At 41.9% G+C, this 66,783-nt stretch overlaps 2 protein-coding genes across 4 annotated transcripts; both read right to left on the reverse strand.

The window, feature by feature from the left end:
• Positions 1-1,077: 1,077 nt before the first annotated feature.
• On the reverse strand, positions 1,078-45,099 carry lypla2 (lysophospholipase 2). 3 transcript variants are annotated; one of them, XM_041212450.1, is made up of 10 exons: positions 44,984-45,099; positions 30,734-30,839; positions 29,779-29,810; positions 20,628-20,693; positions 19,654-19,701; positions 18,975-19,045; positions 10,781-10,854; positions 10,595-10,696; positions 8,355-8,528; positions 1,078-4,757 (listed from the first exon to the last, which is right to left on the reverse strand). In XM_041212450.1, exons 2-10 carry the CDS (start codon positions 30,809-30,811, stop codon positions 4,707-4,709), a joined length of 696 nt encoding a protein of 231 aa, XP_041068384.1. In that variant the 5' UTR covers positions 30,812-30,839; positions 44,984-45,099; the 3' UTR covers positions 1,078-4,706. The 3 variants fall into 3 exon arrangements, with proteins under 3 accessions (XP_041068384.1, XP_041068383.1, XP_041068382.1); XM_041212449.1 differs by lacking the exon at positions 44,984-45,099 and adding an exon at positions 38,510-38,643; XM_041212448.1 differs by lacking the exon at positions 44,984-45,099 and adding an exon at positions 38,193-38,502.
• pithd1 (PITH (C-terminal proteasome-interacting domain of thioredoxin-like) domain containing 1) lies at positions 43,787-57,423 on the reverse strand. Its single transcript, XM_041212451.1, has 6 exons — positions 57,166-57,423; positions 55,211-55,254; positions 52,829-52,906; positions 49,230-49,334; positions 47,934-48,042; positions 43,787-45,312 (listed from the first exon to the last, which is right to left on the reverse strand). The coding sequence occupies exons 1-6, from the start codon at positions 57,352-57,354 to the stop codon at positions 45,211-45,213; spliced, it is 627 nt and encodes a 208-aa protein (XP_041068385.1). The 5' UTR covers positions 57,355-57,423; the 3' UTR covers positions 43,787-45,210.
• Between the last annotated feature and the right edge of the window lie 9,360 nt (positions 57,424-66,783).

The following is a 66,783-nucleotide window of genomic DNA, read 5'->3' on the forward strand; positions in this document are numbered from 1 at the left end:
GTCAAGACAGGCTAACAGTTTGCTAATTCAGTCAAAGGTGTAACCAAACAAAACCCCACAGCCAGCTCTCTAGCATCAATGACTATTCATCACCTCAGTCTTGTGCTTCAACTAGTCTGGATAATGGGTGGGATTTTCTGCACCCGCCCGCCACCACGATCTTCTGGTCCTGCCACAAGTCAATGGAATTCTGGCTGATGCACTGTATCACCCATGGCAGGGCTGGAAAATCCCAGCTGGATTATGTTTTTTTAAAATTCAGCTAGAAATTCTTTCCAAATCCTTTCTGGGAAAAAAAACCCAAAATGCAACACCATCTTTCAGAAGATGTCACAAGCATCTTTCCAAAACTTTCAGTGCAGATCTTCACCCAATAGCTCCCTCCTCGCAACACCATAAGTACCAACCTGCCACGAGGGGCATCAAAAGCAGTCAAAACCATACTCTTCAAATTTGAGTTTGCCACAGCCACCTTCTGGATAATCATACAAGACAGAAAGATACTCCAAAAAATTATATTATAAAGAGAGAACTTTATTCAGATTGCTCAGTTCCTTTTTTTAAACCATATCATACATTGTGAAACTATCAACTAGCATTAGCCTGGAAGAAAAAGGGTTGGGAACTGTTACTGCAGGAGGATTCTACTTAAAAGTCTGCAAAAATATCTAGAGGAGAGAGGAAGGGGGAAAAATTAGTAGAGGAAATAAAATAATTGGAACAGACCATCATATGCCACATATATCAGAATTTAAAACTTAATACTCAGATATTGAAACTATGAAACCTAGGGTTGCCCTGGAGTGACCAGGAATTAATCTCTTGGACATTGTTGTCAACAGCTCACAAGAAAAATCATAGCATTAAAAATAACTGCCTTTGTGTTTTACATTTTCTTTGAGCACTTTTGTTCATCGTGTATAAAAATGTTGGATATGAAAGACGGCTGTTTGGGCTGGACGGTTGTGAATAGGTCATGAGATGAAGCCTCCAGCAATATGCTCAACCAGATTTGGCAATCCTAATGAAATCTAAATGTGCTTCCTCATTATTGCTGAAGACACACTCAGAAAACACTTTCCTGATGGACTTCTCTTTATTCAATTTCACATTACAAGGAGACTGGAGGACAAAAATAAAATACTGTGGGTAAAATAATCAGATTTAACAACAGCAATGGAATGGAAAAGCATACACATAGAAATTGATTACATTTTTTGAAGGGTGCATTGACAAATGGTTTCTTTCAATGTGTTCAATTACCAATTCTCACGTGACATCACCTAAAGGTGTTAAGAACTGAGCAATTCTCTAAACTGCAACAATCACCATGACTGTATAATTGTAGATTAAAGTAAAAATTTGAGAGTTAATGCAATGAGCTTTGAATATTGAGTACACTGGCTTGTTCTCAATGTTGTCTGTGAAACACATTTGTGAATGCATGCAATGGTATAAATATTTAATTTTAATCTGTAATTAATTGTCAATGCTGCCCAGCAGTCACTATTTGGAGCATTTACCACTCAACACAGATACATTTTCTATCACTTACATTTGTAAGACACATTTAATGATTTGTTAATTTACAACTGTAATTTTCTACCAGAAGGAATGTGAGGTAGAACCAAATCAAATTTTGCTTTGATAACTACTGTTGGATGAACCTAGCATGAATGTTTAGGAAGATCCTCCCATGCCCCACCAACCATACTCCTTGAAGCTACATTCCTGGATGGCAGCTTCCTGTAATTGGGACAGGAAGGCAAGCTTGCTCTCCACCTCAAAAGCCATTGGAGCTCTGTGCTAAATTGGCAAGAGCCTTACTAAAAATTAAAACCAAAATGACCTTGCACTGCCTCCCTCTCCTCACAGCATTGCAAACTAGTGAAGCATATTAGAAAATCATACCATTAGGCTCTGATCAAAGTGAGAAAATAAAATTTACATGCACACTAAAATGCACGCAGGCTGCTCAGCAGTCACGGCTGTGATTTGAGCTGCATGTCCTCAGAAGCCATTTTCCAGGTAAAACTCAAGTGATTTTCAAGCTATGTTTTCAGAACCTCTGAACAAACTACAGGACATTTCTTACAACATAATATGAATTTACATCTTGTCCCAGTATAAGAAAAATTATTTTTTTCCATCCTCCTTCAAAGTGGTCAGTCCACTCCCATGGTCACTCTAACTAACCACATAAACATCATGACTATCATGACTACTTCTATTTTTCTCTTTTCTTGTAATAAAATGCTGTACCTCTGTCCAGTATCACCAACTAAAAAACTTATAGAAGATGCTATTCTACAAGTTACATTTGTCAATACTTTTTTGTGACAAAGATACTCAACCATATGCTAAGTTTTATCCATTAAGTATATCCAAAAGTATACAATGCCATATACAAGTGGCTGGTCACATCTGGAGAAAAAAGTCAAAGTATTTATAACAGGAAAGCGACTGAGCACTTTAAAGGAGGGTCTCATATACTCAAAAAGAATTGCCTAAAAGTGGTGATAGACATTAAAAACTAGCAATAGATTTTTAAAAAAGTTAACCCAATGGCATCGCTTCTGGAATGGAGAGCAAACAAAAAAAAATGCCACAGTTAAAAAGATCTCATTAATTCTCCCTCACATCCTCCAATATTATCTACCTTATGTTACAGAGATTTCATGACATGCTATTTTTATTGAAGATATATGTGAAATGCATCAGATGGAGTCCAGGTACAGCAATGATTTACCAAATCCAACCTTTAAGAAATCTAGTGCAAGTGCATATCACATGCTGTGTATAGAACTGTCACAGTAGGATTCTGTTTTGTGGCAAATGGATCCAAGGGTACTGTGTTACAATGCTTCAATGCAGTATCACTCAATACATATCAAAAACCTCAGATCTGTAATTTTACGTGAATGAATTTAGATTCTGCAGGTGCAGTTCTTGAAAAGGATTTGAACTCTTATGAAGCTGATGGCATTCATAGAAACTAGGACAATTTTGTTCTTTGCATAATTTTCAGCTACATGATGTACTGAAGTGCTAACCAACTTGCATCATTTGTTGGTCAGTAAAAATATTTTGCATAATTTACAACATTTTTTGTATTTTTAAGGTCAAAGCCTTTAACTTCTTTGCCAGCCAAATTAGTTTGTTGCTTTAAAAAGCTCCTGTGAAGCGCATTGCCCATTTTTGAAAAGTATTTTAAACAAACAGAGCAAAACTGAAGGTAATGTTATACCATTGCAGTTTAGGGAATCAACCTCAACAGTTTGCGACAAAGATCCAGGTTTCTATACCATCTGTCCACTTCACTGTATTAGATACAGAGGGAACATCTTGGATAGAACTAAATCAACCATTTAACAAGTGACTTTTACACTTCTTAAATAACTGTCCCCCTAAGTCTTCACAGATTTTCTACTCAATACACAGCACAGAGCTATGTCCAGTGGTTTAGAATTGGCAGACCTCACTAGAGGGCAAGCAAGAATGATGGTCAACGAGGCAGGCTGGATCCAAACCTTTGGCTAGCAGAACAATGCTCTTTGGAGATAATGCTTTATAATTTTTAGGGGACATTTTGAGGATGGAACATTTTTTTAAAAATTCAGCAGTGTCAAAAGCCTTCACGTAAGTGGTGATCCTTGATCTGTAAACCTCACTCAATGGTTGCATGTATAGACTTTCCTGTGGGAGACACTTAATAGCAGTCAATTAGTGGGGAGAGCTTGCCTTGGTGGATTTTTCCGTACCCCAGGGTGTTGAGATCAAATATCATGTTCACTTACTGCCACAGCTGAGATAAAAGCTGAGTAACTTACAGTTTTTAATGCAACTTCTACACTTTCCTCTCACTGGTCTGGTACATGCGTTAGGCAAACATTCCCCTTCCAGACTCCACTGCTATTCTCAAACAACTACTAGAAAATATACAACAGCCTGGCTCTTGTGATACTTGCCTCCATTCTGACAATCTAGCCATTACTGATCAGCAATCATGCTGCACCAGTGCACTGTTGATAGAGATTAAGATCCCGTCAGCTGAGAAAAACTATAGAATGTTTAGTCAGCAATCTTGTGTTGGTAGCCCTTAGGTTCATTCTATGATTTATTTTGCTTTTCATTCTTGAATAGACATACTTCTTCATTGCTGCTTCTTGGTCCCGTCAGCCAATACAGCAGGACTATCTAAGCCTTGCACTTCTCCACAATTACACCAATATTGTTCCACAATTTAACAAGTGAGTGCATCAATTTGCAGGAAAAGCACAAAAGAGAGTACACTGATACTACATTAAGCATATTTTGAAGCTTTAACTCTAGTTGAGGTGAAATCCAAGATCAGAAAAGTATGGGTTACCCTTCTTGCTTGGAGGAACTTTATAAATTATGTCTCAAAATAAAAGCTGCATTAGGAATCTTTTTGACTATTTGAGCTGGAAAGAGTTAAAATTGAATAGGTACTTCCTGTCAAAGGCAGTCTTCGCTATACTGATAAAATTACCTTTGAAGGGAGTTAGGATTGTGCCAGTACAAATTTTGGATATATCCAGTCTACTTTACATTAAGAAAAAATATTAACTGTTACGAATAAAATGGTCTGTAAAAGATCTGAGGTTGGTAGCACATGGCTTGGTTTCAGTTGTCAGGTGAAAGTTGAAAGGTTGAGGAGGGCCTCACAGATTTGCTCTCTTCAGTCAGACCGGTGGAAGCTGCTTTGCAATGAATTCTTTCACTGCCATCATTTCCTGTGTGATAAAAAAAGTCGCATTAAATTCTTCAGACCAGAAAGGGAAGAAAAAGTTATTGAAGTCTTTGCAATTCCATGAAAGCAATGTACTTTTCTTTCAACATACAATTCTTAGAATAAAATTAAGTTTCCTTATACAAATGTACATACGAACACGTGAATTAGGAGCAGGGGTAGACTATTTGGCCCCTTGAGCTTGCTGGCCTCAACTCCATTTTTGCCCTCCTAATCACTTGCTGTACCCGCATACTAACTTTTATGATTCATGTACCAAGACACCAAGGTCCTTCTGTACCTCAATGCTGCAATCTCTCTCCATGTAAATACTCTGCTTTTTTATTTTTCCTGTCAAAGTGGACAAGTTCACATTTTCCTACATTATACTCAATTTGCCAATTTTTTGCCCATTCACTTAATCTATGTATATCCCTTTGCAGACCCCTTATGTCCTCTTCACAACTTACTTAACTACCTTGGTGTCATCAGCAAATTTAGCAACCGTACATTCAGTCCCTTTGTCCAAGTCATTGATATAAATTGTAAATAATTGAGGCTCCAGCATTGATCCTTGTGGCACTACACTCCTTATATTTTGCCAACTCGAAAATGACTCATTTATGCTTACTGTTTCCCTATCCATGCTAATATATTACCACCTACACCATGAGCTCTTATTTTGTGTAGTAACTTTTGATGTGGCATCTTATCAAATGCCTTCTGGAAATCCAAGTACACCACATCTACAGATTCCCTTTTATCCACATTACTTTTTCAAAGAACCCTAATAAATTTGTCAAACGATTTCCCTTTCACAAAATTATGTTGACTCTGCCTGAGTACATTGCAATTTTCTAAATGCCTTGCTCTAACTTGCTTGATAATAGATTCCAGCATTTTCCCAATGACAGATGTTAAGCTACCTGGCCTGTAGTTCCTTTCTGTCTCCCCCCTTTCCGGAATACAGTTACATTTACTATTTTCCAATCTGATGGGCTCTTTCCAGAATCTAGGGAATTTTGAAAAATTAAAACCAATACATCTACTGGCTCAACAACCGCTTTTTTAAAAACGCTAGGATGAGGTCCAGCAGGACCTGGGACTTGTTAGCTTTTAGTTCTAGTAATTTTCTCAGTACTCTTTCCCTGGCAATTGTAATTGTTTTAAGTTCCTCCCTGCTTTTCACCTCTTGATTTGCAATTACTTCAGGGATGTTACTTGTGTCTTCTACAGTGACGACAGATGCAAAATATCTGTTCAATTAATCCGCCATTTTCTTATTTTCCATTATTCATTTCCCAGACTCTCTAGAGGACCAACACTCATTTTACTTACTCTTTTCCTTTTTAAATGCCTGTAGAAATCCTTACCATCTGTTTTTATATTTCTAGCTAGTTTTCTCTTGTACGCTAATTTCCCCCATCTTATATTTTTAGTTATTCTTTACTGTTTTATATATTCTGTCCAATCTTCTAAACTGCCACTAATCTTCACGGATACTGTACTGTCTTTAACTTCCTTAATTAGCCACAAACGGTGCGTCCTTCCCTACAGTTTCTCTTTCTCACTGGAATACATCTTTGCTGAGTGTTATGAAATATCTCCTTAAATACCTGCCACCTGCTCCACTGACCTCTCCCTTAACCTAACTTCCACATTCACTTTGGTCAGCTCTGTCTTCGTGTCCTCATAACTGCTCTAATTTAAGTTTAAAACACTAATCTTAGACCTACTCCTTTCCCTCAAACCGAATGTGAAATTCAATCATGTTATGATACCTGCTACCTAGGCAAGCCTTTACTAGGATGTCGTTAATTAATTCGGTCTCATTGAACATTACTAGATCTAGAATAGCCTGCCCTCTTGTTGGCTCTAGAACTTGCTGCTCTAAGAAACTGTCCCAAAAAGACTCTTATGAACTCATGTTCCAGCTACCTTTGCCAATCTGATTCATCCAATCTATATGTAGATTAAAGTCACCCATGATTATCACCGTACCTTTCACACAAGCCCATTTTATTTCTTCCTCTATACCCCATCCTACACTGTAGTTACTGTTAAGGGGCCTATAAACTACTCCCACAAGTGACTTCTTACCTTTGGTATTTATCTCTACCAAAACTGATTCTACATCTTGATTTTCAGAAATAAGGTCATCTCTCTCTACTGTACTGTCATCCTTAATTAAGGAGACACCTCTGCACCTTTTCCTAGCTTTCTGTCCCTCTGAAATGCCATGTATCCTTTAATATTCATGCCCTGGTCTTTGTCATCTTGTTGCCTTGTTTCTCTAATGTCTATCAGCTCATACATATTTATTTTTATTTGAGCTGACAATTCATCCATTTTGTTACAAATGCTACCTGCATTCAGATAGGGCCTTTAGTTCTGTCTTATTACTATTTTTACAACCACTAGCCTTATCTGCTGGCACATTCTTAAGTTTGTATGCTCTGTCCCTTCCTGCCATGCTCTGATTATCATTACCCTAATTGCTATCTTGCCTTGTCCTCTCACTTTAATATCACAGCTTCTCTCACTTGATCCCTTACCTGCACTATTTAGTTTAAAGCCCTCTCGACTGCCCTAGTTATACAAGTCGCCAGAACACTGGTCCCCATGACAGTTCAGGTGAAGATAAATAATGCAATGTCTGAAGGGAATATCAGCACTTTCCGCAAATGAATGGGAACATGGTTTGGTTTCATGAAGTTGAGCCCGATTTCTGTGGAAACAATTGCAGGAGGACTCAAACCTAAGATCATGTGAAGTCAGAGACTTTACCCACTAGGCCACATTAAGTTTACTTGTTAGCCTGCATCACAGCAGATATCATAAATGATTTTTCCTTCTAGATATGACCTCCCTTTGTCTTCAAAGCTGCCATCATAACCACCCTCCTCAAAAAATCCATATGATTCATCAATCTTAGGAAACTATTACCCTATTGTCAGCCTCCCTTTTATCCAAAATCCTTGAATATGTCACATTCCAAATCTATGGTTACCACTCCTGAAATTACTCATTTGAATCTCTAAAATTGGCTTTCCACCACAACTACAGCAGAGAAATGGCTCTAGCCAAAGTCTCAAATAGCATCCCATGAGTGTGATGGATTTGCATTAACCCTCCTTATCCTTGTTGACCTCTCCCCAGCCTCTGGTAAAATCAATCACATCATCCACCTCCTACATAGCCTCTATTGTCCAACTCGGTGGGACTCAATTAGTTATAGCTCTACTTATACAATTATGGCAAAAGTTGCTTTGCTGCAAGATTTGACAAGGTTCTCTCACAGTCATTTGAACTGGGGGAGGGGTGGTCACAAAAAAAAAAAAAGTTATGTTAGTCAAGCCTAGAATTCTTTATAATAATGCTGCCAGGCCAGATTTGGCTAGTAATTACTTCATCATTATCTTTTTCAGCATTTTATCAACTAATTAATGGGACCAGATAGTGAAGGGCTAGATCTATGTGATAGAACCAATATTATAAATTACGCAAATACCCAAATTATGGTGTTGTATTATTAATCGTTACGTACAAGATTTATATATTATAAACACAAGTACAAAGAAACAACTCTGGCTGCACTCACCTGTGGACATGAGCAGTGCTGCATTAAATATGTTTTGAACTGAAGGTTTGCAGGGTTAATGATTGCCTTTAGTTTCAGTGCTGTCATTGAACCAAATGTTAATGGTATCATGGGATCCAATTCACCATGGCACTGCAGGATGCTAATATCCTTGTTGACATTGCTACCTGCTGCCTAGAATTACCAAAAAAATTCAAAAGATATTTTAAAAATTACATTAAATTCTCAATGTAGCCTTCTTGTTGTCTGTTTAAACAATTGAAAGATATCCAAAAAGGGCAAGTTAATAAATAGATGTGTACTTTTATGCATTTACACATCTGAGTTAGTTTAAGAACATCACTTTGTTATATTGATGTTAGCATCTGAAATACAACACCACCTGCAAGTTCCCCTCCTAGCCACTCACCATCCTGACTTTGAAATACATCGCCATTTCTTCACTGTCGCTGGGTCAAATTCTGGGAACTCTCCCTAACAGCACTCGGGTGTACCTGCACTACAGGGACTGCACTAATTCAAGGGGGCAGATCCGCCACCACCTTATCAAGGGCAATTAGGGATGGGCAATAAATGCTGCTCTAACCAGCAACTCCTACATCCCATAAATGAATAAATAAAAAAAAACCCAAACTTTCCCATTCAGTGCTGCTTCTATAAGACACAGGTCCCTCATTGACAAATTTTATTGAGCATTAACTGAAGTGATGAGTGGGTCAATTTCCTCATTGTTCAGTGACAGACCAGGCCAACCATGATCACATATTTAATTCAATTTTAAACCAAACCATTTCATAGCTAGACTTAAATATGGGCATAAATTAGTCAAATTGATTTTGATATTACTTTTGCATCTTAAATCCCAAATTATTCCGAATTCTAATGGTACAGCACACCTAGAGCATGCACTTTTGGATCTTATCAAATTCATGGTGAGACACTAAGGAGCTGTGGAGGAGCAAAGGGTTTTGGTGTCCATGTGCACAGATAACTGAAAGTTAATACAAATGTACAAAGCAGCTAATGGAAAGTTGGCCTTCACTCCAAGGGTTTGGAATGCAAAAGTGAGGAGCAGATGCTTCTACTGTACAAAGCCTTGGTCCAACCCTAAACAGGGTATTGCATTCTTTTGTGGCACCAACATACAGAAAGCTATATAGGCCTTGGATGGAGAAAGCACAGGTTCACCAGAATGATATCAAGGCTTAAAGAGTTAAATTATGAAGTCAGGTTGCATAAATATAGCTTCTATTCCTTTGAGTTTCGAAGTCAAGGGGTGATCTAATCAAAGTATTTAAGATGATAAAGGGAGTTGATAGGTTAGATACAGAGAAGCAAATTACTTTGGTGGGGGAATCCAGCCATTCAGGGATGAAATCAGGAAGCGCTTTTTCCACACAAAAAGGCAGTGGAAATCTGGAATACTCTCCCCTTGCAGGCTGTGGATGCTGGATCAACTGAAATTTTCAAGACTAAGAGTTTGATAGATTTCTGTAATCCAAATGAATGGCAGAGCAGGCTGGAGGGGATGAATGGCCTACTTCTGCTCTGACGGTCTAAATTTGGATTCTGGTTTATACTGCCAGGCTTTGCTTTTTAAAATATTAAACTGAAGTTAAGTGACATGCTAACATTCTTTGAAAAGCTGTTACAAAAAAACAATTGACCAAAGTAATATACCTATTCCAAGGGCAATTGGAATGTAGAGAAGTAGCTATATAGCATGAACAGATGTGTGCAAGAAAAGACAAAGAGCAACCTCCCACCACAGGTTTTTTACCTTTAAATCGCCCCAACTCTCTTGAAGACATTGACTGCTAATGTTTGGTGCCACAGGCACTAGTCACCCTGTAATATTCTGACCGAGTCACTATTCTTTAGACAGGAACCTTCAAAGTGCACAGTGATAGACCATTCAGCTATCACTATAGCCAAGGCTGTCCCCATTGGCTCACTTCCAACTGAGCAGGGTTTAGCAATCAAGAGTGAAAACACCTTTTTACTAATCTACAAGGGCCAAGTGCCGCAATCACGCTGCCATTCCCTCAGATTAGGACTGAACATGTAAACCCAGAGAGCCAGATCACTGGGACAACTTGGAGAGTTTTAACACTTAATTAGTTTTGGACACATTAAAATTGTGGCAGAACATTATTCCAAAATCCCAGATAAATATCTTTCTGCTGCACCACAGCGCAATGCAATATGATCTACGGAGAAAATGTAAAATGTTTAGGTACCTGTGGGAAGGTTTTGTGAAGAGGGAGCCAGCAACTCAGGGCTACAACACCAGCCAGTTTGTGATGGCATGTCAGAGCAGTGTACAGAGACAATGCACCACCCTATTGTGAGAAGAGGTTCATTATTTTTCTTGATCAGGTAAAATAAGGTACTGTATATATTTGGAAATAGTTCTAAAGATTCACCTGTGAAAATCCTCCGAGCATGATCCTATGTGAAGGAATTCCATTTTTGATCTCATGTTCAATAACTGCTTTAACTTGGGGGAAAAAAGTGGACAATTATTTTAACAAACCACAATTCCTTAATCCCTCTAGTGCATATGGATCTCTGGATACAAATATGTAAGCATGCATTACAGAAGAGACTTTTTTTTTTACATACTCCCTGCTCTTTTTAATGAGCACTACATCTATTATTTAATCTTTGCCACACCTGTGTGACCAAAATTTGCCTTTTGTCCATTTATGTGTATATTGTTTCAGATCTAAGCCCGCTGTGATACGATTTCACTTTCTTGGCTCTCACTCTTTAACTCATGTTGTCAGGTATGCTACCTTTCATCTCTTCCTTTTCAGTTAATTGTTCCCTCTCCATTGCTAGTCCTCAGCTTTCCCTTCTTTCTTGCCATCATCCCACTCAACCATAGGGTGCCTTCTGCCCTCAGCATACTATGACAGGACTATCATGATACCCATTATGGAGTTGAGAATAAAGGCTTCATCCTCCACTCTTGCTAACCTTTTCACTCAGCATGTCTATTGAAAGCCAACTACTGCCCAGTCCACTGACCACCATCCTTCCCTGGACCCTTCTGGCAAGCTCTGCCTCCCTCTGCAGATTGTCATAGAGGTCTACAGCACAGAAAAAGGCCCTTCAGCCCATCGAGTCTGTGCTGGTCAAACAAGTACCCAACTATTCTAATCCCATTTTCCAGCACGAGGCCCACAGCCTTGCATGGCATGGTATTGCAAGTGCACATCTAAATACTTAAATGTTATGAGGGTTTCTGCCTCTACCACCTTCCTTTTCAGGCAGAGAGCTCCAGATTCCCACCACTCTCTGGGTGAAAAAATTCTTCCTCACACCCCTCTAAACCTCCTGTCCCTTACCTTAAATCTATGCCCCTCATAATTTTATGCATCTCAATCATGTCCCCCTTCAATTTCCTCCGCTTCAAGGAAAATAACCCCAGTCTATCCAATCTCTCATGACTAAAACTCTCCAGCCCAGACAACATCCTGGTAAATCTCCTCTGCACTCTCTCTAGTGCAATCACATCCTTCCTATAATGCAAATTCCAGAACTGCACGCAATATTCTAGCTGTAGCCTAACCAATGATTTAAACAGTTCCAGCATAACCTCTCTGCCCTTATATTCTAGACCTCGGCTAATAAAGGCAAGTATCCCATATGCCTTCTTAACCACCTTATCTACCTGTCCTGTTACCTTAAGGGACTGGTGGACATGCACACCAAGGTCCCTCAGATCCTCGGTACTTCCCAGGGTCCTACCATTCATCGTGTATTCCTGTGCCTTGTTTGTCCTGCCCAAGTGCATCACCTCACACTTATCCAGGTTAAATTCCATTTGTCACTGATCAGCCCATCTGACCAGCCCGTCTATATCCTCTTGCAATCTAAGGCTATCCTCTTCACTATTTATCACCCCACCAATTTTCGTGTCATCTGCGAACTTACTGATCAACCCTCCTACATTCAAGTCTAAATCGTTTATATATACCACAAACAGCAAGGGAACCAACAACGTTCCCTGTGAAACCCCACTGGACACAGGCATCCAGTCACAAAAACACCTCTCGACCATCACCCTCTACTTCCTGCCACTCAGCCAATTCTGGATCCAATTTGCCAAACTGCCTTTGATCCCATGGGCTCTTACCTTCGTTATCAGTTTCCCATGCAGGACCTTATCAAAAGCCTTGCTGAAGTCCAAGTAGACAATATCAAATGCATTGCCCTCATCTACACATCTGGTCAACTCTTCGAAAAATTCAATCAAACTGGTGAGACATGACCCCCCCTTAACAAAACCATGCTGACTGTCCTTGATTAATCCGTGCCCTATGTATATTAATTCTGTCCCTCAGAGTTGCTTCCAATAGTTTCCCCACCACTGAGGTTAGACTGACTGGCCTGTAGTTCCCTGGTTTGTCCCTTCCTCCCTTCTTGCATAACGGTACCACATCGGCTGTCCTCCAGTCCTCTGGCACCGCTCCTGTGGCCAGAGAGGTATTGAAAATTATTGCCAGCTCCCCTGCTAGCCCCTTGCCTCACTCAACAACCTGGCATACATTTCATCCGGGCCTGGAGATTAATCTACTTTTAAGTTTGCCAGGCAACTTAGAACTTCCCTCCCTTTCTATGCTAATTTCTTTAATTATATCACAGTCCTTCTGCCTGATTTCCACACCCATGTCATCCCTCTCACTTGTGAACACCAACACAAAGTATTCAGTTAGAACCCTACCTACGTCTTCTGGCTCCACACACAAATAACCACTATGTTCCTTAATGGGCCCTACTCTTTCCCTAGTTATCTTCTTACTCTTAAAGTACTTGTAAAATAACTTTGGATTTTCCTTTATTTTACCTACAAATGTTTTTCAAGCCCCCTTTTTGCTCTCCTAATTTCCTTTTTAAGTTCCCCCTGCACATTCTATACTCCTCCAGGGCTACTGCTGTTTTGAGCCCTCTGTATCTGCCATAAGCCTCCCTTTTTCTCTTTATCCAATCCTGTATATCCCTCAACATCCAGGATTCCCTGGATTTGTTGGTCCCACCCTTTCTCTTTACTGGAATATGTTGGCCCTATACTCGGCCTATTTCCTTCTTGAATAAGTCCCACTGCTCTGATACAGATTTACCTAAAAGTAGCTGCTCCCAGTCCACTCTGACTAAATCATATCTGATCTTATTAAAATCGGCCCTCCCCCAGTTTAGAACTCTGGCTTCTGGCCCATCCTTGTCCTTTTCCATAACAACCTTGAATCTAACGGAGTTATGACCACTATCTGCAAAATGTTCCCCCACAGACACCTCTATCACTTGCCCAGCTTCATTCCCTAAAATTAAGTCCAGGACCGCCCCCTCTCTCGTAGGACCTTCTATATGCTGACTTAAAAAGCTCTCCTAGATGCATTCTAAGAATTCCCCTCCCTCTAAACCTATCACACTATGAGTAACCCAGTTAATGTTGGGGAAGTTGAAACCCCCGCACAATTACTAACCTATTATTTTTACACTTCTCTGAAATTTGCCTACATATCTGCTCTTCTATTTCTCTCTGACTGTTTGGGGGCCTATAGTACACTCCCAGCAATGTGATTGCTCCTTTTTTGTTTTTCAGTTCTATCCATATGGTTTCATTTGAGGAGCCTTCTAAGATTTCATCCCCCCTTACTGCTGAAATTGATTCCTTGATCAATGTTGCAACACGCGCTCCTCTTTTACCGCCTTCCTTGTCTCGCCTGAAGACCCTATATCCTGGAATATGAGCTGCCAATCCTGCCCATTACTCAACTGTGTCTATGTGACAACAATGACATAATTCTTCCATGTATTAATTTGTGCCCTCAATTCATTTGCCTTATTCGTCAGGCTCCTTGCATTAAAATAAAAACAAAAAACTGCGGATGCTGGAAACCCAAAACGAAAACAGAATTACCTGGAAAAACTCAGCAGGTCTAGCAGCTTCGGCGGAGAAGAAAAGAGTTGACGTTTCGAGTCCTCATGACCCTTCAACAGAACTGAGTGAATATTAGGAGAAATATAAGCTGGTTTAAGGTGGGGGTGGGAGGTGCGGTGGGGTGTGGTTGTAGGGACAAGCAAGCAGTGATAGGAGCAGATAATCAAAAGATGTCACAGACAAAGGAACAGAGGTGTTGAAGGTGGTGATATTATCTAAACGAATGTGCTAATTAAGAATGGATGGCAGGGCACTCAAGGTACAGCTCTTGTGGGGGTGGGGTGGAAAGACTAGCAGGGCATACAAGATTTAAAAATAATGGAAATAGGTGGGAAAAGAAAAATCTATATAAATTATTGGAAAAAACAAAAGGAAGGGGGAAGAAACAGAAAGGGGGTGGGGATGGAGGAGGAAGTTCAAGATCTAAAGTTGTTGCATTCATTATTCAGTCCGGAAGGCTGTAAAGTGCCTAGTCGGAAGATGAGGTGCTGTTCCTCCAGTTTGCGTTGGGCTTCACTGGAACAATGCAGCAAGCCAAGGAGACACGTGTGGGCAAGAGAGTAGGGTGGAGTGTTAAAATGGCAAGCAACAGGGAGGTTTGGGTCTTTCTTGCGGACAGACCGCAGGTGTTCTGCAAAGCGGTCGCCCAGTTTAGGTTTGGTCTCTCCAATGTAGAGGAGACCGCATTGGGATCAACGAATGCAGTAGACTAAGTTGGGGGAAATGCTGTTCACTTGAGAGGTGTGCTTGGGCCCTTGGACAGTGAGGAGAGAGGAAGTGAAGGGGCAGGTGTTGCATCTTTTGCGTGGGCAGGGGAGGTGCCATAGGTAGGGGTTGAGGATTAGGGGGTGATGGAGGAGTGGACCAGGGTGTCCCGGTGGGAACGATCCCTATGGAATGCCGCCGGGGGGGGTGAAGGGAAGATGTGTTTGGTGGTGGCATCAAGTTGGAGTTGGCGGAAATGGCGGAGGATGATCCTTTGAATGCGGAGGCTGGTGGGGTGATAAGTGAGGACAAGGGGGACCCAATCATGTTTCTGGGAAGGAGGAGAAGGCTTGAGGGCGGATGCGTGGGAGATGGGCAGGACACAGTTGAATGCCCTGTCAATGACCGTGGGTGGAAAAGCTCGGTTAAGGAAGGAGGAGGAACTGTTTTTGAAGGTAGCATCATCAGAACAGATGCGACGGAGGCGAAGGAACTGAGAGAATGGGATGGAGTCCTTACAGGAAGCGGGGTGTGAGGAGCTGTAGTCGAGGTAGCTGTGGGAGTCGGTAGGCTTGTAATGGATACTGGTGGACAGTTTATCACCAGAAATTGAGAGAGAGGTCAAGGAATCGGACGGCCCACTTCTACCTCCTACCCAAAATCCACAAACAGAACTGTCCCGGTAGACCGATCGTGTCAGCTTGCTCCTGCCCCATTTCTCGTTATCTTGACTCCCTTCTCTCTCCCCTTGTCCAGTCCCTTCCCACCTACATCCATGATTCCTCTGACACCTTACGTCACATCAACAATTTCCAGTTCCCTGGCCCCAACCGCTTCCTCTTCACCATGGACATCCAATCCCGCTACACCTCCATCCCCCACCAGGATGGTCTGAGGGCTCTTAGCTTCTTCCTCGAACAGAGGCCTGGACAATCCCCATCCACCACTACTCTCCTCCGTCTGGCTGAACTTGTTCTCACACTGAACAATTTCTCCTTTACCTCCTCTCACTTCTGCCAAATAAAAGGTGTGGCTATGGGTACCTGCATGGGCCCAAGCTATGCCTGTCTCTTTATGGGGTATGTGGAACATTCCTTGTTGCAGTCCTACTCCGGCCCCCGCCCACAACTCTTTCTCCAGTACATCGATGATTACTTCGGTGCTGCTTCATGCTCTCGTCGGGACTTGGAAAAATTTATTAATTTTGCTTCCAATCTCCACCCCTCCATCATTTTCACATGGTCCATCTCTGACACTTCCCTTCCCTTCCTTGACCGCTCTGTCTCAATCTCTGGTGATAGACTGTCCACCAATATCCATTACAAGCCTACCGACTCCCACAGCTACCTCGACTACAGCTCCTCACACCCCGCTTCCTGTAAGGACTCCATCCCATTCTCTCAGTTCCTTCGCCTCCATCGCATCTGTTCCGATGATGCTACCTTCAAAAACAGTTCTTCTGACATGTCCGACTCCTTCCTTAACCAAGGTTTTCCATCCACGGTCGTTGACAGGGGCCTCAACCGTGTCCGGCCCATCTCCCGCGCATCCACCCTCACGCCTTCTCCTCCCTCCCAGAAACATGATAGGGTCCCCGTTGTCCTCACTTATCACCCCACCAGCCTCCGCATTCAAAGGATCATCCTCTGCCATTTCCGCCAACTCCAACATGATGCCACCACCAAACACATCTTCCCTTCACCCCCCCGGCGGCATTCCATAGGGATCGTTCCCTCCGGGACACCCTGGTCCGCTCCTCCATCACACCCTAATCCTCAACCCCTACCTATGGCACCTCCCCACGCCCATACAAAAGATGCAACACCTGCCCCTTCACTTCCTCTCTCCTCACCATCCAAGGGCCCAAACACTCCTTTCAAGTGAAGCAGCATTTCACTTGCATTTCCCCCAACTTAGTCTACTGCATTCGTTGCTCCCAATGCGGTCTCCTCTACATTGGAGAATCCAAACGTAAACTGGGCGACCGCTTTGCAGAACACCTGTGGTCTATCCACAAGAAAGACCCAAACCTCCCTGTTGCTCCCTCCACCCTGCTCTCTTGCCCACATGTCTGTCCTTGGCTTGCTGTATTGTTCCAGTGAAGCCCAACGCAAATTGAAGAAACAACACCTCATCTTCCAACTAGGCACTTAACAGCCTTCTGGACTGATTATTGAATTCAACAACTTTAGATCTTGAACTCCCTCCTCCATCCCCACCCCCATTCCGTTTCATCCCCCTTCCTTTTGTTTTTTCCAATAATTTATATAGATTTTTCTTTTCCCATCTATTTCCATTATTTATAAATCTTGTATGCCCTGCTAGTCTTTCCATCCCATCCCCACAAGAGCTGTACCTTGAGTGCCCTGCCATCCATTCTAAATTAGCACATTCGTTTAGATAATATGACCACCTTCAACACCTCTTTGTTCCTTTGTCTGTGACATCTTTTGATTATCTGCTCCTATCACTGCTTGCTTGTCCCTACAACCATACCCCCACCCCACTTCCCCTCCCCCTCCACCCCAAACCAGCTTATATTTCACCCCTCTTCCAATATTCACTCAGTTCTGTTGAAGGGTCATGAGGACTCGAAACGTCAACTTTTTTCTTCTCCGCCGAAGCTGCCAGATCTGCTGAGTTTTTCCAGGTAATTCTGTTTTTGTCTTTGCATTAAAATGCCATTCAACCTCACCAAACTCCCTTGTGTCTTAACTGGCCTATAATTTCTATGCCTTCCAGACTCACTTGCTTTCTCTTCTACTTTGGCTGTGCATCACCCTTGAACCTCCTCTCAGGATCCCACCCACCCAACCCTCTCCGCCCATTCCGGTCCAGGTGCAACCCATCCGCCTTGTACAGGTCCCACCCTCCCCAGAAATGGTCCCAATGTCCCAGAAATCTAAAGTCCTCCCTCCAGCACCATCTCTCCAGTCATGCATTCATCTGGGCTAACCTCCTATTTCTATACTCACTAGCGCATGGTATTGGAAGTAATCCAGAGATTACTACCTTTGAGGTCCTGTTTTTTTAATCTGCTTCCTAGCTCCTTGAATTCTGCTTGCAGGACCTCATCCCTCTTCCTACCAATGTCGTTGGTACCAATATGTACCACGATCCCTGTTTACCCTACCCCTTTAGAATGCCCTGCAGCTCAATATTCCAGGATATGGGGTCTTCAGGCGAGACAGGGAAGGAGGTAAAAGAGGAGGAGGTAATGCAACATCGATCAAGGAATCAATTACAGCAGTAAGGAGGGATGACATTTTAGAAGGCTCCTCAAATGATGCCAAATGGGTAGAACTGAAAAACAAAAAAAGAGCACTGGCGCCAGGGAGACAACATACCATCTTGGAATCACATCTACGGCCGCAAAAACGCCTGTCTGTTCCCTTTACTATCGAGTCTCCTACTATTGCTCTTCCCCTCTTTTTCCTCCCTCCCTGTGCAGCTGAGCCGCTCATAGTGCTTGACCGTGGCTGCACTCCCCAGAGGAACCGTCACTCTCACCGTTTTCCAACACAGAAAAATAGTTCTCGAGCGTGATCAGTCAGAGTGCAAGCAACCTCTAGGACTTCCCACATGTTGCAGGCGGTACATAACACGGGACTGAGGTGCCCTGCCATGCCTTTAAGTTAAATACAGTAAAAGAAATTGTCTGCTCACTCACAAACTAGGTCTTTGCAACCTTTGGAATTCTCCTTGTGAACCCTCTGCATCTCAAACGGTGCTTTCTTTAATAACATTCTTAAAGACTACTCTTTCAATAAGCATAAGGTCACCCTCCCTGATCATGCTGTCTTTGGCTGGACACTCAACGCTTCTGAAGTGTTGTGGGAAATTTCTCTGTTAAGAGATGATATATAAATACAAATACAAGGTGTTGTATGTTTAAAGCAAAGTGCTCAACTGGTCCTAATTGCTGCAGGAATAAAAAGGATTTGGACACAGGAATGGAGACTTACTGCAGTCAGAAGCTTTCTTTATACCAGTTTCATCTTCTGCATCTTCTGGATTTAATCCTGCCAAGTCAAACCTTTCAAACAGAAGAGAATGGAAATTCTTGTACTCTCAATTATAATGTGTGATTAAGCAAAATAAAGTTATGGCTTAGTTAAATAGTGAAAATAGTGATTTGTACTCTGCTTTAAGAATGCTTGAATTACAAATGGCAAAAAGCATCTCCAATGTTGCTCAGTGATCAGCAGTGGCAATGAGTTAGGGGTGATTACCTCATGAGACAATACTGAATAAATACACTTGAAAGGTTACTTTGTCTTTTTTCTCTTTATGGTGGTGGGTTGATCTGCATGGAGCTTTCAGCATTTGTTTTAATTTCAATTTTTCAGTTTCTTTCTTATTTACACAAAACAAATTTTAATTTCTACTCAAAGGTGCAGTGATTCTGTTCCTGATTACTATACAGTGATCACCTGTATAGTGATCACCTGTGATGTTCCAAGTAAGGAGTCAAGGCCAAGTGCAGTATTCAAGTGAAGCAAGGTTAGAAAGCCTGGGAGAATTAGGATGTGTGTTTTGGGGGCTGGGGTGTGTTTCGGGGTGGGGGTGGTGGGTGGCAGGTGGAAGAAAGGGGAGAGGAGCTAACAAGTCATAAAAGGAGAAAATTAAATCCGGCAAACTCACCATGATGGCATGGGTATAGACCTATTCAATTGCACCGGGATCTTTGGCCTGAATAAATAAAAGAATATAATTAAATTCAATCCAGGAATTCTCTCTCAAATGTAGTACCAGCTAACTTCAAATTAATGCACATTTCAATACAATTTAGGTGCAATAGTTAACTTCAAATAGATGCTGCTTCCTTATTCATATTTCATTGATTTTTTGAGTATTAAAGAATACTACAATATATTTTTATGCACAATGTAGAATTTTTTAAAGATCCTCTAAGATCTCAGCTGGCTCAGGGTGATTAAGCAAGCCATTTGGACCATGCTGAATTAGCTCATTTCAAGGACGTGGCAGCAAGTGCTAGGAATTACCCTGGGTTAGGTAGGGAAAAAAGGGCAGCTTTTCACCACCCAACTGTGATACATACTGGAAATGCATATGTGTCAATATCCTGGCAGAACAGGATCAGGCCTGGCTGTGATGCGTCCTGTAACTGAATAATTTGCCATCATCTACTGTCGAGGGTCACACAAAGAACAGGTCTTCTTGAGCTACTCAATATGTGGCTCTGTAACCCAAGCAAGTTATCAATATGCTTAGGAGGGGTCAGGAAAGGGGAAAATAGGGGAAATAATTAAAACTGTTGGGGTTAAAACCAGTGTAGAGTTGAAAGTCATTCATCTTTCTGCAGAATCATATAACCTGGTTTTGAGCATACCGGACTTCAGCTCAAAAACATTTCACATTTCTCGACAAACAAGCCACAGCTGTTATATGATTGCCAGGCTCTGTCAATTCTGTTTACTAGCAGGGCAAGTAATAACAAGGGCAAACGTAACAAGGCATTTTTACAATCCTACCACCAAGCTTTATAAGCTACTTTGCTCTTCACGAGTGTCATTAACAATTCAATGTTCCAGATTAACACTTTAAAAATAAAAGGCATTCATCAACAAATTTCACACAAGTTGAACAGTACTTACGCATGTGGGCAGATATATTTCACATAGGGAAGTCGGATGGAGGACAATGATTCAGCCCAACCATGTCTGAAAGAAAATTTCAAACTGTTCAGCGCCCTATGTAATAATTTCAAAGAAATAAACCTGCAACAGCTATAGGAATTCAGAAAGATTCCAGGGATGAAGGATTTTAGCTACAAGATTAGGTTGGAGAAACTGGGGTTGTGTTCCCTGGAGAAAAGGAGATTGAAGGGAGGTTTGATAGAGGTGTACAATTTTATGACAGATTTAGATAAGGTAGACAAAGAAAAGCTGTTCCCATTACCTGATCGTACAAGGATTAGAATACACAGATATAAGGTTGTGGGCAAGAGATGTGAGGGGGATTTGAAGAACAACCTTTTTACACAGCAAATGGTAAAGACCTGGAATTAACTGCCTATGACAGTGGTGGAAGCGGACACAATGAATGATTTCAAAGGAAATTGGATGGGCACATGAGCAAAATAAACTTACACGGCTACAGGGGTAAAGCAGGGGAGTGAGGCTGATTGGATTGTTCAGAGAGCCAACATGGACTAGATGGGCCCAACGGCTCCTTCTGTGTTGTAATGACTGTGCCTCTATGATTATATGACTATCAAATATGAGGCTCTAGCTCTGATGTTCTTTATTCTACAGGCACCAGCAACTTCATCCTTCTTACTATCAACAGATGCTAATGACAGTTTACCTTATGCACATGTTAGTGGTTACATATATGTGTTTCTTCTGTAGTTGGTGGTACATTGCATAATGGATCCAACCTTTGTTATTCTATAATGCTGCTGATTTAGAATTTTGACCTGCTTTTACAGGTTCTATTTAGTTTGTCCGGGATTGTGTCAAGATGCTATTTCATGTCATTATACAAACAGATACATATTAAACCAGTTCGGTATCAACTGCCAGATCCTTTTATGTGATTTAAATGGGAAATCTTGATATTTAGATTTGATAGACACCCAATTCCATTGCAGAGCTGAAAATTGCGGTGACGCGTTAAAAATGGTCCCCAGTGAACCCTGGTTTGGAACAGAACAAAAAACAAAGCCATACAGGAAAGCATGATCCTGTGCTGATTTATAAACCTTTTAACTTGATTTCAAACTAATTATTTATCCAGTTGCCTTTAAAAGAGTTACAATAACTGCCTTTATTTAGTGAAACTTACCAAAGTTCATCACGAGAGGCATCAGACACTGAGCAGGAGTTAGATGGAGTTAGCGGAGAATATCAAATAATATAGCTTTAATTACTTTAAGATACCTAGCCCACAAATCTCTAATCACCACAGCTCTCCAAGCTAAAACTGGCTTTAAACTGGTTAATATTGAACCTATGTTTTCTAGTTGTGTGTGTAAGTTGAATTTAAGGAACAGAGTGTGAAACTAGAGGATTATAGGTCAGTTAGCCATCTGTTGGTGGGAAATAGTAAGTCTATAATTAAGGATCAAATGACTGAACATATGGAAAATTTTAAACTCAGCAGAGTAAACCAGTATCAATTTACATTGGGTATGCCAAGCCTGACAAACCTGATTGAAATTTTTGAAGAGGTGATTAAAGTTATGGTTAGGGCAATATCTACGGATGTTATTGATATGAACTTTCAAAAGGCATTTGGACAAAGTCCCTCATAAAAGCCTGCTAACAAAAGTTGGAATTGAGGGCAAATTATTGACCTGGTTAGGAGATTGGCTGAGCAGTAGGAGACAGACAGAAGGGATAATTTGTTGATTCTAAAATTACCAGAATGTGAACAGCAACATCTCATCTGTATTGGGCATCACCTGTTCAGTGTACTTTTAATTACTTAGCTGATGGAATAGAGAACCACATATCCAAGTCTGTCCATGACATAAAGATAGGCTGCATTGTAAGCCGTGCAGATTGAAGCATAAAGTCTGGAGGAATTAATGTATGAATGATTCAAACTGTGGCAAATATATTTCAATATATGGCAGTTGTGAGGTCATCCACTTTGGACCACAAAAGGATTGATCAGAGTACTTCTGAAGTGGTGAAAAATCAGAAGCAGTGGAAGTCCAAAGTGACTTTGTTAGGGGTAGGGTATGTACATCATTAATGTCATGGATAGGTACAAAAAAGAATCAAAATTGTTAATGGAATGTTACTCTTTATACAAATGGTTAGAAATAACGCTAAAGCTGTACAAAACCCTGGTTAGACCATATCTGGGAGTACTGTGTTTAGTTTTGGGCACCAGACGTTAGGATCGATATATGGCCTTTGAAGGAGTATAGCATAGCTTTACAAGAATTATATAATGTAACTCCTGGAGTCCAGATATGAGGAAAGGTTACACAAACTAGGGTTATATTTAGAGCTTAGAAGGTTAAGAAATGACTTGATTGAAGTTTTGAGATACTAAGGGGATGTGATAGTTTTTCTCTACCTACTTCCACTGGTCAGGGAATCTAGGCTCAGGGAACATAGCCCAGAAAATTAGAGCCAGACATTTCATGAGTGAAGTCACAAAACAATTCTACACAAGGGTGGCAGAAGTTTGGAACACTCTTCCACAAATGGCAGTTGATTCTGGAGTTAGTATCTGGTATCTGGGGTATGGGTTGGGGGTGGGGGCTTGGCTGCCAGCTGGAGAGCCCTGTCACCTCTTCAGGAAGGCCAGCCACATTAAGTGGGCAGCGGTGGGCCTTCCCCGAGTTCAATGATCACAGGGGTGGAGGTCCTGCCCGCTGACAGCTGCCAGCCAGAGGTTGATAGGTTTTAATAGCTCAGCAGCAGCACCAATGAGCCGATGGCTACTGCCAGAAATACACCCAGCTGAGGCCCAGGGTCTCCAAGAGACCCAGGCTAGAGGTGAGTGATGGCAGGAGGGGCATGGGGAGGGTGGATCAGCAGCAAGGGCAGGGTTGTAGCTCTCAGCGGGCCAACCCCCCCACCTCCCCTAATGTTAGGTCTCTCGTTCAGGCACTGAGTGCCTTTGAATGAGGGACAACCCCTGAAAGCCCCCAAGCAACCCCGACATGGTTTGTTTTTCCGGCTTCCGCATGGCAAGTCCCTCATCTGCTACTGGGTGAATACTAGTGACAATGGGATGAGGCCCTTAAGCAGGCATTAATTGGCAGCAGGGTAGGTAAGCCATCTACAAGTCCCCACCATCTTCCCGCACAATTAAATGCCCCCGCCCTCTGGCCACGGGAGATGGCACTAAGCTCTGCCCTGAGTCACTTGCTTATTTTAAATCTGAGATTGATTGATTTCTGTTAACCAAGGTATAAAGTATATGGAGCAAAAGCAGGTATATGGAGTTAAGTCATAAATCATCCATGATCTGACAATGGTGGGACAGGCACAATGTCTTATTCTTGTTCCTACAAATAGCTTCCTTCCATCTGCATCTTTCATTTAAAATTGTAAAAACATTTTTAAGACCTCGACCACATTCTTCCCAATATTTCTCCAAAGAAAGTAAGTTCAATCCATCTTTCCTTTTTCAACATTATAACAAAATTAAATCATTTTGTCTATCGTGTGTTACTTTATTCCTCTTTCTTGGCTCTTAGTACACAAGGTTAAAATGTGTAACTACAAGCTCCTTTTCAGAGAATACACATTAAACATAAGTTGATTTTCTCTTTTTACTTTGGGGCAAGGCAACCACATGCTTAATTCCATAGTCCTTCTGCATGGTTTGCTGCCATAGAACAATTTAACAGATTATTCAAAGGATTTGGTACATATCACTGAATAAAGGCACTCCATTTGAGTCAAACATCCAAGGTGATTAACATCCTGGAGGTAGACATCTTATTGAGGTGGTGGATTTGATTGACAGTTCTTCCTCAGATGCGAGTCAGGTCTAATGAGAGGCAAGGACCCGTATATCTAGTGTAAAATCCCTAAAATGGAAAACTGATATCCTTTTATTAACAGGCTGTACAACCCCACAATCTCTACCACCTAGAAGGACAAGGCCATCAGCTGCAAGTTCCCCTCCAAGCCACACACCATCCTGACTTGGAACTATATTGCTATTCCTTCACTGTCACTGGGTCAAAATCCTGGAACTCCCTTCCTAACAGCACTGTGGGTGTACCTACACCACATGGTCTGCAGCAGTTCAAGAAGTCAACTCAGCACCACCTTCTCAAGGGCAATTAGGGATGGGCAATAAAAAAGCTGGCCGAGCCAGCGAAGCCCATATCCTGTGAAAAGAATTTTTAAAAATGCAGTATCCCAAATCTGGGCTCAGCAGTGAACTATAAAAGATTAGTACAATCTGCATCGACTTGCAGTAAAACACTTGATCATGAAGCATTTGTCACAAAGTTATTGACTCGAAACATTTTTGCAATAATTGCTTAATAACACAAGTCCTTTTCCACCTTTCCTTACAGGCGTGATCTTTCAGCACATATGCATTATATTACATTTATCCACATTAAAATCCACTTGCTATTCCCTAGCCCATTTGTCAGATCTTCTTTTGCTCCTACTTTGGTAAGACTGCCCCATCACTAGCTGCTTATTAAAAGAAAATTTTTAAAAATCAGAAAAGCCCAAAGACGGGATACCACAATGTTTGAAAGCAAAGTATAAATCCAGAGCAATGATTAGTTACTTGGACTATAAAACCCTCCCAATTTTCATCTACATGCTACTGACTACAGTAAAGTCCCGCCATTTGCGACCTCCTTGCTCATGTTTTTACTTACCTGCGCACAGCATTGCCCATCATGTGAGCAATACTCACTTATCCACAATTTCTTCTCTCTCTCTCCCTCTTCTCCTGGGGAGACGGCAGCCATAACGGAGCAGAGATTGAAATGGTTTCAGCTGAACTGTAGCCCGAATGAAGGGAGTAACCCGGAAATGTCAGAATTGCTGGGTCCCGAGCTACAATAACAGCTCTATTCAATTTTAAATCTTCACCGATGTATTGCTCAGAGGTCCCCCCCACCCACCGTCTGTCCTACACAGACACTATACCACATTTTTGCTGGAGAGTCCCATACTGCCTTGCATGGCTGGAACCTATGTGATTGAATCCCATTCAAAAACAAGCTCCCCCTTTGCAATTTCGCCGTTTGCAGGGGAACGTAACCCCCGCAAATGACAGGACTTCACTGTATTCCAATACTGTCCTGGGTGGATTCCCAACTTCCAGCCTATATAACAAGCTCTGTTGCCTAATACCCATTTTAAACCAAGTTCACCCATCACCCCTGTCTTCATTTACCTACATTGGTTCCTGTTCTGGCAAGAACTTGATTTTAAAATTCACATCCTTTTTCCCTCAAATCGCTTCATGGCCTCATCTCTCCCTATGTCTGTAACCATCTCCAGCCCACTGAGATCTCTGCATTCCTCCAATTCTGGCCTCTTGTGCATCCCTGATGTTTTTCACTCTACCACTAGCAGCTGTCTGGGATCCAAACTCTGGAATTCCTTTCCTAAACCTCTTTAGCTCCCTCTCAAGATACTCCTGGTAACCTACTTCACCTTTACTAATATATCCTAATGTAACTCAATGTCAAAGTGCCTTGGGATTTTTTCTACATTATAGGTGCTATATAAATGCACGGTTATTAAAATTGGTAGGGGGAAAGAAATAGTGAGTTAGGTAAGCAACTTCAATGTTTGAGGAAAAATGCCTATAAGGTGAAGGCTTTACAATGAGCGTTCATTTCAGCACAGTGAGAATTAGAAAAAAGTACTTTGAAGTGTAGTCACTGCTGTAATGTAGGAACTGTAGCCAATTTGTGCATACATTTGTCACGAGAGTGTCAGCCTAGATTTTGTGCTCAAGTCTCTGGAGTGCAACTTGAGCTCACAACCTTCTGCTCAAGAAGCAATAGTCGTACCGTTGAGCCAAGGCGGAATAAAACAAGAAGGTGTGATTAGGGTATTGCAGCTGCAGCTTGAAAAGCAAGGAGGGAAAGAAAGTTCAGAGGAATATTAATCATAACAGTATCTATAAGACAAGGTAGTACAAAAGTCAATGTAGGAAAGTGCTCGTCACAACAAGAAACTAAATTTCCTTAAGGTAACATTAACATAGGTTTTGGAAGAGGTAAGTGACCTAGTGAGGTTAATTTTTCCTTAAGCTGGTAACTGTACCATCACCATAGAAATGGGGTAGGAAGGGAGTTCACAAGATTATCAGACACAACCTTAGCAAGGAATCAGAAGGAGTAATTTCTGCAGGAGCAGAAAAACAGTGGTAGATGTTATTAAGGAGCTCCATTACTGAATTAACAAGTTACATGTAAATATAAAGTTGATTCAGGCAAGGACAAGTAGGCATCAGTGTAATACATTTTAGAGATGGGCAATAAATGTTGGCCTGGCCAGTGATGCTGAAGCACCATTAAAGAATAAAAAAAAGTTATTCAAATGTAAAGTTAAATGCCAGGGAGATGTGACAGAGATGCCAATCTGTGCAATGAGTGTGGATTTGCTGCTGTCCTGCTGGCCAAATGTCTGTGAATAGAAGGTAGGTGGATATATCACCATAGTCTCCTGGAGATTGCTAAAGCTACAGTTTTTGCCCAGTTGGTGGGGGGTGGGGTGGCAGAAGTGGGTGTAGATGGCTGGTGCAAGTTGTACCATGATGTGATGGAGCAGGTTTGATGAACCAATTGCAATTTTCCTACCCTTTTTTCCCCCCAAATTCAGGCTGATTGAGACATTTACTGCTTGAGGTGAAACACAGAACAACAGACAAACCTAAGCCAAGATGTAGCCCCAAAATCAACAGAAGAGGATGATTGAGAGGAAGACATGAGAGTTTCCACATCAGTTAGAATATCCATCACTGCACTGACAGGATAAAATATTTAAAATTGAAGCGATGGAAGAATGACTGTATTTGAATCTAGGAAAGATACCAGGGGAGAAATGTGTTTCTGGGCACGCCACAGATGCAAAGAACGATTCCGGCAACTGAATGCATAGGCCTGCAACACACCTAATACTGGGCTTCAATCACTGAGCCAGGGATCTTTGAATACTTAACAGGCATCCCCAGGCAACACACCAGAGAAAAACTCTGAAGATTGGGCTATGGTGTCACCTACAACTGCCTTCAGGTAAAGGGGGCCATGAGACTGAGCAATCAGGTGCTGTGGTGTCAGTGATTTGGGGTGGGAGACGAGGATTAGTTGTCAGCAGCTGCCCGTGGACCTGGAAGGAACATTTCTGCCCCTCCCAGCTTCAGAGTCTGGTTAAGTAGTTTTTAAATTTACAAACCTACCTTTTGGTGGTTGCCTGCAAGTCACATTAAGGATAGTTAGTTAGGCTGCATGTGGGCCTGGTTTTCCTGAGCTCTGCTGGCACTGGCTACCTCAGGGAATATTGCAGAGTGGACTTCAAACAGGCATTAGGCTCCTTATTTGCATACCCAAAGGGCTGAGCCCGTTTCGCAATTGAGCCCTTGACGCCAATTATTTCGGCTGCGTCAATATGGCACTCCCCACTCAATGAGCATACATTTCCTGCCTGCACATCAGAGGCTTAGGTGCTCATTTAGCATCTGAAATAGTGATGCTATATCTCTGAATTCCTAGGCCGAACAATTCTTAAAGACTATTGCAACTACCTGAATTAAAGTGCCAAACAAGATGGAACTGCATTACAGTATGATTTGTCAGAGGAGAATTTTAAAATGGCAAACATTTGACAGTGATAAGAGTGCAAAAGTAAGAGGTCAGACACATTAAGAGTTAAATTTGATTCAAATTGAATAATGGGATGACTACATTTGCTACTATTCTCATTTAGGAAAGCAACAAACTTTATATTAGTGTCTGTCTGATTTGTAGTAGTTGTCGAGACACAGCTGGTGATGAACAATGCAACAGCCAAGAATGATGATTTCAAGAGGGCAAATTAAGATTTGATGTTGCTTGGCAAAAAAAAATGGAGAATTAAGGAGAGTTAAAATGGAGATGAGTGATAGAACAGGCAATTTGAATTAGGTGAGATATGTTTACGCATAGAAGGCAGAGACTGTCATTTATAATAACCAAGAGGAGCAGCAGGGACAAAAAAAGGAATATTAGCACACATATTTCATTTGGATCAGGAGTCATATAGGTGCGAGAGAAATTGAAAGGGGAAAAGTTTAGAAAGAGGCAAAATAAGAGGGCAGGATGATCAAAGACAGAAATGGTGGCAATTGAGGTTGCAGTCATCGTTCAGCAATGCAGTGTGCAAACCTAGCCTGGTAAGACATGTCCTCCAGTTTTACCTCCTCTGGAGGAAAACATTTGGCTTCAGCTCTGTACCTTCCACTGACAGCAAAAATGTTGTTAAAAAATATTATAAAGAGTTATGAGTTTTGTGAAAAGCAGAAAATAGTAAAGGACAGGGTAGTGTTATGCAGCTTAGACAAAGGAATTGACAGCATGCTGAGAACAGTTCCATCAGTACTTTGCCTGTGTGTCAATTATTTGTGTGTATGCCTTAATAGCAAGTGTCAGTTATTCACTCCATGGAGCATCACAGAGTGATTAGTCCTGTCCCTGCCTGTTGCCCACTTTCAGGAATGTGATCAGAAACCTAAAGAGGTTGAGGTGAATTCTAGCACTCCTATCGCCAATCTAGTTGATGTCAGGTAATTCAGTACAGACCAGGAATTGAATCAGGGTTTATTGGACTATATGGTCAACTTACTTGCTGGATATAGTTGCTGGGCGACCAAAGGAATCTTACATCAGATCCTAACTCTAGCATACAGCAAGGACTTTGCAGTAGTATTATTTGAGGGAGGGGTAAAAAAGGTCACATCTCTCATCCAACTTCAAGGGCACCTTCTGGCTACAGTGATATTGAAAAAGTTCCATTCCACTGTGTCAGCTGAAGGAATCTTTGTGGAAGATACAGACTGCAACAGGGAGAATGAAAGGTAACTTGAGCAGAAAGATGTTTAGTTTCTTGAAAAAAGTCTACCATTATACAATTGTTGGTAGTTAGGTGTATATAATGGGAATGGTTACAAACACTCAGAATACGGGGAACAAACACTTAAATAGTTTCTCATCAAATCAAAATATCCAGCAGATTTGTATTTGAGTCATTTTATTGATATTAGAATTATGAATTTGATCAATTTCTCTCCACTTTTCATCTAAAACAAACTCACCCAGTGTCTCCTAGTCCATGCAGGAAAATAACCTGGAAAACAGAATCCAAACACTCTGACTTCATACAAGTACAAAATGACATAAGACAAATCAGCAGAGCCATGAAAATTCTAATCCAACAGAAAAGTGCCATATGCAGAATGTTTGATTAAAGCTGTCTGGGCACATCAAGGAGTGGGGTTTCAAACTGATTACAGTCACGAGAAGATAATGACCATAACTGCAGCAACCTTTTTATGATTTACTACCTTCACACACTCCAAAATGGAACAAAAATAGGTCAACAGTAGATTTGAACATCTCAATTGTTGGCCAAAATACAGAGGGAAGCTACAAAGATTAACCTCAAAAATCTTTTTAAAATTATAGAGCAAGTTTTTAGCAGCAGTTAAATTGAAGCACAATTCTTTAAGTTGGTGTCCTGTCTTTACTCTGGGATTTAAGGAAGATGGAGGAAGACGACGGAAGCTAAAAAAAGACAGAACTCAAATTCAATCAAATTTCAGGCAGTAATAAGTAGCGTGACTATGACAGAGTGACAAAGTACTTATAAACTCTCCCCAGCTGCTCTTGCCATGCGGAAAACAAGCACTTCAGAATGTGTTTTCCTTCCAGATAAAAACAAAAACAAATTCATACAAGTTTAAATATTGAAGCAAAGCTCAACATATTAAATGTGACGCTCGCAGTCTTGAATTGCATAAAAACCAAAGATTGCTGGATCAATTCCAAGTCTAGAGTTAAAAGGACAACGCAGCAACGGCCAGTCCATGTATTAATTGAACAATAACTAATACAAGATTCCCTTAAAAACGGCAAAACTTAAATACCAGAGATCACACCAAGGGATTCAGAAGACTATATTATAAATCTGAAATGTCTCCTAAAAATTGGATTTCAACAGATGCCATCACAGTACAGATATTGGACAGAGCAAGAGGGCAGATTTCTTACCACTGCAGTCTCCCGTTCTGTCCCAGACACAGTCGCAGCCTCATCGAGCAGCGGCAATGACATGTTGTTACCACACATACAAGGACACAAGTGCCAACTGCAAAACCTGCAGGCAGACACACAAGACCAGAGTGAGAAACAGGGATATTCGTAGCTAGCATGTCCGGTGGCACATCTGTCAATTACAACACTAAGAATACTAGATTAACAGCACAGGTATTCATGTCATAATCCAGAGACTTCAGGTTTCATTTTTAGGGGTGCTGATACCCAAACTCACCATCAGGAACACAATCTATTTTATCAAATTATTTATGCTAAGCAAAGGAGTAAAAGCTAGCTTTGACTAATAAATTGATAACCAGTCCCCAAAATATAACCTGCAGGTTCATTATTACTGGGGTTTTATTTTTATTTCAGCAAGAATCACAATCAGATATGTTTTACTGTTCATTTTTTGTGTTTAGCATTATTCCAATAGCAAGCTAATTAAAGTATTTATTTCACTCTTAAATCAACTAAACCTCCCCAGTTAGGTTGCTGAGTTACACAGCATCCTAATGTAAGTTTGTAACTCCAGCTGCCAAGCAATTAATGCCCAACCCAAAAGGTCAGAAGTTAAACCACCATACCAGCCCTCACTTAAGTTGGTTTGCTCCAACCATCGACTAGTCTCTGCTGAGAGTGAAACATTTCAACTTTAGGGCTTGAAGTGCAGCTTCTGATAGCCAATGCCAACGTGACAATGACCCACATGGTGTTCAAACAGACATATCGCCCAGTTTGGGATGGGGAATGGAAGGGAATGTGTGCCAAAGTCAAAGGACAATAAACAGTTTGATTTTTTAAGATTTAAGTAAGTTTCAAATAACTTTTAGGAAAAAACCAAGTTGCTCTCTGGTATAAATATTCTGAAGTATGACATAACATTCATATTTGACATCCACAGATTTGCCAGATCCAATGAGTATTTCCAGCATTTTCTGTTTATATTTCAGATTTCCAGCATCCAGAGTATTATATAAGACTACTGTACCTCATTGTCATATTAATAACTACTATATTGATTATATTAATTATAAATGTACATTTAAGATGGCTGCCCAGTCTTTCAAGTAGCTCATATATTATGCAGATATAATTAACCTGATTACAATGAACAAAATGAATGTGTTTCATTCTGACAGCATAACTAGCAAGGTATAGTTCTACAATACACAGTGGATATAATGGGGGCATTTGAAATATCCACGAGCTTTTGGATCTGCTTATGAAGAAATACAAACTCAAGTGAAAAGGACTCTGCCTGCTGGCAGGCTGAAATTAATATGTGCTATTCTGCATGCAAAGAATTGACTGCAGAAGGATCTCAATTACATTTCTAGTTTAAAAATTTCAAGAAGCTTAAACCATGAGGCCTGGTATAACAAAAGCTTTTAAAAAAGTTTAAAAGTATGATGAATATTGATATAAATTAATTATGCATGTTAAGTCATCCTCCGAGAAACACAGTGCATTGCATCAACGACAATTTTTCAGAGAGTTCACGTATAAAAGACCTGTAGTGGCACAAATGAACTGTGACGATCATATCCAATGGAATTATTCCCACTGCACATCAGGACGTGAATTTAAAACAACTTTATCTTCACAGTGACAAGACTATGGAGAGTCACAATCACTTACTAACGATTTAGTATAACCTTGTGTATGCTGTTTGCCAGCACAATTAAGGAATAAACAAATCTGAATTCATACAGCACCTTCCACATACTCTAGATGCTGGAAATCTGAAACATAAACAGAAAATGCTAGAAATATTCAGCGGATCTGGCAGATCTGTGGAGAGAGAAATGTTCATGTCAAACATGAATGTTATGTCATACTGTTATTTATTATATGCATTTCATCCTATTGTCCTTTGCATCTTATCTAAATGTGCAGACTGGAAAGCCAGATGCTCCGCAGATTGTTGATCATTTCTATTTTTAGTGCAGACAATACCAAGGTTGACAGAAGTACAAGTTCTCTGACAGCCTACTTGGCAACCAAAGCACAGAATGAAATAATTTTTTATTCATTCACAGGACATGGGCTTTGCTGGCCAGGGCAGCATTTATTCCCTAGTTGTCCTTAAGAAGGTGGTGTTGAGCTGCTTTCATGAACCACAGCAGTCCATGTGGTGTAGGTACACCCACATTGCTGTTAGGAATGGTGTTAGTATTATGACCCAGTGACAGTGAAGGAGCGGCAATATATTTCCAAGTCAGGACTATGAGTGATTTGGAGGGGAACTTCCAGGTAGTGGTGTTCCCATCTATCTGCTGCCCTTGTCCTTCTAGGTGGTAGTGGTCGTAGGTTTGGAAGGTGCTGTTGAAGGAGCCTTGAATTCCTGCAGTGCATCTTGTAGATGGTACACACTGCTGCTACTGTGCGTCGGTGGTGAAGGGAGTAAATGTTTGTGGATGTGGTGCCAATCAAGTGGGCTGCTTTGTCCTGGACAGTGTCAAACTTCTTGAGTATTGTGGGAGCTGCACACATCCAGGCAAGTGGGGATGTCAGGCTTTGCAGAGTCAGGCGATGAGTTACACATCACAGTATTCCTAGCCTCTGACCTGCTCTTGTAGCCACAGTATTTATATGGCTATTCCAGTTCAGTTTCCGGTCAATGGTAACCCCAAGGGTGTTGATAATAGGGGATTCGGTGATGGTAATGCCATTGAACATCAAGGGACGATGGTTTGATTCTCTCTTGTTGCAGATGGTCATTGCCTGACACTTGTGTGGTGCGAATGTTATTTCCCCTTGTCAGTCCAAGCTGGGATATTGTCCAGGTCTTGCTGCATTTGGACATGGTCTGCTTCAGTATGAGTTGTTGTGAATGGTACTGTACATTGTGCAACCAGTGAACATCCTCACTTCTGACCTTATGATGGAAGGAAAGACATTGATGAAGTAGCTGAAGATGGCTGGACTGAGGACACTACCCTGAGGAACTCCTGCAATCATGTCCTGGAGCTGAGATGACTGACCTCCAACAACCACAACCATCTTCCTTTGTGCAAGGTATGATCCAATCAGAGAGTTTTCTCCCTGATTCTCACTGACTCCAGTTTTGCTAGGTCTCCTTGATGCCACACTCAGTCAAATGCTGCCTTGATGTCAAGGGCAGTCACTGTCACCTCACGAGTTCAGTTCTTTCTTCCATGTTTGAACCGAGGCTGTAATGAGGTCAGAGGCTGAGTGGCCCTGGCGGAACCCAAACTGGACATCAGTGAGTAGGTTATTGCTAAGTGAGTGCCACTTGATTGCATTGTTGATGACCCTTCCATTACTTTACTGATGATTGAGAGTAGATTGATGGGGTGGTAATTGGTCGGGTTGGATTTGTCCTGCTTTTCGTGTACAGGACATACCTGGGCAATTTTCCACATAGCCAGGTAGATACCAGTGTTGTAACTGTACTGGAACAGCTTGGCTAGGGGTGCGGCAAGTTCTGGAGCACAAGTCTTCAGTACTATTGCCAGAATATTGTCAGGGCCCATAGCCTTTGCAGTATCCAGTGCCTTCAGCCTTTCTAGATGTCACATGGAGTGAATCGAATTGGCTGAAGACTGGCATCTGTGATGTTGGGGACCTCTGGAGGAGAGATCACAAAATTCAGGTTCAAACACGGATTTTGTGCTGATTTCACTAATTTCAGCTGAGACAATAAAAATGCCACGATTGAACACAGCAAGTTCTACCAGATAGTGCAATCAATGGTCAGTGGGTGATAACAGAACAGGTTTGGCTTTGATATATGTACAGCTGAATAGACTCACCACCCATTGCATAGGCTCATAAATGACAATGACTACTTGCATGAAGTATCAGCTTGAATTAACCTCAAATATTTTAAGACATTATTTTACTTTTTGTAATATACTTCATGTACTGAGAGTGTTATCCCAGAGGCAAACATGAAAGCCGTCAGGGACACTGGTTAATTAGAAATATGGGTGGTTTGCATTTTTCAACATTGGATATAAATCAACATTAAGCACCCATGAATTTTTTTAAAATTAATTCATGAGATGTGGGTGTCGCTGACTATGCCAGCATTTATTGCTCATCCCAAATTGCCCTTGAGAATCTGGTGATGAGCTTCCTGTTAGAACTGCTGCAATCCATGTGCTATAGGTACACTGCCACTGTGCTGTTAGGGAAGGAGTTCCAAGATTTGACCCAGCGACAGTGAAGAAACAGCAATGTATTTCCAAGTCAGGATGGTGAGTGGCTTGGAGGTGAACCTGCAGATGGTGGTGTTCCCATGTATCTGCTGTCCTTGTCCTTCTAAATGGCAGCGGTCATGGGTTTGGACCTTGGTGAGTTCCTGCAGTGCATCTTGTAGATGGTACACATTGCTGCCAATGTGTCGGTGGTGGAGGGAGTGAATGTTTGTGGATGTGGTGCCAATCAAACGGGCTGATTTGTCCTGGATGGAGTCAAGCTTCTTGAGTGTTGTTAGAGCTGCACTCAGCCAGGCAAGTGTAGAGTATTCCATCGCACTTCTGACCTGTGCCTTGTAGATAGTGGACAAGCTTTGGGGGAGTCAGGTGAGTTACTAATATATAATATAAATATTATACATTATACATCTATGTTTATCACTATAAACAGCATTGTGCAACATTACACACAAAACATTTCATCAGTTAAATTAAAGCTACTTTTATGGGGCCTGATGAAAGGCCATCAACCTGAAACATCCTCTCTCTCCACAAATGCTGCCAGACCTGCTGACCATTTCTTGCATTTTCTGTTTTTATTTCAGATTGCCAACATTTGCCAGTTACTTGAACAAGAAATTTACATCTGTCACATGAAACAACTTGCACTGTATAGCACTGGTGCATGAAGGCTTCTCAGGGCCACTTCATAGGGTACTGAAAGACTACGTGCCAAGTATAGGCAAGTGAGGTGGGGAGAGGTATTGTGGGGGGCAAACAACAGTAGCTAAGGTTATTAAGAAGGCTTTTGAAGGTAGGGAGGGAGGAAATGAGTGAGAAGCAGACAGAGGGAGTACAAAGGGAAGTGTAATCCAGGATGCTCGAGGAACAGAACATCCACACAGGGGTATATGGGTGAAGAAGACTGTGGAGGTAGAGGAGGGCACAGCTATAGGCTAATTTAAACATTAACTAGGATCTAAAATCCAGCACAGTACTGATAGTAACTAAAGAAAAACAGTCAGCATTATATAATGCATGCTTCCATATTAGCAGCATGAGTTGAGGCATTTCTATATTTTCAACTTAGTTTATTTTTTAGAAGAATATTCCTGCCCCAACCCACACCATTACCTATCTTAGGCCAACTGGGCAGGTAGATGACCTGCTCCTAGCTTCTACCAATGAGCTGGGTTCTGGAAATTATGTTACAGATAATACAGAAATATAAACTCTGTAAAAAATGTCCAGCATGTGCCAATCTCTCCACATTGCTGCAACAAGTAAAACAAGGAACTTGTGTGCAGAACTGAAGGATCAAAATAGTTTGACTGCTCTATGAAAAGAGTTGAAGCACTGACCTTCACATTTTCTGAACACAAAACGAAGCACATAACTAACAATCAGTGGTTCTATCAAGTAAATGATCCATAATTTCCATTCACACTGTTGGGAATAGATTACACCTATGACTTTTAGATTCAATTTGGAATATATATCTACATCCCTATGCTTGCAGCTCATAAAAGTCCACATGCATCAAAACTTATTCACTAGCTTCTGTTGAAGAAAAGCTGACAAAAAGAATTAAATATCTTCCAGACCGTTTGTCCCCCATTAACCACTGGTCACTTCTCATTCGTCACAGCTCATGGTTTAAAATCAAGTCTTTTGTCAATAAACCAGTAACAATAAACACATTCAAGGACTTGGAAATTACTCCCATCCTGCTGTATGAAGATAATTTAAATTTGAAATGCAACATGAACACTGGCCTTCAGACTGTATTCATAGCAAATTGAATTAATTACATATATCAATACACATTCACTGCATGGAGGACAGAACAAGCTGGATGTTTCCACTGTAAAGTTTTGCCAATTTTTCCACACAACTGTGTGTATAAGATCCACAATTAACTTTTAGTCTGTTGGTGCACCTGTGACTAATGATTGCACATCAGTAAATGCTGAAAACCAGGTTATGCCAATTTGATCAGCCAAATAGCAAGAAATAAAGATTTGCACTTATTTAGCACCGTTCGCAACTTCAACACACCTCAAAGTGCTTTGTAGCCAATTAAGTGGACTTGAAATATGGTCAGATTTGCAATATATGATACAAAGCAGCCATTTGAGCATAACAATGACTAGGTATCTGTTTAATGTTGAGAGATAAATTATAGCCAAGGCACCAGGGAGAACTCTCTTTGCTTCATCAAAAAAGTGCGATGGATGTTTTACGTCCACTCCAGGTCAGAAGGGGCATCTATTTAACGCCTAGTTGGAAAGAAGGCACCTCTGACAGTGCAGCACTCCCTCTGCAATATCACACTGCTGAGGAAGCGAGAACAGCCCAGAATAACTTTTATTGACATCCGTCCATCTCAGAAAACAATGAACTGCACCCAGGTGTATGGCACTTCTGTACTGAATATCATCTGTTTTGGCTATGGAGGCCAATTCACGAGTGACACTCCCTTCCTCAGCTGGCACAGATGAATAGCGTTGGCCCAAGGATGACTGAAGTTTCTTTCTTTCCAGCAGGCTCTCTTTTCTACCATCTGGTCATTTCCTTTGTCCTCTGCTTTTTCCACACCCTTCCTGACTGCTTGTCCCCAGGGTCTCCGGTCAGCAGCAATGACTTCCCATGCATCAACTTTGATCCTCATCTAGTCAACTTGAACTTTCATTTGCAGACAACCTTGTAACGCAGATGTGAGCAACCCATTGGACTTGTGCTGATAGCAAGCTTGCCATAGACCATATCTTTGAAGATGCAGCCCATTGGAGTTGCTGCTGACTCACGAGAGCAAACATGCTGGGGATCCCTCCATGGTGCACTTCCATATTCTGCACTGTCTTGCCAGGAGTTGTCCAATATTCACCTCAGGTGGAAGCTGTTCAGCTGCTTTTGGCTTTAAGTAGTCCATGCCTCACTACTATAAAGGAGGATACTGAGAACACAAACCTGGTACGGAGGGAGCTTTGTATTTTCAGTTAGTTTGCTGATGGTCCACACTTGACTTCTCAACTTTGACGAAAAGTAACTGGATCTCCAATTTTCCTACTCATGAGCTGGCTTTGCTGAGTGAAACCCCACCTCTTTTCCTTGCCCCATTGCATGAGCACATGAATGTTCATTTTAAACCTGTCGGCTACACCGTGGTCTTTAATAACGACAATCAACACTCTCTCTCCCCCACCCTCCTCCTCCTCCTCCTACCTCCTCTACACACACAGACTTACAACGAGAAGATCCGACCCGGGCAATACAGTGACCAGACGGCCCAAACTGACCGCAGTAACCACACGGCTATCATGTGTTGGGGCGGGTGGTGGGTATCTGCCCCCGGCTTTCGGGCTCGGGATAGGGCAGCCGGAGGCCCGGCATCCCTGTAATTTGCTCCCAGCTTCCTCGTGACGGTCGGAACAAGAGATGCTGAGCCGCCGATTCATTACAAACAGACACCGCCCTCGCCAGGGCCGGACCCGGCCCCTCAATAGTGACCGCCGACAGTCACCCCATCACTGCAGACCGTCCCCGCCCCGCTTCCAACATTTACCTTTTGTCACAGAGCCGCCGACACCCAGCGGCCTCCCTCTCACACCAACCGGCACTTCCGGCTGGATCACGTGACCGCGGGGCACTTCCGTTCCGGGGAGGTGACGTCACCTAAATCCCAGGGGACCTCCTCTTAAACTGCAATGATCCCATACGTTCTGTAGTCTAGCTGCAGTGGATTTTTCTCTACTGACTTCCACGCAGCAATTCAGCAGGCACAACCTGAGCATATCACCCAGATTCTAAACTGACTATCTGGCAACATTAATATGGTGTTGCATTGTTACAGCTCAGCCATTTCCCTGCCTACCACACCCAATTCCTCTTCCTGTATCCAAACACACCTCTTTGCACAGTGGTACGATACGATTTGTCAGATTTGTTCCCCCACCCGACTTTTTTGCGGATTCTCAAATACTCAAGTGAAAGGGAAGATTAACATTTGTTATTAGGAGAAAGTTCAGGAGGGAGCGCCATAATGTAAACACATTTTTATCATTGGGTTTTATGGTGGTATACTGGTTAAATCATTGGACCACTAATCTATAGTAAATAAGAGGAAATGCTGGAAAAAAACTCAGGTCTGGCAGCATCCGCGGAGAGAGAAACAGCTAACGTTTCGAGTCTTTAGAGCTGAAGAGAGGTAGAAATGTGATGGATTTTATAGGGGAAGCACTGAGCAGGTGGAGCAAAATAGGTCAGGAAAAGGTGGGAGCTCAGGAGAGATTTGACAAAGGCCATGGACACAAGACAAAGGGAGTGTTAATATTAAAGTTAGTATTAAAAACTAAAGAAGGTGCTAAAAGTGGCAGAAAGGTAAGATAGTAGAATGTGTTAGTAGCAGAACAAGGGTCAGCGCTCCTTGGAACATTCCTTGTTCCAGCCCTATTCAAGTCCCCTCCCACAACTCTTTTTCCAGTACATTAGGATGACTGTATCTGTGCTGCTTCATGCTCTCATCTGGTCCTGGAAAAAACTGATTTTGCCTCCAATTTCCATCCCTCCCTCATGTTCACATGATCCATCTCCGACAATTCCCTTCCTTGATTTCTCTGTTTCCATTTCTGGTGATAGACTATCTACCAATATTCATTACAAGCCCACCAACTCGCACAGCTAACTTGACTACAGCTCCTCACACCTTACTTCCTGCAAGGACTCCATCCCATTCTCCCAGTTCCTCTGTCATATCTGTTCCAAGGATACAACCTACAAAAAGGCGCTTCTGACAGGTCTTCCTTTTTCCTGAGCTGAGGTTTCCCCCCTACTGTGGTTGACAGGGCCCTCAACTGTATCCAACCCATATTCTGCATCTCTGCCCTCACCTCTTCCCCTCCATCCCAGAACTATGATAGGGTTCCCCTTCTCCAAACTTTTCACACTACCAACCTCCACATTCAAAGGATTATCCTTTGCCATTTCTGCCAAATACCAGCATGATTCCACCACCAAACACATCTTTCCCCACACCTCCCTGTCAGCATTTTGTAGGGGCTGTTCCCTCCCTGACACCTTGGTTCTCTTCTCATCCTCTTCCCACAGCACCTTCCCATGCAATTGCAGAAGGTATAACACCGGCCCCTTTACCTCCTCCCCGTCCAAGGTCCCAAACACTCTTTTCAGGTGAAGCAGTGATTCACTTGCTCCTCGTTCAATTTAGTCTACTGCAGTTGCTACTCACAAAGTGGTCTCTTCTGATTTGGGGAGACTAAACGCAGACTGGGTAACCACTTTACAGAACACTTTCTTTCAGTCTGCAAGCATGACCCAGACCTTCCTGTCACTTGTCATTTCAACTCAACATCTTGCTCTCATGCCTACATTTCCATCCTTGGCCTGCTGTAATGTTCCAGTGAAGCCCAACACAAACTGGAGTTTGGAGGAACAGCATCTCATCTTCCGATTAGGCACTTAACGGACTTCTGGACTACTTAACATTGAGTTCAACAACTTCAGACCATTAACTCTGTCCTCCATTTTGATCTTTTATTTTTTGTTCCCTAACCACACACCCCCTCACCCCCCCCACTGCTGCCCCCCACCCACCCCGCCCACCCCCCCACCCACCCACAACCCCCAGGGCCATCTGTTATTTGTCCTTATGTTTTGCTTTAACAGAGTATTGACCTTTGTTCTGCTATTTACACATTCTGCTATCTTACCTTTATGCCACTATTAGCACCTTCTTTAATCTTTAATACTTCAATTAACACTCCCTTTGTCTTGTATCCATGACATCTTTGTCAAACCTCCCCTGAGCTCCCACCTACCCCTGACCTTCAAGTTTGCTTCACACCCCCATAAAAACCATTAGCTTTCGACTTCTCTTCTGCCCTGAAGAGTCATAGAGACTCAAAATATTAACTCTGTTTCTCTCTCCACAGATGCTGCCAGATATGCTGTGTTTTCCCGGCATTTTATGCTTTTATTTTAAATTTCTAGCATCCACAGTATAGTGCATTTATACTAATCTATACCTTTGGCCCACAATGCAGAAAAAATGAGTTCAAATTCCACCTTGGAAATTTCTAAATATTAATTTTTACATAAATCTGGAAATAAAAAATTGTAAACAAATCTACTTATTTATTTTACTATCCAGGCCAATCAAATAATCAATCAACCTAGATAAATGACCCATTAAAAAAACCTATTTGAATCATTACTGCGAGCAGGTTCTCATGAGATTTCTAGATTTTGGCTGGTGTATATTATCTCTAAATGTAGCCCGGTGCTTTAGCTAGGCTAATTTTTCTTTCTAGTCAGCATTGGTACTAATGGCTATAAAAGGTCATATGTAAAGCAACACATTTTATTGTTGTGGTATTTTCTTGTAAGGTACTTAAAATTGCCTCCATTACTACACCCATCAATTACTGTCTTGAAACGATCAGAACTTCACTCTAGCTCTCTGCAACCACAACCCAAGACTGGAATGACAAAATCTACAATTATGCCATTATGTATTTTACACATCAGAGCTCAGTTCTATTTTGTATGTTTCTGTCTGTCCAAAGTGGTTTCAGGTGTTATAGGGGTTTGGTAAATTGATTAGGCACGGAGGTCTCAGGTCAGCTGATTATTTAATGGCTCAAAAGCCCAGGGAAACAAAGTTGGTAGAAAGATAGATGCCTATTGAGCAAAGCCAAGTACATCCTCAGCCTGCATTCTGTGAGGCACACAATGGGGAATTGCAAGATAAATTACATCTTTTAAACACAAGAGGAACTACATTTCTGCTGGTAGAAAGAATCTGGGGTGCATATGAGAAGACAAATTATAAACATGACATATGAAACTGCTGACTTTGCAATAATCTCCAATTGCAACAAATCTGTTGAAGTTTCAATGTTTGATTGAGGCTAACAAGTGACAAATAGAATGCTGTGTAATATGGGTATAAGTATGCTGCTGTTACAAATTCTATGGAGTCTTCCTTGTGTACATAAAACCTTATCTCATATGCTTGTAGCATGGGATCAGGTCATTGAGCCCAGATGTACTTTCTCAAACCTCCAAACCTTCATTTATTGAATCTCTTCACTAGTGCTGTGAACACAATCTAACCCATAGTTTGTCTCCTTAGGATTCTGAGCGATCATAGCTTTCTTTGGATATATTGGTGCTACCAGCTGTTTGGGCTTTGGAGACTTTTGCTCCTGTATTAGTGTCAAATGCTTGCGCCTTTTAGATCTATCTTGAGAAAGCACATAAGCTGGCCTCAAACAATAGTATAATTGTTCTTAATAATGGATCATATAAATCTAGAAGTTACTGGTTATGATTTTAGCATATTACACATTTTTGTATGAGTAGTTTGCAATTGTCATCATTAAAGAGGATGCTGCCAACGTAGCAGTAAAAGTTAGTAGCAATGTAGGGTAAAAATAGAGGATGTACATAAATGGTCGTCAGTCTTCCAGATTGAGAAGTCGCCCAGTTCAGATACTGAAGAAAGTAAGGGTAGAAATTCTGGAGGCTCTGGCCACAATTTTCTAATCTTCCTTGGATATTGAGGTGGTGCTAGAGAACTGAAAGATTGTAAATGTTTAAAAAAGAGGGATAAATTCAGCAACTACAGGGTCAATCTAACGGTGGTGGAACCAATTATAGACATAAACCAGGACAAAATTAGTTGGTATTTTGTAAAGTACGCACTAATGAATGAGAGTCAGCATGAATTTGTTGAAGACAAATTGTGTTTGACTAACTTGATCAAGTTCTTTGAAAGATAGAAGTACCACATAACAGACCTATAGACCTGTTAGCAAAACTAAAGCGCATGGCATTAAAGGGTTTTTGACAGTCTGGATACAAAAGAGAATATAATAAATATGAAGGGGAAAAAAAATTGAGTTACAGGGAAAGAGCAGGGTATTGGAACTAATTAGATAGCTCTACTAAAGAGCCAGCACAGGCCCAATAGGTCAAATGGTCATTTTCTATGCTGACAAACTCTATGGGCAGAATATTGCCGTCGGCGTGCGGGGGCAGGCCCAACACGCCGAAGTGTAAAATGACCCGCGGTGTCAGGCATGAATCCCGACATCATAGTGCATCATTTCAATATTTTGTTCGGTGGGCGTCCCCTGGAGGCGACTGCATGCCCGAACTATCAATGGCCTATTAAGACAATTAAAAAGGCAATTAATGCAACTTTAAGGTTGGCGGGCTGGCGAAGAGCCCAAGCGTTTTTCAGGAAACCTCATCCAGGGGCAGGATGAGGTTTCCTGAAGGTTTTAAAAAATAAATAAATTTTGCTAAATTGACAAACATGTCCCAACTCATGTGACACTGTCACATGAGGGGACACGTTTAAATAATTTTTCACTATATTTATAAAAAACGTTTCATTATCTCCAAGGCAGCTCCTTGCCTCGGAGTGATTGCTGCGATCTTTCGCGCGCATGCTGACTCTCCCTCCTCCGCCTGCACAGGTAGTGCTGAGCGCTACAGAACGCATATTACACTGGGCAGGCCTTAATTGGCCCGCCTGCATAAAATGACGGTGCGCAGCCAATCGCAAGTGGCAATCGTCTTTAACCTCCCCTGTGCTAGGGTAGCATTTAAATCAGACAAGATGGTAGTGGGTGGGAACCCCAGCACCTTCCTGCCTCCTCCTGATCAAGTCCATGGCAGGAATTTTGTCAGCTGTGTAGCATCCATCACAGGCCACAATTCAAGCTTATGGAAGATTTAAATCCTTTGGACAGCCTCAAGTTGGCTGTAGCTGAGTCACATTGTAAGTAAGATGTACATAAACAGATGGAGGGATTTATTCATTTCCTGAGTTCACATTTTATTTCCACCGCATTATTGCATACTCAAGACATGTACACAAGACAGCCCATTCACGCTTTGGTTGCTTGTGTGTTTAGAGTTAATTGCAATGCAGCTATTTTAACGAAATACACTTATTCAAAAAAAATTTCAACAGCAAATGTTAGCCAAGTAATTTGCAATGCAACCTTTAAAGAGCAGAGATGAGAGGATCACATATCAGTCCACTAACAGCAGATACATTTTATTTTATTTTCTTAAAACCATGGCTGCATTCTCTGGTGTTGTGGTAGTAAATTCCAAATCCGGAAAATGTAATGAAAAAGCTTGAGCAAAGTGGATCTATCAGCAAAAAACATCCAATCAATTTAAACTACATCCATATTAACATAAGCTTCAAGCTGTTCAATAAACCTCCATTCACCTGACTGATACTCAAAGGGCACAGTGCTGTCCACGTTTATGTAATCTAATGCACATAGGCATATGGGAAAGGCAGCAACTTGCAGGCAAAAATGGGGAAGAACTGATAGCAGATTACATAGTACTGATTTTGATATTATTGGATCATTTCACTCATTAAATCAATGCATTGTGGGCTGATTTCAGAGAGATTGGTTCTGTTGCCTCTGCTCCTGATCTGTGATTGTGTTTAAGTGTTACAGAAGTCCCTCTTCACAGTAATTTCAAGGGACTGACATCAGTTTATGCTTTTTATGGCACTTAAAAAGCATTGTTATGGATCTCCTGGACTCTGAAGAAATTCGTTCCCCATCTATTACAAAATCAATGAGGTCTCCAACCACAGGTACACAGATTTTAGTAATCTTGATTAGACATCACAGTGTGCTTTTTAAAGCAGTGTAATTAACCTTAAACAGATGTTTTTCCACTTTATAATTCATGAAAAATATAGGTTTTAAATGGTTGTTCTTCTAGACCACATTATTGCTCGAGAATCATATGGCAATAGGAGCAGAGCAATGTCACAAACAATGGATTATTCTGATGTGTGGATTTTGAGTGGCACGCAGGACTCAGATTTTCAGCATTCATTAACAATGTATAACACATTTGGCAAGGAAAAATCAAAATTAGGTATTTAATTTTAATAGAAAATATCCTGTTTTGAGGCTAGGAATATCAAACGCCAGCTACTTCAATTTAGTCACAAAATCAGGATTTTAACACTTACAAATCAAAGCAGCAACTGCGGACTCCAGTTCAACAGCGAATGTTACCTCCTCAGGAATCTTCTGTTCACCACACCTTATTCACAATTGTTTGGAACTTAGATATTGTACCAGTCTATTCTGCTGGGCGTTTAATGTAGAAGCCCCTGATATTCTGGAAGTGCTTTCTTCTTGTTAGGGTAGTGCAGTCATAAAATCTTGTGCATGCTAGAGCATCAGGAGTCACATTTTAAGCAATGAAGTGCGTCTGAGGAGTGATGAGGTCAATTTTGTGATCTGTAGGGTTGGCAGAAGCTTCATATGTACAAAGTGTCACTTCATGTCTGTGGCCCTGTCACAAAAGGAAAATGAAATATTCTACATGCTTCATTTTGTGTTACTTAATTCTAACAGAGGATTACTTTTTTTGTGTCCATCAAGAGATTGATGTCAATGACAAGGAAGTCACTTTTCAGAAGTAGCGATGCTTTAAAGTATTCTCAGGTAAGGTAAAGCACAGATTGGATTACACAGAGAAACCATTTAAAATTTGGCTCATGTAATAACCTTTAGAAAAAGGTTAATACATCCATGTAATATTTTCATTGTGCACCAAATATCTTTGTGCTCTGTATAAATAAGTGATGCTACTAATTTAGTGCAAAACCATGGGAATGTTTTGTACTCTAGACCCAATGGGAACGGAGTCAAAACTACACAAACATAGGACTCAGATGTCAGGAGAAAACTTTCACCTCCATCTACCTGGCTTAGATTTAAACTTAAGCATCAAAAGGTGATTTAAACCACTATTTTACTAAATTCCTACCTTCTCCCCAAAAAATATACTGATTTTAATTCTTAAAATGTTGGAGGCATTACCATCCTCCATCCTTGTAACCACACACTTCAAATCCTATCCAATACCAAGTCCTGCTCACCCTCAGAATCCATTCTGATGCTTCAATGCCTCAAATTTAAAATTCTCATTCTTACATTTAAATTGCGTCAAGGCCTCATCCCTCCCCATCTCTAGCTGCCTCTAGGTGTACAACCCCTCCAGAAGCCCGCTCTTATTACAGACCTTTTGCACACCACCATTTGCGACCATGCCTTTAGATGTAAATGCTCATGTTTCACAATTCTCTCCATAAACCTCTCCACATCTCTCTCTTTTTGACCTTCGTTAAAATCCACTTTCACAATCAAAACTCCTCCTAAAATTTCCTTCTTTGGTTTGGTGTCCGTTTGTGGTTTTACGCCTGTGAAGTGTCCTAGGATATTATCTAAATGTAAGTTGTTGTTGAATAGCAAGAAGCTGAATTAAAAAGTATTCCTTTCCTTTTTTCAGCTTTTTGTCTCATGAGACAATGGTTTGGGCCCTGGTGGTCAACTCCGTGTTAGACATTACCTAATGTGGCCCAGCCGCCCCATTCTGGCATGGCAGTCTCTGCTGCAGATGAAGACAGTGCACTGAAAAGGTGCAGGATTCGTTGGCCTCTGCCTCCACTGGGCCCTCTGCTTGGCCAGCTGAACTACTGGCAGTTAAAAAAGTAGTCAAAATAAATCTGAGGTTGGTAGCTAAATGCGCCAAACAATGTCCTATGAAACCATAGAAGCTCCTAGGTCAGATGCACACTATGTATGCAATTTATCTGAAATGATGCTATAATTAGTCTTAGTACCTCTGGCTGAGGAATAGAACAAACCTTTTTTTTAAAAAAAAAGTTACATTCAGTGGTGCATATGAAAAATGGACTTAAGGCGACAACAGGATCTGGCTTGACTCTGATGCCCCTTAGGATTAACAGGTTTACCAATACTGCCTGTCCTAAACTCATTATTGAAAGATGACCATGTCATGAAGGTACTGGGAGAATACTGAAACCTGTGGAAATGTATCCAAATATAAATCACATCATGCAGGATAGGAAGGGTAAAAAGGAACAGAATTAGAGATAAACTGGAAAAGGAAGAGTTTGACCGCCAATCATATTTCTAGGAGATGGCGAAGCAGAATTATTTACTCATGTACATGGAAAATATTATCCAGTGCATTTTATTTGATCATACAGACTTCAAAATACTGCAGTGAATTGATTTCAATATATACACACACAACAGGCCCCAGTGAAATTCCACACTATCTCACTGAAAGTATCATGGGCAGGATTTTACCGTCGGTGAGCGGGGGTGGGTCCCGCTTGCCGACGGGTAAAATAATGCGCAGTGACGTCGGGGGGAACTCCCGACGTCACTGAGTCCGATTTAAATTTTCAGGAAGGCGGGAGCGCAGCACAATCAGCTGCGGGCCCGCCAACCCGTCAATGGCCAATTGAGGCTATTGACAGGATCAGTTAAGCAGTTAAAGAAGCTGCCCATCCAACCTTAAGGTTGGCGGGTCGGCCAGGAGCCCCGGCGGCAATTATCATCAGGCGGGATGAGTTTTCAAGTACGTTTTAAATTTTTTTAATAAAGATTGTGTAAAAATTATGGACGTGTCCCAACTCATGTGACATTGTCACATGAGGGGACATGTAAGGGAACTTTTATTTTTCTACTTTTAACTTTTTTTACGTGTAGAGCCGATCCCCCTGAGGCTGCACTTAGCCTCAGGGAGATGAGTGCGCTCTTTCGTGCACATGTGCGAAAGAGCACACTCTCAATTTTGGGATCTCCCCCCCGCCCGCAGAGAAGCGCATAACGCTTCCTTGCGGACATCATGCTGGGCAGGCCTTAATTGGCCTGCCCACGTAAAATGGCGCTGCGCCTCTGATCAGGGGTGCCAATCGGAAGTGTGCTGGCATGCACATGCCCATCAACATCCCCCCCAACAGGTGGAAAATTCTGTCCCATGTGCTCTTCCAAGGCCATCAATCTCACTGGTGTACAATATCACCCCAAGAGGAATGTAAGCTCAACCAGTGAATTGTTTTTAAACTTTTCAAAGCTAATTTTAATATTCAGACTTACCTCTGACCACTCCCCTCGCAATCCTACATAATAAATTTTTGAAGTCTCTGCACCAAAATTCTTGGTTATGTGAATGGAAAGGTGGTGAACACCGGAGAAACGAGCTATCCTAAAAAGGAAAATAAAAACACAGGTAGAAATATTAAAAAGTATTGAACCTGCTGTAATTACTAATTGGGGTATAAGTAATTCAAGGTATCACTTTCTGCGGGTAACAGTGGGTAATTATAAGATGTCTCGATAACGAGTGATACAACTTTAAAATACCGCTATGATATCTGTTGATGGCTCTTGCAAATGTAAAAGGATAGCTGTGCATATTTTAGCCATTTAGCTAATTAACTATTTTGACTACATTATTCAATACCACTTGGCAAAGTCTGAACAGGGCATGATAGCAAAATAATTTGGCTGGCCTGCAAAGAAGGGATATTTTAGGCACTCAGCTTTCTGAGCGCTATTTACTATTTTTGGCCACCTGCAATGGCAACCAGCTAGCTGCAAATGTAGCTTTTGGAGGTGCAGGTTAAAACTATCTACTCTGTTGGTGCACTGCCTTTAGATGCAAGAACGCTGCTCTAATTACAGTCACTTTTGATTTATCATCAGTATTAAACTGCAAACAAAAATGGGCAATGACTGAATTTCAACTTATACTGAATTTTCAGCAGTTTTCTTATCATTGTTGCAATGACTGTATTGTGATTATCCAAATTAATTTCACCCTCAGTGTTTGAGAGAAGCTTTCATCTAGGCAGTCTGGATCTGAACCCAAGTTCCAAAGGTAAAGGATCAGCATGCTAACTCACTATCAAAGCAATATTGACAAAATTATTTAATAGTTTTTGAGATAACTGGATATGCTAAACATTGTTAATGTATTTTGGAACTTTGAACAAATTCTGGAAGAGGTTCATTGTGTTTATTTTTAATTACAATCTAATGTCAGGCAAAACCAAAACTTGGTAAATAATCTTCTCCCGTGGACCATTATTTATTAACTTTGAATAACATGCATTTACTTTCAGTTCTATATTAGTATCAATTCAAGAGATTTTGGGGGTCAGGGATTTTGGTGAACCTGTGGGGCAGAGTAAGAATTGGTCTTTAACTTTAGTACAAAACAGGCTTGCAGTGAATCAGCAGCCAACTTTACACTGCTTGATTTTCTTTCGATTAGAAAAAGGGACTCAGTTTAAAATGGGCTGCTGAGTTGCTGAGCATGTTTCAAATTATTGGTGAAGACCAATTTCACCTCCTTTATTTTTTTTTGAAACAAAACAAAAATGGACATACTTTGTAGTATATTCCAGCTCCCCTGTGGGATCTCGGCTAAGCTGAAACACCTGATCAGGTTCTCTACCTGCATCATCGAACGACATATGTGGGATGTTCTTATACCTGATTCAAAAAAAAAGGAATTGATTAGCATATCCTATGTTACTTATGAATTATCTATAAGTGTATAAGCACTTAAAAAAGGACAACATTTCCAGATTCATTTCTTTCTTTATTCTTCTTCCCTCTGTCACAATGGTATTACTTGTGCACGAGTGATATTAATCTGTAATTTCACTGGCTGACCAAGCACACACTGAACTGTTTAAAAAGGAATTTTTAAAGAAAAGAAAAGACACTGACTAAAGATGGCTGCCACAAGTCACTTGACAACTGGTATTACAAGTTGGCCAGCTTCTGGAAAGCTATACTGTGACTTGCAATTCAGACATGCCCAGATACCCTCATGGAATTTCACACCTGAGGATGTCCAAAACTATTTTGAAAGGATTTAGTGAAAAATGTACCGGACCTAACATGTACATTTCCATAAGACTACTTTTCCAACAGAGACAGAAAGTCTGCTAGAACAATGGTTATATGGAGATATGTCTTCCTATCTCATCAAAATGGATAATGACTCATTCAGGGGCTTAATGGCTGGAACATTACAGAATCTACTCACCCCCAGCCATGAAACAAAAGTACATCGGTTCAGATTCAAATGAACAAACACCTGCTGAAATCATTTGGGGTGGGGGGGGGGTCATATGACTTAAGTAACCATTTTTAAATCTCTTTAATACAGCACGGAAGCTGCAAACAGTGGTCAGTAATCTGAAAAAACTGTCAAAGCTGTAAGGATCTCCCTTCTCTCCTCTCCCAAGTTAAGACCCTATCTCTTACAGTTTAAAAATCCAGCACAGAGATAGTGAATTTTCCATCAAAAGGAACCCAAGTGCAAAACTCATCAACTTCTGGCAGAGACGGAGTGTAGATTAAAAAGAAATTGTCTCTGGCAATTGAAGTTACAGGGGCTTCAACTCTACTGGAGCCTAACAGAACTTGGAAAAATTTCTGCTGCAGCCAGAGTGACTAGCTAAGGACTCAAACAGTGAACTCTCAAATTTCTTATCTTTCAGCATTGAACCTTAATTTGGCTAAGAAAGTAACTGCCTACCTACAGTATAACTTGTAAATTTTACATACTTGTGTGTTTGAATGTGAGTTGCGAAAGTTTGAGAAGTGCTGGTTTATCTTTTTAAATGTTTTGCTATCACTACCTGGATGGGTTTTTAGCTCAATAAAAACTAACCCCTTTTTGTTTTAAACCTCAAGAAAGCCTGTCAGATTTGTTTCTTTGCAACCAGTACATAAATGGTTAAAACAAGCCATTGCGTAAAATTCCTTCATTCTCCAAATTCACAAGAAAACCCTGTTCCGGTCAGACTTGAGGTGGTAGGGGAGTCATATTTTACCTCTCCTCACGTGGCCATAACACCTCTTACTTATCTACAAAAAGCCACAAGCCAGCTTCCTTTAACTTGTGCTTTTAACTTACCACATTAAATCACGATCAATGTTTTACTACAATCAATGGGAGAAGTGTTTGCTGCAAGGCATGAGGACGTAGTTACCTGTAGCTCTATTATAATTCTATAAAATACATCACAGATAGACTAAAAATGTTCTCAACCGTGGCTGATAGATGCAAGATTTTGGACTTTGGTTAGAAGAACTTAAGAACGTAAAAAAATTAGGAGCAGGAATAGACCATATAGCCCGTCGAGCCTGCTCAGCCACTCAATACAATCCTGGCTGATCTGTGGCATCAACTCCACTTTCCCGCCCACTCTATATCCCTTGATTCTCTGAGACACCAATTATTTGTCTCTCTCAACATAAATGTATTCAGTGATGGGAGTATCCACAACCCTCTGGGGTAGATTTCCAAAGAGGTTACTGACTATATTTCCTATCCAAAAAAATCAAGCTACTCCTTGCCACAATGCATGTACAATTTACCTCACTCCACTGTATTACCTTTTACCCCGAACAGGCCTCCCTCTCTTCCTACTTCCAAAGCACCCAACACTACCACCAGACAGCCTGTCCTGCCACACACTCCAACCTGACAACTCATCCCACGTTGTGGAATATCACACTTTTGATCATAACCAGGGATCACTTTTATATTGTATAAGTCTTATTACGCTTTTACTTTCATTAAAGGTCAGTAAGAACTTGAAGAATGAAATAGGGAATTCTACCCAAAATTGAAAAAAGTGATATTTCCCCCCAGGAACTGGTTTCAACTTGAAGTGCTCACTGAGTTGAGCATGGTTGCATTTAGATATATGCTACACTTATGCTACAATTGCCAAATTTACAGTATACATTCAATATGCACTTTGGAAACTTTCCTGGCTCTGTATTGGGAAAGACTGTTAAGTCTGCTTAACCCCAGAAGATTTAAACAGCCTTTATTTTCCTCCCTCATTGATCATTTCACTGCTCACATCCCTGCCCCATGACAGTACCTGCCCACCTCTTCGCCATTTGCTACCTCTCCCTCCTATAGATGCTGTTGCCTCTCCCATATTGCCCCATCCTGACCAACCTTACTTTCTTTAAAGCTTTTAAAATAGTGAACATGATGCAAATGTTTTAAAGAACTCATAACCAATTTCCAAGTCATGGCTGTGAACAGTTTTAGTACGTTCCCCAGTGGCACTTCACAACCCCCTTTTAATACTCTCCTATTCAAGCATCCGCCTTCAGTACTCCCATAGCCCCAAACCACCCTTCTCCCACTGTGACCCCGAAGGATCTCCCACCCACACATCACTGCCATCAGCACAGGATGGTCACAGTTCTATTAGATAGCTCACCATCAGCTTCTCACAGCAACTAGTGATAGTAAATAATTGGGGCCTTTCCAGGGTTGCCTACAACCCAAGAACATTTCTCTGGCAATGAGCAAGTACTTTTACATGGAATCTCCCACAGGACATTAAAAATGTTGCACAGAGTCTATGGTAAAACAAATTGTACATGGTCTGTGAAAGGGCTAGGCTTGGTGGGTTGAATGGTTCCTTGTGTACCTTTAACTTCAGTCATTCACTAAGCATTTATGTGGAGACATAGAACGATGAATAAATTTTTGTAATTCATTGGTGTCCCAGCTTTGTAAGTTATTCAGAACTACCATTTTCAATCCCCTAACAGCCCAAGTTAATACTTTGAGAATAGTGTTCATTAGCAATTTGTCACAGTACACTAAGAAAATCTATCCCACCGGTTCACTGGGTTTGCATACTTGTAAAGGCTGGGGTTATTTTAGTTAGGCCAACCATCATTTTTAGAATATTCAACAATTTAGTAATGCAGCTAAAAATGTAACTTTAGATGAGAAAAATATATTCAATGATTAGCTGTCCAAAAACACATATACCGCTCTCTACTAGAACCACCTAACGATTGACAGTTTCATAGTAAAAGCATAAGATGCATCTTTTACAACACAGTTAAATACAATTCCACTTTTTAATAAACTGTTACTTTTTAATGATGATGTGGAGTAGCTTAAAATAATAATAAAATGTTTTGGCACTTACAGTCTCATTTCTGATGGATGGGTGTCATCATCATCCCCAATTATTATTATTCCTTTCAGCTTCACACTGCCTGTGAAACTGAAACAAGATACAGAGTAATTATCACTTTAAACAGCTCAGCAGATCTAGGACCTTATTCTGGTATGTATAGATGTGCAGGTCTCCTCCTTTACTCACTTCAAGCAATCAAGTATATTAAAAAAAATGGAATCTGAAACAAGTCTCAGATCCATCACTTCTACACTGGAATGTGTTCAGCCTCGCGTTCCTACATGGATCCTTTGATCTCCTGACTGGTTCCCTATCCGTGGTGCTCCACCCTATCCTCTGGAACTCACTCCATAAATCAGTGCCTCCTGTTTCCAAAAAAACCTTCTCAAAACCCTTGCCTCGTTTTTAGATCCCATAACCTGATTTCATCTATTTTTCTTCAGCTCAATGCATTGTGAAACGTTCCAAAATATTATTCCAATGTTACAAATGATGTTATAAAAATGCAAGTTATATGTACTGAGTGCAATAAAAACTGGCAATTAGACTCAAGCTGCAATTCAGTTTTTGCATTCTGTATAGCTTCATAAACTGGTCAGACATTTCTTGGAGGCCTATAGAACTGGATTTAATGTAACTCATCATGGCGAAAACCAAGGCAGTCTGGCCCACTTATTCGTGGGAGAGTCTGCTGGTGGCAGGAGAACCTCCCCCTATTAAGGAGGTGCGGGAGTCCTGGCCGGTGGCAGCAGGATGTCAATTAGACTCATTAATGAGCCAACTGACATCCGTTATCGTTGAGCCCACCGCAATTTAGTGGTGCCTGAGGGATTTAATGGGAGCCACAAGGCTCTCCTGCACCTTTGAAAGGCAACCCAGCAAACCTCGTCAGACTTACCAGCGGCCTAGGGGGATGCGGGAAGGGTGGGGTTCCTTGTTATCAGGAACTCGGTACCCAATTGAGGGACCTGGCTTCGGGAAGGGGAGGAGCCACTGAAAGGCATCCTCTGCCCTTACCTCTGAGTCCCACTGACGACCAACCATGCAACACTCATCGTGCCCTCACTCACCTTGGTCTGGAGTCCCATGACATTCCTGGGCCTCTGGTGAGTACACTACCAGCTCTCGAAAGGCAGGACATCTGCTGCTGGAGACCTCAATCGTGGGAGACCCCCAGTGGCGGTCACTTAAGTGCCTGCAGGGCACGTGATTCTGTCCGGCCTCCCATAAGGAACTGATAGGGGTTCCCCACTGGTTCTCCGTCCGGTGGGTGAGACCCCCATCAGCCCCACAAAATCCAGCCCATGGTGTCACAAGATACAATTTGTTTAACTACAGATTCAAGGTTTACTTTTAGCTAATGCCCTACGAAGTTTAATAGTGACACCAAGTGGCAGACAACTTATATTTCAATGAACAACAGTTATGGAATTCCAGGGGTTTTATTTACAATATAAAAGCCAAAAGGTAATAATGAACTAATATTAAATCTGACCAAGACGTCAGTTAAGGAGTACTGTGTGCCATATTGAGCTCCACATTTATAGGAAGAATAATGAAGTCTTAGAAAGGGAAGAAATCAGATTCATGTGGATGCTGCCTGGTATGAATATAAATATAAAGAAAGGCTTAAAAAATTGGGTTGTTTTACATGAGAACGCTGCAGATTATGGGGTGAATTAATAGAAATATTTATGAAGTAATGGGACAGGCTAGGTAGAAACAGATTGTTTCCAGTAATTGAGGGTTCAAGATCACAGTTGAAACATTAAATATAAATTATTTAAAATAGGGGGCAGGAAAATTGTCTCTTACAGAGAGTAATGAGACTGTGAAATCACTTGCTAAATTGCAAATAAACCATGTCAACATTCAAGATTAGATTGGATAGGTGGATAAAGAAAATTTAGTTAAAGGCTTATTGAAACAGGATGAGTAAATATGTTTAGGACTATTTGCTGTAGTGGAGGATAACGGGTGACACAGCCAAATAACCCAATTTCATATTGTAACTTCTATATATCAGTATTTCTATGCATTGCAGGGGAGCAGGAAAAGACCAGAAAGAAAAATGTCCCCGTGGTACTTCTACAGATATGCTAAAGATCAGTTCACAGCAGTATTAGCAAAGCTTGCATCCAGTTTGCCTATTGCCTCAGGTGTTGTGAAGTTCGACAAACCAGAAATTCAATGTACCTTCAAATTTCTGACATAAACTCAGCGAGAGTAAACATTTTTCTTACAGAAAACTTAGCACCTATTTATTATCACGTGGATTTCAAGTGTTTGATAGTATACAAATGCCTGTCAAAATACTTAAACTATATACATGTATATTTCAATGGGGTGGTGCAACCATGTGTAGAGGTTTATTTTTTAAATGGTACTTACGGAATATTAAAGAGTAATTCCTCATCGTCATCACTTTCTACAAACTGCAATAGAAAAGTTACAAAACACATCAGACATTGGTACGGTTTCTTTTCATTCAGTTACATTAATTGGCATTGCCATTTTTTTCAAAATTTTCTGGATCCAATATCCCACATAGCTAATTGACCAATTCCTGTGTTGCTTCAAACATGACAACAATATGGTATTAAATTTGGTACTTTAAGTTTTGCATCTTTAATCATCCATTTAATTTTTTTCCTACTTATACCAAATGAAGTCATCTGCACATGAGATTAAATAAGCAGGTGTCTTTTTTTTTTGTTTTACACAGGAATGTTGCCAGGGCTGGAAAATTGCAGCTATGGGGAAGGGTTAGGATTGTTTTCCTTAGAGCAGAGGCGGCTGAGGGGTGACCTAATTGAGGTATACAAAATTATGAGGAGGTAGGGTAGACAGGAAAGACCTGTTTTCCCTAGCTGAGGAGTCAATTACCAGGGGCATAGATTTAAGGTGATTGGTAGGAGGATTAGAGGGGAAAAGAGGAAAAAAAATTTCACCCAGAGGATGGTGGGCATCTGCCTAAAATTGGTGGTTGAGGCTAAAACGTTTAACTCATTTAAAAGATACCTGAATCTGCACCTGAAGTGCTGTAACCTGCAAGGCTATGGATTAGGTGTTGAAAGTGGGATTAAAAATGAGCAGCTAGTTTCATTTGTTCGTCCTTTTCTGGCCAGTGCAGACACGATGGGCTGAATGGCCTCTTTCTGTGCCGTATCTTTTCTATGGTTCTATTTTTATTCACAATTTGTTTTGCCTAGCACACCTGAAGAAACAGCTTAAAACAAAACATTATCAGATGCACAGTTTGTCATTGACTTTACATAATCGTATTCAGCAAATTTAATACAGCATTGTTCAGAATAGCATTGTAAGAATATTTTGCAACAATTGAAAATTAAAATCATATTCTAGTGCCTCCATGTAGCTGTTGAGGCTCTAAAGATGAAAGTACAGACCTCAAAGAGATCAACAACATTTCTGGGTATTTTGTTTCCCCAAGTGGAAATCTTGGTTGCTGTTATTAAATTTTCCTGTCTGAAGACACAGCTGCTTAGCATTCATCAGCACTGCTAGTGTTCTGAATAACATTCTTGTCTAGTCTGCCACTGCAGCAGAACTGTTAATATAGAGTATATATACTATGCAGAACACAGTGAATTAATTGTTGGAGATCTATAGTAACGATCTTATAGGATTTACATCTTTATATCTCTATTGCTGTAACTCAATTATATCAAACCACTGCAAAGGATAAAAAAAGACCATTTAGCTGCAATCAAGGCATCGCATTGGGACATGACATTAGCATATCCAGCCCAACTGACACTGTAAAGTCTTTTTTAAACTTAATGTGGGGACTGGTGCCAAAGCTGAGTGAGCTGTCCTGCAGACGAGCCAAGCAATGGCCTGACATAGCCATGATTCTTAAAATTATGAATATCAGCCATTTCTCTCCAGCTGTAGGGCAGGAGATACCATGACCACCCCAATAACAGAACTAACCCACCAGATGTTTGGGCACAGTGGCATTCATTCAGGGAACGATTCTTTCTGGCAATTATCTGAAATTATCGAGTTAAATTCTGCTCTGGTGGTTTATATGATCGCAACCAGATGGCATCCCCGTGATCGATTCTAAGCAATGCTTATTCTGCATAATACGTTAGAGGTTTCGCTTCTTAAATCCTGAAAAACAGGATTTACTGCAAATCTCCGAACTTGACTAGAGGCCTCTCTCTCTCTGGCTCTATGTTCCAAACAGCAATTTACAGTAAGTACTATGTGGCTCTGTAGCCACAGTGGAATCAGTATCTGAGGTGTGTCTCCTCCGCAGTGTGAATACAACGTATATCGGAATAAGGACAAGTATCTCCTGACACTGCTGGCCGCACCTTGGTCCGGTCCTGTCTCTCCTCCCAGGGCTTGAAGACCAGTTTGCCAGAGCCCTCACTCGCTTCATTCAGACACTCCAGCCTCTCCTGGTCGATCTTCCGAAATAGGCCGTACTCCAGGCCTCTCTCGGCAGGGTCCTGGTGCCCCTCGCACTGACATTGGCCGTGCCCATGGCTGTGTCCAGACATCTTGACTCCAGCCGGTTTACCACGCCGCAAACTGTATTTTTACAACTGTCGCGCTGTGAGTCGGCGCGAGCTTCGCCGCGCGGCGCCGATCACATGACGCGGAGGCAAGGTGGGAGAGATAGGGCACTTGCACGTCCGCCATCTTTATCCCGGAAGTGTGGCGCGCGAATGGTACTGCGGTACCCTAACGTGAATTTTCCATTTAACTAACAACAGGGCGACAGCCTCCTCTCGTTAACACAGAGATAAAAACAAAAAAACTGCGGATGCTGGAAATCCAAAACAAAAACAAAAACAGAATTACCTGGAAAAACTCAGCAGGTCTGGCAGCATCGGCGGAGAAGAAAAGAGTTGACGTTTCGAGTCCTCATGACCCTTCGACAGAATTTGAGTTCGAGTCCAAGAAAGAGTTGAAATATAAGCTGGTTTAAGGTGTGTGTGTGTGTGTGGGGGGGGGGGGGTGCGGAGAGAGAGAGAGAGGTGGAGGGGGGTGTGGTTGTAGGGACAAACAAGCAGTGATAGAAGCAGATCATCAAAAGATGTCAACAACAATAATACAAAAGAACACATAGGTGTTAAAGTTAAAGTTGGTGATATTATCTAAACGAATGTGCTAATTAAGAATGGATGGTAGGGCACTCAAGGTATAGCTCTAGTCGGGGTGTTTTTTTTTAAAAATAATGGAAATAGGTGGGAAAAGGAAAATCTTTATAATTTATTGGAAAAAAAGGAAGGGGGAAACAGAAAGGGGGTGGGGATGGGGGAGGGAGCTCACGACCTAAAGTTGTTGAATTCAATATTCAGTCTGGAAGGCTGTAAAGTGCCTAGTCGGAAGATGAGGTGTTGTTCCTCCAGTTTGCGTTGGACTTCACTGGAACAATGCAGCAAGCCAAGGACAGACATGTGGGCAAGAGAGCAGGGTGGAGTGTTAAAATGGCAAGCGACAGGGAGGTTTGGGTCATTCTTGCGGACAGACCGCAGGTGTTCTGCAAAGCGGTCACCCAGTTTACGTTTGGTCTCTCCAGTGTAGAGGAGACCACATTGGGAGCAACGAATGCAGTAGACTAAGTTGGGGGAAATGCAAGTGAAATGCTGCTTCACTTGAAAGGAGTGTTTGGGTCCTTGGACGGTGAGGAGAGAGGAAGTGAAGGGGCAGGTGTTGCATCTTTTGCGTGGGCATGGGGTGGTGCCATAGGAGGGGGTTGAGGAGTACGGGGTGATGGAGGAGTGGACCAGGGTGTCCCGGAGGGAGTGATCCCTACGGAATGCCGATAGGGGGGGGTGAAGGGAAGATGTGTTTGGTGGTGGCATCATGCTGGAGTTGGCGGAAATGGCGGAGGATGATCCTTTGAATGCGGAGGCTGGTGGGGTGATAAGTGAGGACAAGGGGGACCCTATCATGTTTCTGGGAGGGAGGAGAAGGCGTGAGGGCGGATGCGCGGGAGATGGGCCGGACACGGTTGAGGGCCCTGTCAACGACCATGGGCGGAAAACCTCGGTTAAGGAAGAAGGAGGACGTGTCAGAGGAACTGTTTTTGAAGGTAGCATCATCAGAACAGATGCGACGGATTTCGGGCTCGGCATGATGCTGAACTCTTCTTCCGCCGTCTTCGTCTCCGGGCTCACTTCTTTGGGCAGGAGTCCTCTCCCAGTTCAACGGATCTTTTTACCCATCTCCAATATTCTCCCTCCACCTGGACCCCTCCCTCTGGATTCTTACCTTCTCTTGATCTTTTCATTGAGAACCGTCGGCGCGACATTAGTCGTCTCAATTTCTCTGCTCCTCTCACCCATTCTAACCTGTCTCTCTCTGAACTTACTGCACTCCATTCTCTCAGGTCCAACCCTGACATTGTCATCAAACCCACTGACAAGGGTGGTGCTGTTGTTGTCTGGCGCACTGACCTCTACCTCGCGGAGGCTGAGCATCAACTCGCAGACACTTTCTCCTACCTCTATCTGGACCATGACCCCACCACTGAACATCAAGCCATTGTTTCCAGGACTGTCACTGACCTCATCTCCTCTGGGGATCTCCCTCCCACAGCATCCAACCTGATAGTCGCCCAACCTCGGACGACCCGCTTCTATCTCCTACCCAAAATCCATAAACAGAACTGCCCCGATAGACCGATCGTCTCAGCTTGCTCCTGCCCAACAGAACTCATTTCTCGTTATCTTGACTCCCTTCTCTCTCCCCTTGTCCAGTCCCTTCCCACCTACATCCATGATTCCTCTGACACCTTACGTCACATCAACAATTTCCAGTTCCCTGGCCCCAACCGCTTCCTCTTCACCATGGACGTCCAATCCCTCTACACCTCCATCCCCCACCAGGATGGTCTGAGGGCCCTTAGCTTCTTCCTCGAACAGAGGCCCGAACAATCCCCATCCACCACTACTCTCCTCCGTCTGGCTGAACTTGTTCTCACGCTGAACAATTTCTCCTTCAACTCCTCTCACTTCCTCCAAATAAAAGGTGTGGCTATGGGTACCCGCATGGGCCCCAGCTATGCTAGTTTCTTTATGGGGTATGTGGAACACTCCTTGTTCCAGTCCTACTCCGGCCCCCTTCCATAACTCTTTCTCCGGTACATCGATGATTACTTCGGTGCCGCTTCATGCTCTCATCGGGACTTGGAAAAATTTATTAATTTTGCTTCCAATCTCCACCCCTCCATCATTTTCACGTGGTCCATCTCTGACACTTCCCTTCCCTTCCTTGACCTCTCTGTCTCAATCTCTGGTGATAGACTGTCCACCAATATCCATTACAAACCCACCGACTCCCACAGCTATCTCGACTACAGTTCCTCACATCCCGCTTCCTGTAAGGACTCCATCCCATTCTCTCAGTTCCTTCACCTCCGTCGCATCTGTTCCGATGATGCTACCTTCAAAAACAGTTCCTCTGACATGTCCTCCTTCCTCCTTAACCAAGGTTTCCCACCCACGGTCGTTGACAGGGCCCTCAACCGTGTCCAGCCCATCTCCCGCGCATCCGCCCTCACGCCTTCTCCTCCCTCCCAGAAACATGATAGGGTCCCCCTTGTCCTCACTTATCACCCCACCAGCCTCCGCATTCAAAGGATCATCCTCCGCCATTTCCGCCAACTCCAGCATGATGCCACCACCAAACACATCTTCCCTTCACCCCCCCTATCGGCATTCCGTAGGGATCACTCCCTCCGGGACACCCTGGTCCACTCCTCCATCACCCCGTACTCCTCAACCCCCTCCTATGGCACCACCCCATGCCCACGCAAAAGATGCAACACCTGCCCCTTCACTTCCTCTCTCCTCACCGTCCAAGGACCCAAACACTCCTTTCAAGTGAAGCAGCATTTCACTTGCATTTCCCCCAACTTAGTCTACTGCATTCGTTGCTCCCAATGTGGTCTCCTCTACACTGGAGAGACCAAACGTAAACTGGGTGACCGCTTTGCAGAACACCTGCGCAAGAATGACCCAAACCTCCCTGTCGCTTGCCATTTTAACACTCCACCCTGCTCTCTTGCCCACATGTCTGTCCTTGGCTTGCTGCATTGTTCCAGTGAAGCCCAACGCAAACTGGAGGAACAACACCTCATCTTCCGACTAGGCACCTTACAGCCTTCCGGACTGAATATTGAATTCAACAACTTTAGGTCGTGAGCTCCCTCCCCAATCCCCACCCCCTTTGTTTCCCCCTTCCTTTTTTTTCCAATAAATTATAAAGATTTTCCTTTTCCCACCTATTTCCATTATTTAAAAAAAAACACCCCGACTAGAGCTATACCTTGAGTGCCCTACCATCCATTCTTAATTAGCACATTCGTTTAGATAATATCACCAACTTTAACTTTAACACCTATGTGTTCTTTTGTATTATTGTTGTTGACATCTTTTGATGATCTGCTTCGATCACTGCTTGTTTGTCCCTACAACCACACCCCCCTCCACCTCTCTCTCTCTCCCCGCCGCCCCCCCCCCCCCCCCCCCCCCCCCCCCACACACACCTTAAACCAGCTTATATTTCAACTCTTTCTTGGACTCGAACTCAAGTTCTGTCGAAGGGTCATGAGGACTCGAAACGTCAACTCTTTTCTTCTCCGCCGATGCTGCCAGACCTGCTGAGTTTTTCCAGGTAATTCTGTTTTTGTTTTTGTTTTCCTCTCGTTAACAGCTTGTCTAAAAATGTATTTACACTAGAGGATTAGCAAGTGGTCCACTGACCGAGGAAGGACAATGATAGTGCCGCGCCAGGCAATGGCATCCGGTGGTGACAATTAAAAGGCAGAGAACAAGAGGCACCTCAGATGAAGTGTTGCGTTGAAGATTTTGTTTGATGGTGAATCGGTCGGATCGGCTGCAGAAGACAGAATGATTAAATTGTGGCCGCCTTGGGAGGGGCCAGGTGACCAAACGCAAACTTATTCAAATAAAATCATTTTCTGTGTTTAATTCAACAAAGGATGTGGACGACGCCTAAATAAAGATGATAAGGGGTTTGCCACAGTCACATACTTAACAAATGAGGAATCTTATTCAACTCATCCTAATTCATCCATTCAGCAAAAAGTAACAGCAACCACCCATTATTGCAGCAAACTATCTTAATGAAAAGAATTTTCACCTCCAAAAGGCTAACTGAAAGTTCACGACAAGTGTTTATCACTCTCGGCCTGATATCAATTCTTAAATTACCCCTTATCACACATTAATTTAGAAGTATTATTCTGGATTAAACATGATCAACATGAATATTGCCAATTAGGAGAAATTAAGCAATTATGCCAATATTAAATTACCAGATTATTTTTAATTCGTTTATGGGATGTGGGCATCACTGGACAGCATTTATTACACATCCATATTTGCTCTTGAGAACATAAAAAAAGGAATAGGCCATTCAGCCCATCAAACCTGCTCTGCTATTTGACAAGATCATAGCTAATCTGATTGTGGCCTTAATTCCACTTTCCCTGCCTATTGCCTATAACCATTAACTCCCTTGATGATCAAAAATCTGTCTAACTCAACCTTGCGTGTATTCAATGACCCAGCCTCCACTGTTCTCTTTGGAAGAGGATCCCAAAGTCTAACAACCCTCTGAGAAGAAATTCCTCCTCATCTCTTTCTCAAATGGGAGACCCCTGATTTTTAAACTGTTCCCCCTAGTTCTAGATTCCCCTACAAGAGGAGACATCCTTCTGCTCAATCTATTTTTCAATAAAATCACCTGTCATTCTTCTAACCTCCAATATTTAGGCCCAACTTGTTCAACCTTTCCTCATAAAACAACCCCTTCATCCCAGGAATCAGCCCAGTGAACATTCTCTGGACTGCTTCCAGTACAGGTATACCCTTCCTTAATCAAGGAGACCAAAACTACACACACTGCTCCAGATGCAGTCCCACCAATGGCCTGTACAGCTGTAGCAAGACTTCCCTACTTTTATACTCCACCCTCCTTGCAATAAAGGCCAACATTCCATTTGCCTTCCTTATTACTTGTGGCACCTGCATGCTAACCTTTTGTAATTCATGTGCAAAGACACTCTGGTGTCCTTGTGTAAGGAGGGACAGCTGGTGATGGTGATTTAGTGGTATTGTAACTAGATTAGTAATCCAGAGGCCTGGGGTAATGCTCTGGGGACCTGGGTTCAAATCCCACCTTGGCAGGTGATGGAATTTTAATTCAAAAATATATCTGGAATTAGAAGTCTAATGATGACCATGAAACCATTGTTGATTGCCATAAAAACTCACCTGTTCACTAATGCCTTTTAGGGGAAGAAATCTGCTATCCTTACCTGGCCTTCAGATCTTTTGACTTCAGATCCATAACAATGTGGTCTTAAAAATTTCCTCTGAAATGATACCTTCTCAAGGGCAATTTGGGATGGGCAACAAATGCTGGCTTAGCCAGTGACACCCACATCCCCATGAACAAATACAAAAAAAAAAGCCCTAGATTCCTCTGTACTGCAGCATTCTGCAGTCTCTCTCCATTTAAACAATATTCTGCTTCTCCATTCTTTCTTCCAAAGCGGATAACCTCACATTTTCCCATGTTATACTCCACTTGATAATTTTTGCCCACTCACTTACCCCACCTATACCCTTTGCAGACTCTTTGTATCCTCCTTACAACTTGTTTTTCTAACTATCTTTGTATCATCAGCAAATAGATTGCAGATGATTGAAGTGCCACCAGTCATCCCTATGGCACTCCACTAATTAGTCTACCAATGGGACAATAATCCACTGACCCTGACTCTTTTGTTTCCTGTTGGTTAGCCAATCCTTTAGCCATGCTAAAATATTGCCCTCAACACCATGAATTCTTATATTGTGCAGTAACCCTTTATGTGGAGGTGGTTGTCAATCACTTTCTTGAAGAAGATATGTGACAAAAGTACCCCTATGGTGTTGTTAGGTAAGGAATTCCAGGATTTTGACCCAGTGGTGATGACAGAGCAATGATATTTTTCCAAGTCAGGTTGGCCATGTAACTTAGAGGGGTACATGCCGATTGTCATATTTCCACACACTTGCTGCTATCGTAGAAGTTGTAGAGATTTTGGATTTGGGAAGTGCTGTTGAAGAAACCCTGGCAAGTTGCTGCAATTCATTGTGTAGATGGTACATCTCCTGTGTATCGCTGGTGGAGGGAGTGAAAGTTTACAGTGATGGGTCGGATGTCAATCCTGCTGGCTGCTTTGTCTTGGATGGCTTGAATTTCTGAAACAATGTTGAAGCTGCATTCATCCAGGTGTTATGACTGGGTGAGAAGGGGTTGAATGGCTGCCCTCTATGCCCTCGTTTGACTGCAACAGATTTTTCTGTTTGAAAAGGATATACTTGCCAATTCAGTGAGTACTTAACTGTTTACACGCTGTGATCATAAAATAACCAATTGGACAGGTTTTCTTGAACTTAACAAAGAAAGAGGTTAGCTCTATGATACTTAAACTGATCTAAGTAAAATAAAATATGCACCGACTTTCATACACACTCAAAGTTCTCACACACACAAATACAGATTTTAGAGTGGGGAAGGACAGGTTAGCCAAAACAGAGTCCATAAAAAAAAGTAAAGAAGTATATGATCTGTAATTTGGTGACTTGGCTGGCTTCAGGCTGAATCTCAAGGTCTCGATATTTTTGATTTAAAGATGTAGGTGACTGAGTTGGTTGTTTTTGGGAGACAGTGGTGCTGGGTTGGATTCTTTAAAGAAATCCCTATCTGCAGCAGGGCATCCTTGAAAGATCATAATCAACAAACAGGGCTCAAAGCTTACCAGGTGGGTTGAAGAAAAAGGGAGGCAGGAGGGACTCCATCTAGATTTTCTCTCTAAGCTGCTTGTCCTCTGTTTTGCTGGGAAAACATGTGCTTAAAACATACGAGGATTTGGCTAATCCTATGACCTTCCTTTGCCAACTGCAGGGGAATTCAAAAAAAGGCATTGACCATGTATTCCAAAGGTACTTTATTCGTTCATGTCTGGAAGCTAACTTAACCAGGGTCCCATTGGCCAAGTGATTAGGCTTAATGGCCCATCTCCAACAGATGAATACCTCAAGTGATAGCTGCAGCTGCCCTGCTAATGAGACAGGACATGCGAGTCCTTCACAATCTTCTGAAGTTATTATCTTTGATGGGTTTTACAACAGACTGACTCCACTCCAATGAACTGGAATGTGGAATATATAGTAATGCAAATCATCTTGCGCTGAGAGCTCAATTCTCTTTAATCTCAGTTTTGCGGAAAAGTCTGTTCTTATAAGTTCAACTCAAGTATCCAGCCAGTGGATTTAAAAATCATTACTTGGGCATAAAGCACATCTTCATGACAGAGGTCAGGTAGATGCCAGTCTTTTAGCTGCATTGGAACATCTTGGCTAGAAGTGTGGCAGTTCAGGAGTTTAAATCTTCTACAGGACAGCCAGGATGTTGACAGAGTGCATAATCTTTACCTTATCCAGTGTGCTCAGCCGTTTCTTGAAATCACCTGGAGTGAATTGAATTGGCAGAAGACTTGCATCTGTATGGTGGAAACTTCATGGGGAGGCAGAAATAGATCATTCATTTGGCATATCTGGCTGAAGATGTCTGTAAACACTTCAGTTTTGTCTTTTGCATTCATGGGCTGGGTATGTTCACACAGCTACCTCCTTTTAGTTGTTTTAATTAGCCACAATTCACAAATGCATGTGGCAGGACTTTGATCTGATCCATTTCTGTGGGATCACTAGCAGCTCTGCCTCTAGCTTGGATTTAGTCCTGTGTTGTAACTTCACCAGTTTGGCACCTCACACTAGAACACAAGAAATAGGAGCAGGAGTAGGCCATATGGCCTGTCGAGCCTGATCTGCCACTTAACCAAAATATGGCTGACCTTGTGCTTCAATTCCATTTTCCTGCCTGCTCCCCATATCCCTTATTTCCCTCAGAGAATAGGTCTATTCTAAAATCTGTCTATCCCTGCCTTAAATTAATTCAATGATCGAGCATCAACAACCACCTGGGGTAGAGAATTCCAAAGATTCACAACCCTTTGAGTAAAGTTATTTCTCCCCGTCTCATTCCTAAATGATTGGCCCCTTATCCTGAGACTGTGCCCCTGTTTTAAACTCCCCTGATCAGTGGAAACAACCTCTAGGCGTCTATACTACCAAGCCCCTTCAGGATTTTGTAGGTTTTAAAAAATTATTTCATGGGATGTGGGCGTCACTGGGCCAGCATTAATTGCCCATCCCTAATTGCCCTTGCTCAGAGGGCATTTTTAAGAGACAACCACATTGCTGTGGGTCTGGAGTCACATGTAGGCTAGACCAGGTAAGGACGGCAGATTTCCTTCCCTAAAGGACCTTAGTGAACCAGATGGGTTAAATGAGATGGGTTTCAAAGAGATCACCTCTCGTTCTTCTGAACTACAGAGAATATAAGCCCAATTTAGTTAGCAATTTACTCATTTTTAGGACTGTCTGGTGCTGTTCCTGGCATGCTCTTCTGCACTCCTTATTGAGCTGAGTTAGTCCCCTGGCTTAATGGCAATGGTAGAGTGAGGGATATGCCTGGCCAAGAGGTTATGGATTATGATGGAAAACAATGCTACTGCTGCTGATGGCCCACAGAGCCTCACAAATGCCCAGTTTTGAATTGACACATCTGTTGTGAATCTATCTCATTTAGTGTGGTGTTGGTGCAAAAACAACATAATGGAGGGTTTTTTCATGGAGAAGCTCAAATGAACTTCATAGAATGTGCAATTTGAATACTGAGTTTTCTGCTCACTCATTCCTTATGGAGTTACTAAAAAAAATCAGACAACTCGCAATTTAAACGGAGTGACTGAAATGAGGACTTAATCATTACTTATTGCTGAATAGACGTAATACTTAAGAAATGGATCTCATAACAGCTTATGTATAACCCAATAA

The sequence above is a fragment of the Carcharodon carcharias genome, chromosome 19 (assembly GCF_017639515.1).
Source record: "Carcharodon carcharias isolate sCarCar2 chromosome 19, sCarCar2.pri, whole genome shotgun sequence".
Lineage (NCBI taxonomy): Eukaryota > Metazoa > Chordata > Chondrichthyes > Lamniformes > Lamnidae > Carcharodon > Carcharodon carcharias.

Excerpts from the sequence above, each read along its gene's own strand:
- lypla2 (XM_041212448.1), bottom strand. The coding sequence starts at position 38,266 with ATGATAGCCGTGTGGTTACTGCGGTCAGTTTGGGCCGTCTGGTCACTG. Across the intron at positions 30,840-38,192 it reads CCGGGTCGGATCTTCTCGTT|GTTTTGCAGTTGGCACTTGT; the intron begins GTAAGTCTGTGT and ends GTCTGCCTGCAG. Across the intron at positions 19,702-20,627 it reads AAATATATCTGCCCACATGC|GCCAAAGATCCCGGTGCAAT; the intron begins GTAAGTACTGTT and ends TTATTTATTCAG.
- pithd1 (XM_041212451.1), bottom strand. The coding sequence starts at position 57,354 with ATGTCTGGACACAGCCATGGGCACGGCCAATGTCAGTGCGAGGGGCAC. Across the intron at positions 52,907-55,210 it reads GAATTACTCTTTAATATTCC|TTTCACAGGCAGTGTGAAGC; the intron begins GTAAGTACCATT and ends ATCTTGTTTCAG. Across the intron at positions 48,043-49,229 it reads GAGCTGGAATATACTACAAA|GATAGCTCGTTTCTCCGGTG; the intron begins GTATGTCCATTT and ends TTTCCTTTTTAG.